Source organism: Gymnodraco acuticeps, unplaced genomic scaffold (assembly GCF_902827175.1).
Source record: "Gymnodraco acuticeps unplaced genomic scaffold, fGymAcu1.1, whole genome shotgun sequence".
Lineage (NCBI taxonomy): Eukaryota > Metazoa > Chordata > Actinopteri > Perciformes > Bathydraconidae > Gymnodraco > Gymnodraco acuticeps.
Window position 1 is genome coordinate 3,917,675 of NW_022990295.1, and position 51,996 is coordinate 3,969,670.

Genomic DNA, 51,996 nt, shown 5'->3' on the forward strand with positions numbered 1-51,996 from the left:
TCTAGCATGACCCTATTCAAACCAGACACAATTAATCTTCCACTCCAGCACTTTAAGAGATCACTAATGAACTTTTTTTTTAAATATTGGCATAACACAACTAGAGTTCTAAAATAATGTAGGCCTACGCCAGGCTGATCATTTCCAGCGTTCTTGCTCAGCTAAACTAACAGTAGGATCTAGCTTAATATTGGCCAAATATGAGAACATTTATATTCAAAATGATATAATCTAACCCTTCTAACAGTCCATTTTAAAATATTCAGCAATAACTATTACTTTACTTACTTAATTTATGAATTGACATCAAACATGTTATTTTTTATCAGCAAAATAGCGATCTCTCTCAAATGTAAATGCGGTAGGAACACGGCAGTACTTTAATCCAGAGTTAATGTGCATATGAGTAGAAACATTATTATTACAAAAGAGTTACTTTAAGATTGTAAACTTTAAATCGTTTTTTTTTCTTAAATGCACATATTTTACTACATGAGGTGTGTGAGCTGTTTGTGCTGTGTATCAGAGATATCATGTTTTAAAAATTGGGAGGATTAGTGCTCTCCCGACACTGCAGCAGGTGTGTTGTCTTCTTTTATTAGGCAATTACTCACAAAAGGTTGATATTTAGTAACTTTAGCTGTCGTCCTAAAATGTTTAAGGAGTGTGTTGCCGATGCTTTTGTGTTTTTGATACTAACTTTAAAGCGTACATATATTAGCACACTCACTAAAGTTATGCTAGCGGGCTAGCAGTTTGATGGACCTTTTTTCCTGGACTATTTCTCAGCGCCCTCGGACTGAGACTCTGAGAGAGGGGTTTGTTCTACCTTTCTCAACACTGGGACTGAAAGTGGACTTTCCTCGGACATAAAGAGACTGTTGAACTGTTTGTCTTGGGTGAGTAAACCTGTATTATTGCACTACACGTGATGAGAGTCAAGATGCCATAGGTAACGCTTGAGTTACCACTTTCACTTACAGTATGAACCCAATCTGCACTCAGGCTGATAATTCATTTGAAAATATAGTGTCTGATAAAGTTTTTTCCACAAATAGAGGTTCTAGTTAATCATACAATTATGTTGCTACATTCTAGATTTACAGGAGAGTTTAGGACATATTTCCCCTTCAAAAGCTGTGAAAACCGTTTTTTGTCAAACTCTGCAATACATAATTTAGCATAGTGAAGGTCAAACATGAAAGTGAAGTACCAATAAGCAAAACACGTTTTTGAGTGCACAGACTTTAATACAAGTCGGAGAGTCAGTTAACTGTGTTTCGTTTCTTGAGCCTATATATGTTGTGGCCATTTAAATCTGTTTGAAGTTGACACATCATGTCTGTTCAAGCATGTCAAAAATCATCTGTTCATTTTGCCACTTTTTGTATTCGCCTTCTCCTTCATAGAACAGCATCTGACAGGAATAGTGGGTGAGGGAAATTGCAGTAACACCCACCATGTCATGACAACATGCATTTTATGTTATGCACTTAAGGCAGGTGAGTCACAAAGTGGCTCTTTTCAAGGTAATAACAGTCCTACTGGTGGCTCATTTGATGTGAAACGTATGCTTTACTCAAAGCTACATTTACTGTATACTGCGTGCTGCTAAAGAAGGACACAGCAGCCAGTGTGAGCAGTTTGAAGGTGAACACTGATCAACATGAGCAGCAGAGCATGTGGGGACCAGAAAGGACAGTCGTGGGCTCAGAGGCCATTCTTTTATTTGTAAAGAAATTAAGTTGCTTCAGAGAGCATGGAAGGTCAACATTCACAGAGCTGGTGGGTCTTCAGGTGAAGTCTGACTCATATGGTCTTTCTCTGTTGTTAATGCTGCCATGTGTCACTGTCAGATGTAACTAATTAAAATGTGTATTGAATAAAAGATTGATCACAAAACAAAAAGGATTGGCTTGATTTTAACCCCAAGGCAAAAAAGTGATGGATTAAGAGAACTACATAAAAATATTCGGCAGTGGAGACACTGGGTAAAATGATACTTGGCATTTTTTATTTTCTTAAAGCCTCCAGGTGCTTTATTTCCTGTTTCAATTTCTGACCCAGCCAAACCTGCCATTTGCTGCTCCTCTTTGGATGTAACTGTGTAGCAGACCTGTACTCCAGGGGCAGCTAAGTGTTTCCCATCTCTGCACAACGTGGCCATCAAACAAATACATTTGTTATCCGTTTGTACAATTTATTGAGCTGTCAGAGGTGAGCGGGCCCACAAGGCCACAAATAGGGCCTGTCAGGTGGGAGATGGAGAGGGAACACACTGGCGCTTCATCTCTTGTGCATCATGGCAGGAAAGGAATTTCCATCAGTCCTGACAGATTAAGGAGGGGGTACAGATGGCTCATGGGGAAACGGCAACTAAGTGTGGCAAAACGTATTATTGACATGGATTCAATTGCTCTTGGAAAGTTTGATTACTGCGACATCTGAGATTGTCTATGTTGTGTTTTTTAGATCAACACCAAGAAGGGAAGCATTGCTGACCAATATGCTTTATCTTTGAATTTGTTACTGCTTATAGGTTCAAGGTTGTTTATTTGTCATACGAACATAGCTACAGAGTAGTTATGTCGATGACAATCTTAGGTCACAGGCTTCTCCAACAGTGCAACACAATAATACAGAAAAACAGAAACATATAGTGCAATTAAATATTAAAAAGTAAATACAAAAAGAAAAATAGTTTAAAAAAAGTGAAGTAGTGAAATAAGAGTCTAGCTATTGGAATGATATATTAGATAAATAGATAAATAATTACTAAGTAGCAGATGAATGTTATGGATGTTGTTACAACAGTTCAGGTGTTTAACAGTCTTATTGCCTGTGTAGTTAATAAACCTGGTTTTTAATATAAATAGAAACCCCAATATAATACACTTTAAAAAAAAACATTTGAACCAAGCAGGGTTTGTGGCAGTCAGAACATGCGGTAGCTAATGTGCTAAGCAAAAAAGCCAATGTAAGCTTGCTAAGAGGTGCCCAATGAAAGTGATTTTGAAAGTGTTTTTACTTTCAGAGTTTGACTAGTCTGACCCCTGCCTACAGATGTTGTGTTAAGCTAAGCTAGCAACTCCAACGTTTAGCGGACGTTAACATATTTAACCTGTTTTTTTTCACGACACTGTGTCTCAGGGGATCTTAATATTTAAGAACCTATTAATGTGTTATACCAGATTAACGGAAATAATCTCAGCTAATTGACGATACAAACCATTATTACCAAAACAAAACACAAGTCTCATAAGAAGCTAAATCTAAATGACCCCTTAGCGAAAAATGCTAACGGACATTGACACAGAACTCAAGATAAAAGTACCCTTATTACTTATCGTAGCTGCACATACAAGATATCCGATTAAAGCTGAGGTTCCACAGATTATTTAGGTATATAGTATCATCACTGAGTGATCCGAACTCGCGACAGGGGAAGCAAACACAGACATCACACAACACGTACCTTTACGGAGCTTCTAGGGAGATCGTCTCACCGTAGATGTCAATCTGATCAAAAGACGTGTTCAATGGCATTAAAACGAGAAAAAACGCGGCTGAATCGGTTAATCCATAGGTTTTTAACGTCTCTGTATAAAAAAATTATTTCATTTATAATCCATAATTCCATTTTATGTAAAAATCGCGGAGCAAAAGTTAGCTGCTAATGGTAGCCACCAGAGTGGCTGCTGCTTCCGGTCTTGGCAATGCGGCAGTCTAACACACACACTTTACCAAATAAGGACTAGGTGGGAGTTCCCCTCGATTCCATTGGCTCTGACGGTTAGAAAGATATGTCACATGTCAAAATCCAGCAAGGGGGGCCAGAGATATGGAAAATCCACCCAGATGGCCCCAGAAGAGGTTTTTATTTGCTAAATCTGTCTAAAAAGGTCAAATATCACTTGTTTTGCATCAATCTTGATACAGGGTACTTATTGTACTTTGGATTCCTAAAGCTTTTAGTCTACTAACCCATCATCCAAGGTTAGTTTTCACTATAAGTACAAAATATTTTTTGGACGGACACTATAATTTACAGTTTTTTACCATGTTCAATCTGAATTTTCTTTAAAATAAAAAACATCTATATTTATTCTGACTTTTCCACATCCAACTCACAGGTTTATCATTACTTTGAGAAAAAATATTATTAATGTAACCCTTTTAGAAGGGAAGATATGGTCATTTGTTCTGGGAATGTCATTTTCGAGCCTGAAACCTGAAAAACAGGCTCGGGGTTTAACAGACCAGAGTGTACTGACCTGCCATCCCAAGAGACGTATGCTGCTAGTGACGATTAAAGTTGGAACATCTGTAATGCAGTGTGGTGATATAATATATATGATTGCTTTTAAAGTAATTCAAGTCTTGATTTGCACATGCACTTTGCCTCTGCAGTGCTTTTCTTCTTGAGCTGCCCCCCACCATAGCCATGGCAAAAAAACAGGGCAGTAAGGCTGTAGGTGCTAATTTTCTGTTGTCCACAATGTCTCTGGCTGAGAACTGGTATTAGAGCCTCTTAAATCGAAAGACTGAGGGAACAGGCTACTGTTACCATCTGGTTGTGGCAGACTGGCATGCCTGAGTCAGGGCGATAATTGATGAGAGCAAAGACAATGAGGGGTCCGCCTCATGGCCAATAACATATCAGTGGCCCCTGTGAGTGGCAGCTCATGGTGGGCTGTCAGGGTCCTCAGCTTCAATCCTGTAACTCTATGTAATTGTCCTCAACCCAACTCTGCCTTGCCTTATCAGCCCTAAGTTTAAAATAAAACAATTAATAAAGTCTGCCTTTGAGATACGTTTTGTTAAAAATGGAAACAAAGTGTATTCTTAATTTTGGAAAGATAATTCAAGAGATTATGCTGTTGCTCTTTGTTATCTGTAGACAACAATCCACTGTAGAGATGATACAAGCACACCGTGATCACAGTCACAGCCGGCCAGCTGCTGCCTCTTTCCTGGAATCGAATGCGTGTGAAATCCTTGTATCAAATCAAAGGGCATTAGAGGAGCTGGGTGGACACACAGACACATGATTGTTCTTGCTCAATACGAATGCATCAATTTAGTGCTTTTTTCCCCGCTGGAGCTCTTGTCCCCTGCTGCTCAAATGACAGAGCTACCTGTAAGATGTTGCATAACTGTGAGGAAACAAAGTCATATTGTGTTTTGTTGTGATTTCATTTGGACATAAAGTACAAAAAAAGTCACAGTCCTTCTCAGGTGTTCTTAATTGGCTGGCAGAATATAAAGAAGTCCATGGAGGATGAGGGCATGTGAGGGCATGTTGAGAAAATATTTTGCAATGGCCTTGTTGAATCTGCTCGCCGTTGAACTTCATTTCCTACCATCTCCTCATACGCATATTCAGGCCCAGGTGTGGGTAGCTAAGTGGAGTTACCAGGGGGGTTCAGCTCAGTGTTTTGTTTTTAGTTTTCCTCTACAGAACCTGTTGATTTAGTGGCACTGAAGGTGCATTCTCCCAAGCGACTAATTAAGACATTTATTGCTGTGGATAACACCTTAACTTGACACTAGCTTTAATTTCTAATCAAGCATTCAAAGTGGCTTCTGCTTGGGCCGGGCCCGCAATGAATGGGAGATCAGGTATTACCATGACATCTCTGCCTTATTGCATACATCTGCCCAATTAGCAAGTCTCATGGTACCAACTCATTCACATTCTGAATATTTCATCCACATTTAATTAATTTCCGCTTGGCCCATTTTCTACATTCAGTGAATAGATGGCAGTGTTTAATTTCAAATATATAATTTGACAGTTTTCTGTATACCGATTCAAAACACTGTAAGGCAATAAGGTCATATAAAATATCATGCAATGAGCTATGCATTTGCTCTTTCCTGTACCCTTTGGTGTGCTTCAGTGGACCAAAAATATATACAGTATTTAAAGTGATACATGAAGCTCAGAAGTTTTGACATCTACACTTCAACACACAAACTCAAGTGTAGCTTTCAGCCTGCCTGAAAGGATTCATGCAGTCCAGGCAGCTCAAATCTGTTGTGGGGGAACTGTCCTCAGAAAAAGCGGCTAAGTCTCAGAGCGTTCAAACTAAAGCACCCGAGTTTTATCAAGCTCTGCAACACACAATGTATGTTGCATCCTAGAGGTGTCTTCTGCAGGATGCAATTTTGTATCCACAAAGCATGCAAACAAGGCCAGGAGTTGATTGCCAACAGTGAGACAGTGACAGTGTATATTATAACACTGTAAACTTGTTTTATCTAGCAGTTTAAAGCACCATGTTAGTGAGTTCAGTTTTCATCTTTTAGTCCAGAAACAGTGCAGTACTTACAATAATCAACTTGGATGAATAACGCAGACCAGCCAATAAGTTGCCTTTACATTTGGAACAGGAGTTAATGTGCCTTTAGCATGCTAACTCACTTAAGGAAAATGGAAAACATTAAGCCAAGATGTTAGCAATCTCATTGCCTTATGTTTACATTGAGCTCAAAGCAACAATGTCTGTCGACTCAAGTTTGCTATTTTATTAACTGGAAAGAGTCTCAACTGTCCACTTCTCTATGTAAAATACGCTTTGAAAGTATCAATACGAAGGCCATAATATCTGGGCATTGTAAAGCTAAATCTTGTGTGGCCTTATAAGTATTTAAACCTATTGAGATGTTGCCATGATATGACTTTCTTTTAAAATGATGTGGCGATGATGTTTGTTCATCATGAAAATATTTCTGTAACAGAATCCTCCATTCACTGAAAGACACCCATGACTGTTGATACATTTCAGAAATGTTTAGATGAGTGAATGACTCTCAGTGCTTGTTACGTCCCCACTAAGGTCTAGAGCAGTGGTTCTCAAATGGGGGTACGCGGACCCCTAGGGGTACGTTGGAGTACTGCAGGGGGTACGTGAGATTTCTTTGATGTTAATGAAAAAAAAAACATTTTTTTATTTTTTCTACTAAAATCATACAAAAACGTATAATTTATACACACATGCATTTACACAAACTACTAATAGTAGTTTAACTACTTAATTCAAAGGTTTACAGTAATTCTGGATAATAAAATGGGAAAAATAAACGGGGTGCTCTCTTTTCCTCTCCCTCTCCTGACAGCCCGTCAGTCTCGTGCAGCTCGCTGAACCTGTAATAAGTGACCCGACAGTAAAAATAAATATATTTATAACTAGTTTAGCTAGTTCCAGAGTAGATAAACTAGCTAAGTGTGTTAGGTCTAACTCTAAGTGTATTTTTGCTCGGCTCAACGGTCCGTCACAGCGGCGGAGCTGTGATCATGCAGAGCTGCGTGTTCTCCGTTCTCCGCTGATCAGATCTCTGATCTCTCTCTCTCGCGTCCGGTTAGACTTCACTCGCGTTCTATGTCCAAATCTATCAGATCTAGCTAGTTCTAGTTAATTATAAAACTGCCTGCTTATCAAAGGACACCTAAACAATAAGCGTTGCTTGGCAACGGCGTGTGGCCGCAAAGTATAGCGCAGCATTATGCATATGTTTATATGAGGGGTCAAAATCCCATGCTCATAAAATGCTACTATATTTTTTCTCTTCATTCCCCACGCCCCAAAATAAATAAATAAATAAATATACCAATTTTAGGAAAAGTAAGGAAGTTTGAGCAGTTTGGGTTTTATATTAACAGAGTTACACATATTTCAAAACGCAAAGTGTAATAACTGCAGTTTGCCTCCCTGTCAGAATGACAAAGATCCTCAGTGAAGCACAAGCCCATGTTTCACTACATTGTACAACTTATTAAAAAGATCAGTTCAATGCAACTAATGTCGTCTTAGTGTTATTGCATGATGTTAAAATTGGTTTGCCATGAATTTAGTGATGGATTGTCAACATTTGAAATGTAGCATTTAAGTGCTTCTCAGTTACAAGGTTGATGTTTTAATAAATCAGACACTGATGGTGCAGCGCTGCACCTCTTTATATAGGCTTTTTTTCCTTAACAAATAGTTTTTGCGCTGATCAGGGGGTACTTGGCTGAATTTTTTTTCAAAGGGGGTACATGAGTGAAAAAAGTTTGAGAACCACTGGTCTAGAGGACCTGGAGACAATAACACACAACAACCAATAATTATGAGGGAGTCAGCGTAAAGTTTGACAAAAGGTTTATTCCTTGAACAACCTAACTGAACAGAAGTTTAACAGAAATACTCTTTGTGTGAGGAGGAGGAGGAGTCAAAGGAGATTGTGCCAAACAAAATAAATAAGCATAACAAAACCAGGCCTATCTCTACATCTATCCTTTGAAACCAAAACTCAAACAAAAACCCTCACTAACTAAACTACTCAAAGCTGAACAAAACAGAATACAGGGGTGTTAATAATCCGCTAATCTAGTGTGTAGTAACATTAGTTACCTACGTGATGAGAAATGTACAGGGTACCCCAGACTTACCTAACTCCCCCACCTCTCAACACAGACACATTAACAAAGGTTAGAACAAAGTAGAATGAGCTTCTAAACAAGGCAGTCAATTGCAGGCTCCTTGATCAGCAACAGGCCCAGGGTCAGAGAGAGAGAAGACTTCCTGGGTGCCTCCTTTATGGTCGGCCCTGGCTGCTGATAGGCCAGCTGAGGGTGAGAGGATCCAATCAGCCATCAGACTCAGGTGCACAGGCATATACCGATCAGCTGCTGATTAGCTGTGCAGAAGACAGGAGAGGCTTCTCAATTCTTAAATGTCCCCTCCTCGACTCCCCTCCTCGAGACTTAGTCCCGCCCACAGGAGATGCGAGCGGAGGACCGGGAACCGATGAGAGAGGAGGGGAAGCAGCAGACGTTTAAATAAATGAGAACCTCCTCTCCTCTGAGCGGTCATATTAAAAGCGACGTCCGTTCATTATTACGTGGCAACAGCTGCATCAGCTTTCGAGTGTTTTGTCATAGCGCTGTATTTTATAATCTCTGTTAGATCAGCTGAACATTGTTCCCCCACATATTTACTTTGAATTCATTGAGAGTGCGGTATAATGAGACAATAACAGGCTACAGATGCGGACACACACACAAATATATTTATATAAATATATACAATTTAAAGTATGAGAGCACTCTCATAATAACGTAACACAATCAGAGACTGGATATTTTCCCCCCCCTCTCTCTGGTCGCTGAAATGGGGAATTGAAATTACGGGCCAAAGGGTTGTATTTACAAGTATTAAAAGTAAGCAGAGGACACCAAACCAACTGAGACCCGTCTGTCCGCCGCATCTACGCACTGTACAACACACATCTACACACTGTACCACACACACACACCTACACACTGTACCACACACACACCTACACACTGTACCACACACACAGCTCCTAAAGCATAATCAGGCTACACACATTTTATTATGTGAAGCACTAAAGCAGTTTCTAAAATAATATCCAGGGGATGCATGCAGAGCTGTGATTGGCTGAGATAAGTCCGGCCGCGCGTCAAGCCTCCACCGTTCCCGGAAATGCATCCGCGGAGGAGCCGTGGAGGACCCATCAGTAGCCTCATCCCAATACCCCTCCTCGACTCCTCCTTTCCCTCACTCGCGTCCCTTCCTTGCATCTTAGCTCCGCCTCCGTAAGATGCGAGCGAGGGACACGAGGAAGGTGACGCCGAGGACAGAGGAGTCCTCAGGTATTAATTGGGATGTCCTCGTTCACTCAAACGTCACTCTTAAACGACGTCTGTTAATGATGACGTGCACAGCTGTATCCCCTCTCATCGGGCTTAACTGAATAACCCCTTAGAACCGGCCCATTTCTGGTTAAATATTATTTAAATGAATGAATCTTTCCTCTTGTTAGTCCAAGGAATTCAATGATGGTTGGTCCTGCTTTTGTGTTCCGTTTTGGTGTCAAATGTAGCCTACATTTAATAAAAATATAATTATAGTAATGTGAAAGCCTTTTAGAAATGAATTGCCACATAATAATTCCCACGGGAGCTGTGAGCACTTCTACATTTATGTGACGCTTTTCCACTCATCTTCCAGTTGTCGGTTTTCCTCTGTTGAAATCGACCAGCTATGAAGGTGGGGGCGGGGCTTTTATACGCGAGTAGTGAAAACACTTCCGCATAGTCTGCTCGCGTGTATCCTCCCTTTCGTCTCCTCCCGCACCCCTCCTCCCTCACCCCTCCTCGACTCCTCCGTGTGCATTTCAGCTATTGGGACGTCCTTCAAAATGGCGTGTCTTGATCGATTTCCGGGTCAAGTCCCGGAGGAGGGGAAGAGAGGAGTCGAGGAGGGGTATTGGGATGAGGCTAGTGTCTCCTCGGTTAGAGCTCCTCCAGAGAACCTCCTCGATGCTCGATGCTCGGTCCTCGAAGTGCATTTAGAGAAATGAGATGTCCTTCAACATGGCATGCTGAAATTCATTTCCGGGTCACTACCGGAGGACCGAGGAGTCGAGGAGTCGAGGAGTCGAGGAGGGGAAATTAGAGTATTGAGAAACCTCTAGGGAGAAGAGAGAACACAGGTGGGAAAGAAAACCACACAAGTACAGCCTGCCTGGCACGTAACAGTGCTGTATAAATAACCCTCTGAGGGTTTAATGAAGCCGGATGGGGAACAGTGAAGAAGGTGGAAACTCAGCAATATTTCTCTCACCTCTAGCGTTTTGCACAGCTATGGCCCTGCTGAGATGTATATTAGCAATTAAAATGAAATGTTGATCTTGTGGGTGAGACAGCTGCTTACAAGGGGTCCATGTCACTTTTCGTATGCAAGCCGTGACAAAAGATGTAGGTGACAAGTGTTTAAATGTGGTGCTTTTGAAGGTAATAGCACAACATTCAGTAAGTTTGAAGGTTGTTAGCGAAAAAAGTATTATTTAATATATGCAGAAAAGAGCAGCTTGTGTGCTTAAATGACAAATAGTAAACATACTCTTATACCACAACAAACAAAAGGACGTTTGTCATTTTACTTCATCTAAAGCCAAAACATACTCATGCTGATGTCCTCCATAACATCCATAAGCCAATAAAAAAGTATTTTCTTGTGGAGTTCTCTGGATTTGCTATTTTCCATGACGAAGAAAAAGAGTCATTCATATAAAACCTTGAGACAGGCATAATAGAGTAGAATAATTTGAACTTGCAACTATGTTATGATTTGCGGAGAAAGCACACTACAACCAGAACTACATTGTGGATTGATAGATGCAGCATTTAAAAGGCATGCTGGAGAAAATGTTTCCCTTCCCTCCCTTTTGAAGGTTTCCTCAAACCATTGGTAAGATTACTTATAACAGTGTTGCCTTGAATTTAAATGGGACATAACACAATGCATATTAACAAAAAACGTTATTCTATCAGCAACCAGTATTTGTTGATTAGGTTCATTTATGGTTCGGATAGAAAATAGTGCATTTAAGTTCATTTAACCTCAAATGTAAAACACTGGAATCTTTTTTTCTCCATGAGTAATTATTCTGTTCAAATAGCATATATTTCTCCAGGCAGCGAGGGCTTGGGCTGAATGGATGCTGCCACTGCATAATGGTCCTCAGACATTTGTTTCCTAGGCAACGTGGGTAGAGCATGTGGGGAGGGAGGTATAAAAACACCGGCAGCTCCTCTCCGAGTCTTACTCTGAAGTAAATGCACTTACTGTCAACACAGAGAGCCTCCAAGAACTTGCTACACATTTCCTCTCTTGATTTTTCACCTTTTTGTCTCGGCTCACTTGAAGGCTCGGCTCCACAAGTAGCTGTTCAAGAATGATGCGCCCGAAAGATTTACGCCAGGGCTCTGGCACCAAGACCTTTTTAGATGCTATGCACGGCGGTAAAGTTCACCTCGCACGCTTCATCCTGGACGCCATGGACGGACGCATCATCAATTCTAAGACAGAAAACAGCCGCACCCCGCTCATGTACGCTGTCTGCTTGCAAGACCCCGGGACCAGGGCCAAGTTCACCCGGCTGCTGCTGGATAAAGGGGCCGATGTCAACTGCCAGGATGAGGACGGTCGCACTGCCCTGAGCCATGCCTGTGAGGTGGGTCATCTGGACATTGTCAAGGTTCTTGTGCAGTTCAATGCTGACCCAGAAGTTTTTGACGCCTGGGGTAACAGCGCCCTAATGTATGCTGCCTTTTCTGGGCACAGCCAGGTCCTGGAGTTTCTTGTCCGGGCTTTCAAAAGACTTGGACTGAGACTGGACAGACCCAATAACGCTGGTCATTCCGCCATTGAGGTGGCCAGGTTTTTTGGACACAAACAGTGTTTGCAGATTCTGAACTTTCCTTGCAGGAGAGGCGTCAGCACAGATGATCCACATGCTGATTCAGCGACCATCAGTGAAGGAGAGTGCCCGCTGCCCAAAAGGCTTCCTCGGCATGTTCTGGAGAGGTTCTCCAAGCAGCTGATTAACAACGAAGACAAACTACCCGAAGTATTTCAGAGACAGCTGAAGATTGGAGACAGCAATGGGCTGTGGAACCGCTTCAGATGTCCAAGGAGCCAGTCTCAAGACGACAACTATCGCCAAAGCTGGGCTCTGCCTCCACAGATAGAGAAAAGCAAGACTGAGGGGGATCATAAAGTACTCTTCACTACTAAACAACTGCAGAACTGCCAGCTTAAAGAGCTAAGAGCTAAAACACTGAACTCTCTGCCTGAGCCAAGCCAGAAAGACACTGGACTCCAAGAGCCAACCCCAGTAAGTTTTCCTCTCTGGGGAAAAGCAAAGTCATTTAACCTGGACCTTCTGAGCAGCAGAAAGCAGTCTTATCAGGGTGATGTACATGGCATCAGCCTGTCAGCCAGCAAATTAAAGAGAGCCTCACTACAGGATGAGAGATGCCTGATAGATAAGATTGAATGTCAAGGGAACACCCGGGGCCTGACAAATGATGCTGACAAATCTGTCTCTGTGCCAAAACCTCTTTCAAACGGCAAGAGTCAGCCGGGGAGGGCACTCGAGGAGAATGTCAAATCACTGAGAGAAGAAGCTAATGACTTGGCTCCATCAAGCAGAAGAGAGCAGCAGGAGAGGGGGAGCTTGGGCCAGACCGACCGGCACAACAAGCTGCTGTTTGCCAGAGGGGAGATCCGCACCCCGGGGTTCATGGGCCTGGGGACCAGACTGCTGCGTCGATTCACCGCACCAGATTTCATGAGGATGGTGATAGACTGTTCATCTGGCTCCTCAAACGGCCGAGGGAAGATTTCCCGCTCGGAAACTTTCCCCTTCTCGCACACACACCAGCAGGTCAACAGCCAGCCGAGCGTCGACAGCATCAGCGGAGTGAAGTGTGAGTTTGAAAGCTGCTCATCTCAGTCCACCCTCCATTAGAATTAGCAACAAAATAGCAGGTGGGGGACAATTTTACAGCAATGCAATTTGATTGCTTCGTCGTATATTCTATTTATCGAGAGAAATACTAACCTTTTGCTTGTGAGTGCAGTTCATGTGTTTTTTCAATGTGAACTAATACAAATATTTCAAAGTTATCTGTTCAGTTGCATACAGCTGCTTACATTTTTGCTAATATATATTTTAAATAATTTATAAATGAATATTATCAGTCAATGGAAATTAATTTTGTTCACACACATAAATAACATTTATATTGTATGGGATTAAATGGATTTGATATTGCTTCTGTGATTATAAGAAATATTGCATGTATTAAGCTTGAATAAATTCACTGTGCAATGTATGAATCATGCTGAATACCTAATAAATACTTTAAAATACCAGTATTCATGTTTGTGTGAGTGAATGAGAGAAATGCTGGATTAAATTAATTCCAATTTCATATGCATCATTTATTGATTTATACAAAATAAAAATGTGTAATTCTCTTTTCACGAATGACCCACACAGAAATAGAAATACATGAAACGTGTCAACATGTATCCGTGTTAGAATACAAAGACGATGTGCAAAGTGTTTCTCAGCAGCAGGTGGACATCCTGCAGCATCACATGCCAGGCCTGTGTGCTTTATCTAGGCAAACAAATGCAAATTACAGTCATACACATCTTCTGGAGGAGCAACACACACGTCTTGTGGTTTTTAAAAAGTCTGTCACAATACAAATAGGGCTGTATCAGAAGCAAACACTGAGATGTCACCTCACACACATCCATGTGCCCATGTGCTCACACACACATGCACACATACACACATACATACAACTATACACTCACATTTCAGTAAAAGTAAAATTTAGAATTCATCTCATATAATTTACTGCAGGTACAAGGACCTAATATTCAGCATTTTATTTACATTATTAATTTATCTGCTTTTGTTTCAAGTTCTTTAAATAATGAAACCTTATTTGCGACTTCACATCATACAAACAACCCACAACACCATTTGGAAATAAAGAATAAATATGAAAAAGAAGAATATAGAACTAGTGATTTTTCCAATAGTAGCAGCTGGGCTTTCATCTACCCATGTATAATGCTAATAAAGGAGAATTGTCTTTCGAATCCCAGTTTGGTACATATTCAAGCATTCACATTGGGCCAGGTGTGCCTCCATTTGGCCATGCAAAGAGTGTACGGACCAGGTTGTTGTCTAGTTTCCATAACAACGACTGTGAATGTGCAGAGGTAACTATACTTCCTAATGATGTCACAATGAGCTACTGTGGTTTGAGCAACAGCTTTATAAGCTTTAAACTGCTGGCTATAATGCCCACTACGAACACTATAAAGGATCTTTAGAGTAGCACATGTTCATTACATATAGTTACGTGAAATATTGACTTTTGCTGATATGCACCATGTTGTGAAGTGTTGAATCCCACTGAATGTTACAGGAAGCCAATCAATATTCGGATCAAACCCGATCCCAGAGGTGAGGAATTGCATGCTGCCTTCTACTCGCTCCTAAAGTGCTTCTCTCATGCCTGAGACCATGCGGTGTCCGTCAGCCAAACTTGCCGTCCTGCCACCATCACTATTGCAGCAACATGCTGTCTGGGTCTGCTTCTCTGGAGCTGATCTCCTGTTGGCTAGGGTGCTAGAGGAGTTGGACCTCGATGCTGGTCCGCGCCTGGACAGATCAGACTGAAGTTGAGTGTTCGGGGAGTAGGATCCCCACTTGGTCAGCAACGGGACATGCGCTTGCGGTACTGATCTACCAGCGGGACCAGGCACTGGGGTGACCCGCTCTGCAGCAGGAAAGGGTGCTCCAGCAGGTCAGTGGCACTGGCCCGTTCTAGGGGGTCCCGAGTCAGCATACGGTCCAGGAAGTCTTTTAAAACTGGGGAGATCTGGAGCACAGAGCAATGGATACATTTATTTTAACATCAATATATTGTGGCAGTAGTTGCTACATTTCGTAAATTTTATATATTAACAGCGGAACTTCGATCTAAATGCTACTGTTGACCTTTAGAAAGGTTTTATGTCCTCAACAATGTTTTTCCTGAGGTCAAATGTTCAACATATATTTCCACGGGTCAATATATTGAAATCTAGCATAGTTTATATCTTACTAATGCCAAAGTCCCCAATTTTTGCAGGGAATATATTTGTCTGTCAATTTACATTTTTAAACATATTTTTAATTGTGAAAATGCATCCATCTCCCTTTTTCTTTTTCCCCATTTGAACTATTTACTTTTGTATCACTTACTGTACATCTTTAGTTCATATCAAGAGAAGCACATGCCCTGGGAACATAGGAGTGTTCCCATCAATATTGTGACATGCTACCAATGAAAATACGTGGGTTGTATCAGATATTGTTATATCATGATGATGTTAAGCAGGTATGATGTTACAATGTAAACAAAGCATAGCTTGGCGTATTAGCATGCTAACCTGGCGATAGAGAAATACTCTCTTTGAGGAATTATTACAAATCATCCAGAGGGTGGCATGAATGTCTACCAAACATGCAATTAATCCATTCAGTAGTTGGTAGGACATTTTAAGCAACACCTCCTCACATTGATATGGAAAGAGTCGAGACTATGTTGGTAAAGAGACTATGTTGTGACCTTAATTTCTGTCTGTTCCCGTACCTGGTTGACATTTCGGACAGTAGGAGCCAGCTCATCCCTTAGTCTCTTCATAGCTGCTACAGGGGTCTCACTGAAATACGGTGGCTCTCCATCCACCATCTCCACCACCATGATACCCATTGACCAAATATCCACCTGGTGAAAAATCACACGTTTTAAATAACGTAACAGTGCTTACAGAACAGAGTGCCACTGTTGACATTTATGTTACATGAGCGAGATCACCACTGTTTTTCAGCCTGGATGCCTTTTGAATGTGTGCCTTCTCACCTCTGTGCCATATGGTGATTTGGAGATGACTTCGGGAGCCATCCAATAGGGTGTCCCCACCAAAGATTTCCTCTTAGGGATGTCCTTGCTGATTTGAGCACAGAAGCCAAAGTCTGAAAGCTTGACCTGTGGGGAAGAAGATAAATGTTTTACTATCAAGAAACTCAAAAACAGAAAGTAAGGAAAAAAGAATGTGTAACAACATGTCATACCCGTCCATCTAAAGTGAGCAGTATAGAGTCGCTCTTGATGTCTCTGTGGATGACTCCCTGCGAATGGAGATAGGCCAGGGCTTGCAGAACAGCTTCACACACAGTGGCAATCTGCTCCTCACTCAGACTGCGCATTGACACGCATACAAGTTTACACACACATACAGAAACAGATATTACATTAACATTTCACGTGTCCATTATGAGTTACGACAAATCAACAGCCGAGAAAGTTGAAATCAATGAGTCACAGCACATTAAGAGTGGAAGGTTCAAAACAACAACTCCCACACAGCAGAAGACCAACAAAACATTGTCATTACTGTGTTAATGTGACTTTGATATTTGAGGGGGAAAAGCAACATAAACAGGAGACAAAGGCAATTTCAAACGGCAAGCAAGGTCATTTGCTGACAGAAAGTGGGTTACAAATCAGAGTGCTGTATCCTCCTAAACATGATTATCATCATATTTAAAAGAAAATGTGAAATAAGCCTCAACAAATATTTCACACCAGACTGAAGCCAAGGAAAACAGAAAAATAAAAGGACCCTAATTATTCATTGTTCTGTCAATATAGTGATGATCACAGTGTTTGACTAAACAGTTGGCTCAATGTATATGTCATCTGACTTAAGAGAAATCTTTTCAGCCCTTTGAGTCAAGCGATGTGACCCTGTGTCATCCCATGGCGATCGAGCCAGCCATCTGTTAATAATATAAAATACATTGACAGCTCAAAACAAATATGCCCTGTTAAAAGTCTACTCCCTTCTGCAGGTCGATGTGTTTTCATTAATGTTGATGTATGCGCTACTGGACAAAGTATCAGGAAATCAAATCCTCATTGAAAACTGACTTTCTACCTGGCATCTAAACATGCACAGATTTTATTATGTAATCAAATGATTTCTTGGAGTGAGAGGGAAGACTGAATGACAGTCTTTGTGAGTCTTTGTTCTGTTAGTAACCATCACTGTTCCCTAAACAGCCGATACCATGCTACCCCCTTGTGGTAGATTTAGTTATTAAAGATGATATCATAACTCAAACAGAAATGCACCAATGAATCTTAAAATATTCTCCCGGGGCACATACCTGGTTTCAGATACAATGTTGGTCAGTGCTCCACCCTGTAGATACTCCATGATAACCCACAGCTCCTCCTCCACTAGGGCTGACTTAAACATCTCCACCACATTCCTGTGCTGATAGTCTCTCATGATGACAACCTGCAACACAAGGTTTACATAAGAATCAAAAACCTTTAGGGACACCACAATGATGGGGCCACATTTTGTTTCTTCAATGTGAACTGGGTACTCAATAGTGTCTTTCATTAAAGGTCCAGCATAAGCCAAGATATCCCTGATGACATTATCAGTTTTTTTTTTTTAAATTAGAATGCTCCCTTCAGAGCCAAAGAAGACAATATACAACAGTTTTTTCAGAGTATTATTCCCAACAAGGAGCAAACTGAATTTCCTGTGTGCAATCATCGGAGTATCTCTTTAACTAACCCTTAAAATGAAAATGTTGGTTAAATTCAACATGCCCTATGCCCATTTCAGAGGCTTTTAGGAATCTATGCCAACTTGGCACTTAGCACCTCTGTTGAAAAATAATGGATGCTCTAAGCTAAGATAAGCATTTGAAATGTTGAATGTAGAAATCATGCTTAGTTGAAATGCTGTACAAGGCTCTTGCAGATTCCCCCTGTAAAGGCTGTCTTGTGCAAGTCCTTTCTTGCCCATTCAGAAGTGGAGGGGAATGCAAAGTTAGTACAACCCATGTAGCCACATTCCTGTGAAATTAACTTGAGGTTTAAAAAGAGGAACTGTTCTTTATATGCTGGACCTCAAATCTGTTTCCGTAATCTTAAAGCATTGTGTGTTGGCAATTTGTGTCAAGTTTTTGTGGGAATCACAAAGTGAACATCGTACCTCATTGAAGAGCAACTCTCTCCTTTGCTGCCGCCGCAAGTCCATCATCTTCACGGCCACCTGCCTGCCGCTGTGCTTCTCTGTAGCGATACACACTACCCCCGTCGAGCCCTCCCCAATCTTCACAAAGTTCTCCAGATAAGACCGTGGATCGCCCTTGTCCACCACCATCTGCAGAGCCGCCTTAAACTGTTCATGGGTCACCTTTGGTGGGTCTGGCGGTGGTCTTGGTGAAGGATGTAGTGGGGGCCTGAAAGCAGGGGAGCAAGTGCCTGGAGGACTGGTGGCTAGAGAGCCTGTTGGGGAGGGTCGAGGCTGGGAAGGGCTGTCTTGCCTGGGGTAGGGAAGATTGGGGCATCCGGAGTGTCTGAGGAAGGGGTCTGGCCCATTTGGCCTCAGCCCCATGTTAGGGGACAGGCCAAGTGTGTAGCTAGCCGACGAGCGCACCGTTCGCTGGGGTCTGATGCCGCCCACAAGAGGACTGCTGTTGCCAGTGGGCAAGAAGCCGGAGTGGTACCTTACTGCAGAGTCTGCCTGTATAATAAAAGAGAAAAAGTGGAGAACATTAAGCGAGGGAGCTGAAAGAGAGTTGGCCGGTTGCCTGGAGTTCAAGACCTGCTTTAAAAGTGAAGGTAAATCAAGTCCTTCCAACTTACTCTGCATTCACTTCACCTGCTTTTACCCATGTAAAGATGTTGCTATACAGACCCAAGTGTCCCGCGCTGATCTTGCCAAACACACCATCTCTCAACTTTTAGAACCCCACTGGCACTTTAAACCCACATTTTATATTTGAACTCTAGAATGAATTTACATAGTCAATCCCAGAGCTGTAATCACCTTTAGTGTGGAGCCAATCAATACGCTGCCTCGCTAAAGTTTCCACAACCTAAGCATGAAATGATTTTCTGACCAAAAACTTGTATTTTATGAATTCATAGCTCATGCAAAAACATGTTGAGCATTAATATGATGCACATAACGTTAGCTTAAATAAGCATATATTGTGTATTCTATGAATAATGTATTACCAGTGTACTTAACGGACACAGAAATTGTGCAAAGGAACTTCTGCAACGACAGGCTTACTTTCAGGTCATAGGACGAGTACGGCCTCCCGGGGCTGTTCTGGGGGTGCATGTACATCGGTACGTTGGGCCGGAACTCTGCAGTGATAGCAGCCTGATCGCCTTGGGGCTGCTGTACAGTCATAGCTGGGCTGTAAAAACAAGCTATAGGTCTCTGATTTTGTTGCATTCCCCTGGGCAACTGGAAATCTCTCTTCCATATAACTCTCTCATGAGCGCTGCCCACCTCACCGCTCATATAAGCACCGTGACTTAACACAGGGATGTTCTGGGACTGCAGCGGTTGCGAGGGTCCCTCCAGGGAGCTGACGCTGACTTCATATGTGGACCTGGCTTTTGGCAATATCCCATTGGGCTGCAGAGTGATGCTTTTCTTCATGCCCAAGTAGGGGGTATTGGTCTCACTGTGGATGTTCCTGGCCCTGTCCCTCCAATGACCCACATCCTCGTCGTCGTCGTCATCATCCTGGGTCAGGCCCTCGTACTGGTAAGTGTCTCCTTCGTTCACCTCCCCAAGCCTTCCCAGAGACTGGGCCCTCTTCCTGGCTGAGGGGCTGCTCTTCCTCAAAGAGTTTGAACTGGTCACAGACAGTCGGTTCATATCGTTGATCATGGCCGCGATGTAGTCTCCGTGACCGATCATGCTTCCCCGCACAATAGTCTGAAAGAAGAGAGGTGTTTATCTTAATCACATTGCACTTGCCATGATCACATTATAGAAAGGTTTTGGACTGTAAGGAATAATGAGGGTGACTTAATCATTGCTCAGAGGCGAGTTAAATTTAGACTTGAGAATCTGTAAAGGACATCATTGTCATCTTTCAAAGGTGGCAACTTAAACGAATGTATCAGGAGACACAACACAGTCAGAGTCTCTACAACTGCTCCTACGTTGCAAAATTTGACATTACAGATAAATGATACTCCAGTCTTTCAGATGGAATGCAAAGAAAGCCGGCAAGCAAATGCAAACCTGTCCAAACAGAAAATGATCGAACAAACTTAAGATCTTTTGCCAGAGAAGTGATACTGTTGCAACTGTAAGAGAGGGTGCTCATTAGTGTCTCTCGGGGGGGGGGGGGGGGGGGGGTCACAAACAGAATCGACCTTATGCTACATGAAGCATAGAAATCCTGAGATTTGCAGGCTTTATCACTAACTGGCATTTCCACTGCTGTACCTGCACTTTTTGTATCCCTCCTGCTTGACATCTGTGGGAAGGCACCATGGACTGTTATTAATTGCCTGCATGGAGTAATACATCTTGTGGCCCCTCTGAGTATTCAACATTGTACAGTCAGTGTACACAGCATGGTCATTATCCCAGTCCCATGATAGATAAGAAAGCAAAAAGATAAGAAAGGGAGCAGGCCTTCCTTCCAAGTTGTCATCAGAGGATAATGGCATGTTCTGAGACAGCAGGATCACTCTGCAGCACAGAAGGACACTTCTGCATAAATATAAGATATCTTTATGCATTAGTCTCTCTGAGATAATTTTATGTAGACAACTAACGACAAATTAATGAAGTTCCTAGTCAAACTATGTACTAGTCATTAATAATCAGTTCAAGGTAAGGTTAGAGGATCAATAAAGAGTTGGTGTGGAGGTGTGGTGTACCTTCTTTGGCCTCAGCTCCACCTCTGTGATCCTCGAAGGGTCCACCATGGGTTTGGGCCTGCGCAGGTTCTCTATCAGGCTCTGCCATTGTGTCGGTAGGCCCACAAAGCAGCCACGCTTGTTGTCAAACGAGGTGTGGACACGGTGCTCAAAGTTCTTAGGCCCTGAAATCTCGGGCCTCTTCTTTTTCTTCTTGCGAAACATCCTCAGGTCCACAAGGACGACAGCTTGAACGTTTCAAAATGCCCCTGTAAGAGAAAGATTCAGCTTTCAGTAAAAATGTCAGACCGAACATGATCAAGGAATTGTAATTTTGACATTTAAATTCAAAGCAAGCCCCGAGTTCAAAACAATCTTGCCCCTGTCTTACCATTCCCCTTTATTATCTACGTATCAACATATTTAAATGAAGTATCACAACTGGGAGAAAATATTCAAACAGCTCATCTAAGCCGTTCCATTTTTGGAATGTGAATGTCACTGCCTTGCTGGCTGTAACAAGCCTGTGCCTCTGAGAATTGCTCCAAGGAGAGAGGAAGGATTTGACAGCACATGTGTAATGAAGGATATCTGGTCAATCAAGGCTTATTCATTCACTCTGCCATTTTACTGATGAGCATGTGGCCGAGCTGGCCAGGGCCCACAGGCTTTCAGTGCATTAGCAGCACAAGTACAACATGCAGACACAAGCTCATGCAAACACTCACAAATATGCTATAGCAGGCTATCCTTCATAAACCCTTTATTACTCTTTCATATCCCATCCTAATTAGTACCTCGTGTGCCTATGAGTGTGGAGAGCGTAACCACTTAATCCTTGGATGGATGGCCATGGGTTTGGCGAGGCACTAACTGGGGTTTTACAGTATGCTAAGCTTTATTTTTCATTCAAGTGTAGGAAAAAAATTAAATACATTACATTCATTCATTTCCTCAGCTGCACAGCTGTACCGGGAGATAATCACTCTAATGTAAGTCTCATGATTAGTATTAATACTGTTTCATGTAGCCTACAGTATGGAGGACGTGCAGGCTAGCTCTGTGGCTCTAGGGATCGCAATGCTGGTCTGTTGGTCAGTCGTAACTAAAATATCTTCACAACTAGTGGATGGATTATCATGAATGTTTGAAACACTCATGGTCTCCAGAGGATGAACTTTGATAACTTTAATCCTTCTAATCTTTCTTGTACCATCCTACGGTGACATTGACATTTTGTTGAAGATTTTGGTTTGTCACCATATACCAATCAAACCAATTACACATTTTTACTGCAAATTATTGATGAGAATAAAATACAAACATTGCATTTAACTAAAGGAAAAAATGAGAAGCATGAGGTGCGTGTTGTCAAAGTCGGGGAATACCAAATGGGTTTACATAGCAAATCAATTAAATGTTTTCCTTTTTCCTTTCTAAGAGAAAACAGATAATTGGGCTATGTCATATTAAACTGGGATACTTTGAATTTCTTAAGAAGATTTGTTTATGCATGTTGGCATGCTCACAGTTTGGTAAAACAGACAGGAGTTACTGTAAGTAAGCTAAGGAATGTGCTGAGGAATGTGTCTAAAATTCAATTTTAGACACCTATAATGGTGAATAGTATATTAAAAAGATTTTTCACACTTCTACTTGGTTGCCTGACACCCGCCATCTATGATCTTCTTAAAGCCACGAGACACCATTGATTAAAAAAAGTAATTTGACCACGGAGAACACAAGAGTTGCTTTCAACCCCTGCCTTGATTTATTAGTTTGCTTATGGTTTTGTGGGACTTTGGTGTTTTGAAGGGTTGTTTGGAATCACCAGTTACAAACTACACCATACTTTAGTAATGGTACTTCAGTTTCATTGAGTTGTTAATTACCATCAGGTGCATCTGCTTATAGTCAGAGGTGTCCTACTGATGAGCATGTTAGTACCCGGCCTAACACACTAAACTACGTTGGTGAACAATACATATTCCTGCTTAACATGAACATAGAAGCATTTTCACTCTGAGTATGTAAGGATGCTGATGTGACCGTTAGGCTCACCGCACATTGTGACCATAGACTTTTGTTTGTCTTGTCTTGTTTATGTGAGCAGAAAGTAGTACTTATGCCCTGATTCAGAGCCTACAAGGTGCCCCGAGAACAGTGGTTCTCAAACTTTTTGTTAGGCCCCCCCTTTGGAAAAAAACAAAAGTCGGCCCCCCCAACACAAATAGTCACGTAATGGGCCAAGTTAACATTTATTAAAATACATCAATATGAACGTGCATTCCTTTAAAAAAAATCACTTTGCTAGAACAGTGATAATAAAACAAAGCTCCATAAGTCTGTGTGCTCCAAAAAATAAATACAATTGTGCAATCCCTATGCTAGAACAATAAGTTATAATACTTTGCCACTTTGCAATCTGTGCAAGAAAATGCTGATATTTGGCAAAAAAGTGTGTCTTATCACAGCATTAGTGGCTGCAATGAGCCTGTTTTGCACTGCACGTTTCTTTAAAACGGGGTTGCAGGCTCAGTGGTGGCGCCAGAGATTTTCTTTTGGGGGTTTATTTATTTATTTAACATTTAGGGTTTCCCATTAATGTACCGGTCGCTACAGTTGAATTTTTACAAGTGGGCAGTGGACCTAACATCCTCTAGGGGGGTCCGGGGCATGCTCCCCCGGGAGCATCTGTCAATCTAGTGCACTTTGAGAGCAACATTAAGAGATCTATGGATACATCTCTCAACACCCATTTGAAACAGAACTGTAAACAGATTTACTATTTCTTTATGGATATTTTACAAATCACTCTTTAAACTGTATTCTTGTTTTACTGTCATAGTATTTCATAACTGTTTTTCATTTATTCTCTTATTTTTGAATACCTATAACGATCATATAAACGTGTGCCTTGGAATTAATTGTTTACATTAATCTAAATAATATTAATCTAGATAACTAATCTCAGTGGGTAATCTACACACTGAGAGAGTCCTTTACCTCACTGAGCTGGGGTTATCTGAGCCTCTCAGTCTGACAGGAGAGGACTCTCCTCCAACTTGTTGTTGAAAAAGCTCCTTATATCCGTTGGTGTAGCTAGCTAGCACCAGATGCTAACAACAACAATTTCCGGTACCGGTGCGCGCTCTCTCTCGCTCGCGCACGCACACAAAATGGCTCGTTCACACACAGAGCCGAGCTTGAATGAAACACAGAGACCCAGACGTACTTGTACTGTACTGTAGCATATTATTTTAGAATCAATAACTTTTCAAATTTCGCAAATCAAAATAAAAAAGACATACATTTCTTGGGGGTGCTATGGCTATCCTAGGGGGACCTACAGCACCCCCTAGCGCCCCCCTGACGCCGCCTATTGACCTTCCATCCTCAACATGTACATTACAAACCTGTCTCCTACAGCGCCCTCTTAGGTTTCTAAGGTTTCTAGTGTAACTTCCGCAGGTCATGCCGACGTCATAACAATTGTCATAAACATTTTTGCTGTCATAACCATTTTTCCTCCTGGTCTCTGGCGCCCCCCCCCCCCCCCCCCCCTGTCATGCCTCTGTGCCCCCCACTTTGAGAAACACTGCCCTAGAATATCAGATACAATCTCCCATCATGCACTGTAGGGCTCGGCAAGAGATCACGCTTGCAACCTCTCCTCTCTCTTCCGCCCCCAGACCAGCCCTTCTCTAATCAGCATCAACAATGCCTGTTATGAGCTCTATCTGTGACTACCCCACACCACTTGCCCCAACGCATCACTAGAGGGTAAAAGGAGGTCAGGCCCACTGGTCACATCAGCTAAACCTGCCTCATTATATGAAGGCAGGCCTGGCGGGGTGAGTGTTGAGGGGGGGTGTCACCCTCCAAGGATAATTTAATCCCAAGGCTAATATGCTAAGTGTTGCATAAGCGTATCACTCTGTGCTCTCCCTATGTACATAATGTGTTGCTGGGAAGGACTTTAATTCCATCTGACAGGGACATTATGGTGTGCAGGCTCTCAGGAGGTGGGAGACAAGACTCAGGGCTGAAATTATAGTCAGACCTGCGTGAGACAAGGACCACGCTCAATCCTACAGACACAGAAAGGCTTTTAAGCCCCAATTGTGGCTGCTTTTTGAATAACAAACGCTTGAGAAAACAAGCTGAGAAACAGAAGATTGCCGTCTCTGCTTTTTCCTTCTTTTATTTTTGCTGCGCAAGAGACTATCTGCTTAGATAGCTGTTTAAAAGATGTTGGCATTGACAGAACAAATATTTACACATAGCGCTCATGTATCCTTTTACAAGCAGATCAATCAATATTTACTCATGAGTCAAATGCAAACTGCTACAGTCCTCCACTGCCAGCAATTACATTACATTACATTACATTGCATTTAGCTGACGCTTTTATCCAAAGCGACTTACAATAAGTGCGTTCGACCAACAAAATACAACTTGAAGAAAACAGAATCATATAAGTACATCAGGCTTCATAGAGCAAAAACATTTCAAGTGCTACTCAACTGGCTTTAGGTAAGCCAGTCCTTTATTAGTATAAAAGTGCTTCGTTAATAGTTCTATCGCTCGAAGTGGAGTCGAAAGAGATGAGTTTTCAGTTTGCGCCGGAAGATGTGCAAGCTATCTGCCGTCCTGATGTCAATGGGGAGCTCATTCCACCATCCTGGAGCCAGGACAGCAAACCCACGTGTTTTCGCCGATGGGTTGTTAACAGAGCAAATAGAATGGGTGCAATCTTGATTGTAAAGCATCAAGACGTATCCGTTTAAAGCGGCAGAGAAGAGAACATATCACATTATTCATACTCATTTTTCTTACCACTGTGATAAAGCGGCAACCAGGAACACACGCACACTTTGTTGATTCATGCTCAGGCAAAATGAATTAAAAGGTTGATGCAATTATTGATTTACAAGCTTTAATCACAAGCAACTGGCCTTATATTGACCCCTATCACTCTGCCAAGCGTATGAGTGTATTGATAACAATATGCCATTGATTTCTGCGCCAGTAGTATAAATAAGCATGCACAGAGCTAAACTTGCACTGTGCATGTTCACGCTTTCTGGTCACATCCCTCTAAACTGCAGGGACTTGACCCTATGCCTCTTGACCCTATGCCTCAGTGGCTTGTCTTCTTGATCTATCAAAGTGCTGAGGCAAAACTCAGCAGGCTGCTGTCAGGGAAATGAAAAGCCAAACAGGATGAGGTCACTTCAAAATTGTGCTATATTAGGTATTTCTCTTCATACAACTGTGTGCAGGAGCAAAGCAAACACATTTGAATTCACCAATCAGTGCAAACTACGATCTCACAGATAGAAGATCCCGTGGGTCTAAAGCTGTTCATACCTGCTTGTCTGACTAACCACTAACCACTAAATCAAATAAGATGATGAAGCAGGCAGATTGTGACATCACATTTTCTAATCATAACCGCAACAGCTTTACATCCCTCTTCCCGGCTGAAATTAATCATAGTCTTACCCCAAAACTAAACAGAGTTTCTTCACCTGACGGCGTGGCCGGGCCCCTTCATGCCATGCAGAAATGCAAGCAGGCAATCTATAAGTTTCCCACACACAACATGACAGCACAGGAGAGGGCATGTTCACATTCCCCGAGCAGGTTGCGTTGCGGATGAGTGGGAGGGGATCGAGAGATAAGAGAGATATTGGATTTGCTCGATGTTAGTGCTCCAAGCTCTGTTGAATGATTATTTTTTTCCTATTTGCCCTGGTTTCTGCTTCAACCTTTCTGTTGGCATGCATGCAGAAATGTAGCAAGCGTGCAGGTGACTGTGCTCGCAGAAGGATTAGTATGGTGTTCAGTCCTCCACTGATCTAATTTTAGGACACATCATGCAACCCTCTCTCCTCTCTGGCTCCAGACACATGTTTATTTTGTACAGGATTCACGTCAAATAGTGAGGTGAGGGTGGGAGACGATGGAGATAAGGTTATCCCCTTTTTGGGTCTGTCGTTGTGCACATATACAAGCATAAGACGCTATGCTGAATTACAGGGGGCTTCATCTCTTTTATAGAGGCTTAGATAGCAATCAGCTGCTGTTTTTGGACTCTGCAGTGCAGCGTGAGGGGCTTAGAGATTGCCCTTCTATCAGCTTCATTATGATGACCGTTCTGCCCTTTGAGTGTAATGAGACTGGCTCTCAAGAGGGAGGAAGGGGCTTGGTTGGTCATCTATTCCTTTTCCTTGGGCTTTGTAAAACACACACACATACACGCACCATCTGAGGGCATAAACAAGGTAACAGAGCTGGATTTGACCGGACGGTACAATAGCAGTGTTTATGATTTAGGTTGATTTCTGTTTTCTCTTTGAAGTCACCTCTGCAGACATGGCCCCCATTTTCCCTCTGCTGGTCTATGGCCTTGTAGAGGGTAACGGGGTACAGAGTCGCTTAGATAAGCGGGGGAGTGCATCTGACGAAGAGATAGGTTGTTGTGCTCCTTATCTCTGTTTCTTATCCTATATCTAATAGAACTGCTCGGGTCTTGATAGATTGAATGGGGAAGTTCATGAGATCTTTCTAGAGGGTTATCAAGAATAACTTTTATCCAATGACCTTTTCCCTCTCTGACTGTGTCTGTGTATTCTCTTGTTCCGATTAACCCAGCCAAATCTTTTTTCTTGTTTTGTATCTATATCTACGCCGGGAACCGGAGTCGAGGCTGTAGTCCTGTGTCTTGGATCCTCTATCCTGAGTTCTGGATTAAGTCGTGGACTTCGGGTCGTGGCTGAACCTGTCTCTGCGGTCCTGCCTTGGGTCTCGTCATGCTGCTTCCCTGATGGCTTCCACAGGATTGTAGCTGACATCCTCGTGGATTCATCTTCTTATTACAGACACATGCATTTCCTAACATTCGGTCTATATGCTGTAAAATGTATTATCTCTTCGATTCACACACGGCATCTATTGCACGTCTGTCCGTCCTGGGAGAGGGATCCCTCCTCTGTTGCTCTCCCTGAGGTTTCTCCCATTTTTTCCCTTTAAACTGTGGGTTTTCTCTGGAAGTTTTTCCTTGTACGATGTGAGGGTCTAAGGATAGAGGGTGTCGTTTTTCTCATACTGATATTCTGAACAATCTGTGCTGTTGTATTTGCTGTAAAGTGTCTCTACTGTAGGCTATTTTTATTATATGTACAGCACTTTGGCTCGACCAACAATCGTTTATAAATGTGCTATATAAATAAAACTTGATTTGATTTGATTTGATTTGATTTGAAGGATTGTCAATAGGAGAAGACTATGGATATAATAAGATGCGTTCAATGACACGGAATAACACGTTACTGTCATGCATCTTTTATGCTATTGGTCTGAAACATCATGCATCATAAAGTACTTTGAATAAAAGGAATATTTGAGAATGGCACACATCTCCTGCCTCTGCAAAGTTGGTCATTGGGTAAATGTGGCTTGTGAGCAGTTTGCTTTTTTCTGTAGCCATGCTAGCGGCTAGCGGTGGTAATGTCAGTTGGTTGGTTGGTTTGTCAAACTCTACTTTGGTGCAGACGGAAATGTTTCAGCAACAACATGATAGATTGTCATGAGGTTTCAGGAGGGTAACTCCTTGTGTCAATAGCAGCTCCGACACATCCTGTAAGGTTCACATTTGTGTTTTCAAGGATAAACTGCTAGAGAAGAAACCATTCTGTTTTCAATGGGGCCCTCAAAAAGACAGAAAATACATTAAAGTCATGACAAAATAAAAGTATACAAAAGCACCTAAAATAATGTACACACACATCTATAGTTCTATAATAGTTTGGGTAATTCCTAGATTTTTTTCTAGGATCCAAATCTATATTTGTCCTAAACTTTGGTCTAACATATATGCAAAAACAATGGCAGTTGGAGAGCGTAGAGGGCTTACAAAGCCATGTCCTATCTCACAATGTCAATGCTAGGGAAAAACTATTTTTTGTATCCTCCCTGTGACCGCTCAAAAACTGTAATAGGTTCTCCTAAAGCCCATGCTTCCACCAAGTGTGATGACAATCGGGATCAGTACTTTTCCGTAATTGTGCTGACAGACAAACAATCTGTACCAAAAACAAAACATCCTTATCATGGAGGTACTGCACATGACTGTAGCTAGCACTCTCATTGTGAGCATGTTAGCATGCTGACGTTAGCATTTACCTCAAAGCAACACTATTCATAGTTAAAGCCTCACACGATAACATGACTTGAGTCTATTGGTCTGGGATATGCATGACATTGAAGCAGCTACTTGGAACTACAAAAGGTTTAGCAGAAAAATAGCAACTACAGGTGAGGATGTGTGCCATTTTTGCTAAAGCAGTCAAACAACACCTTTCTCAGTCTTTGAAATAAGTGTATATCTGATAATTCTCTGCTCAGGGGGAAGGACACTGCTTCATATGGACTAGTTTAAGCTTATATGCAAAGCGAAGCAAAGGAAGTTAAAGTGCAAGCTACGATAAAAAATTGTCAGAGGCAATAATATTCATTGAAATTATATTGACATTCTGCATTTACATTTCTTTGAAATTGGGTATTAAGCAGCAATGACCTATATTCGCACAGAGAGTTCATTGATAGTGACATATCTTGAGTATTTCAAATGTCACATAACTTGCAGCGATTCGTCATGTGTAGGCTTTCACTCAAACCTCTGTATTAAGAAGTGCAAGTGTTTTTTGAAGTCCTAGAGCACTGCAATTCTGAGAAAGTAAACAATCAAATAGCCTGTCTGTCACTTTCTTGTGCACTGAATGAGTAAGAAAAGGAAGAAAAGGCCTCAGGATTGGGAGTGTATAGAGGAAATCTAATGTCTGTGGCCAACAATGTGAGCTGTCAGTTCTTCAAGGGCAGGGATCTGCGCAGTGAGCATCAGTCTTGTGTTAATATTGACAGGAGGAAAGAAGAAATGAGAGGTCATGACAGGAGGAGAGAGAGTGTGGGAGGAAAGGAGAGCGTGGACACGTTGTGACTAAAAAATAGCTGGAAGGGAAGAAATTAAATGAACGAAGATGTTGAATAGGTGTTCATAGATTTAAAGGTCAGAGCCTTTCAAATGAATCTTCACATGTTTCTATGTCTAAAAATAGCAGGAGTCTTTGTTGTTTAGATGTAACCGTTTTTCTCTGTCATCTTGGGCAGCTTTGTCTGCAGTAAACAAGCCACTGAAGGGGATTTGAGGACAGAACACTTGCATCAACAGAGGGCATATATCATTCTGTCACCTGACATATTGGCACTGATTCTCCCAGATGAGATAATGGACAAGCAAACTAGTTTGTTGTGGCCCTCAGCTAAGAGCAGGGACATAAAGCCACAGTAAAAGCTATAATCGCCATCTCCAAACACCTTAACATAATGACATTGTAAAAGCAGCACTTCTAGTGTCCTGGGGCCTTTATGGGATGTTGGATTGATGCTGACACATCACTAAGAAACACACTCCTAACTCGAGAAGTATGCTTTTCCATGCTGTCAAACAATATGTATGCTAAGATTTATTCAGGAGAGTACAGAAATGCAGCACTGACCAACACTCTGTTTAATTAAAGATCCTCTTGGCTCTCACAAGTGCTTTGAACAATTTGACGCTGTGCTGATAGAGACGTACGATCAGCCCGGACCAATAGTACGAGCCCAACTCTTCTCTCTTGGGTCTAATTTATTGATGCGCCAGGCCTCGGTGCAAGCTTTACTGTACATGCATGTCCTTATGAAAGCTTTGATTTATATATTTTTAGCCCGGGCCTCAGCGTGTCTCTCCCAGAGACAAAGCACTAATCATTTTTAACATCAGACTCCTTTACAGTATCAATCTGCGCCAACTCTGCTGCCCTCCCATGTCACCCAGCATGGCTGCTGTTTCAGCCCACAGAGGGGAATCATGGCACGCTGCCCTAATTTAGATGCCGTTTTAATCCTTAGTGCTTGGCGTCTCATGGTCGTTGACGACGCTAAGCTGCTAATGCACGCCCTACCCTACATCGGCAGACATGACACAAGCACTGAAAACAATTGTGAAAACAGTAGGGCTTCTGACAATGATGTAACACTTACACCTGCATGCTGTCACGTATCAAGTCCCTATCACTGCCTGGCCTGTCAGTTTCTCACTACATGGACTAGAATCTATGCTGAGGGTTTGTGGTTCACCAAGAGCAAAATGGTCTAAATGAGATGGCCCCATAAAAACGTTGAGACAATTCCTGAGCGGAGCACAAACATCTTACAAAGTGAAGCAGATGTCCAGCTGTCTGAGTCTGTGTGTGTGCTAGGGTGTGCAATGCATGCACAAAAGACACTCTGTCACCTCCTCTACCCTTTTTCTCATCCCCTGTCTTCTTGAATATCAATGAGTAACCTGAGACACTAACACATCTGTGGATCTTATGTAATTCCTTTGTCTTGATTACTTTTAAGAGTTGTCTGAGTCACAACTCTTAAACAAGTGCGTGAATGTCACACAACTCTGTCAATAAGAATGGTGACGCTGAAGCATTGGAAGACAACTCAAATCTATACACCTCTTTAAAACACCTTAGCCTCAAATAGATTTTCACTGGGTGGTTCAATGTTGCATCTAATAGAAAGACTAAAAGAGAGACTCTGCAAGTCTGTTTTCAACAGCACGAAGCGGCTTCCTTAATGTCTTAAATTCAAACAGATCACAGTTCAAACATCGCCTCCCACGTTCATGCAAGCTCTAACACAACAGGTTTCCAATGATTAGATTTGTGGATGAAAGTCTATTATGTTAACAAAATACAGTCACATGTCAAAGCACGCATTTACTGTTGAGTGTGTAAATAAACTTAATTCCTCATCCACTGGTAGGACCTGAAATATCACCTTAGCCTTCACACTCACACTTGAACACACACACAATGGTAAAAACAAGAAGCTCCTGTTTTCTGTTTTTGTAAAGTGAGATCCATTTTCGGGATTGTTGTAACCTTTTCTTTAAAATAGAGGTTGAGGAGAGAAGTGACAGAGGCACGAAGGGAGAGAGGGGATGTGGGGACTTTGAGGAGGAGGGGTGAGCATAAGGTGAAGGCTCTTTTGAGATGCAGTCCATCATTGGATACATCCTCTCTGACTTCCCTTTTTTCTCCCTTTCACCAGCACCTGGCTGCACAGCATTCTGCTCCTCTCCACCTCCTTCTTCTCTTCCTCCACCAGGGCTGATGCCTACCGACTACCCCGCTCCTTATCAATGACGTTAAGCCTCTTTTCCCTTTTTCCTCCCACCCACCTCCCCCTCATTACCCAACTCTCCTCACCGTGGAAGAGGAATCTCTGGAGGGATAAATCATTGTTAGAAGAGGGAACAAATATATAAAATGTGCCATCGCCCTTACCTTGCCGCGTAGTGAAGAAGAGAGCCTCTCTCCACCAGAAGGATTAGAAGCAAGACTGAGCACATACACTATTGTACACTCACATTCACATACTCACACACACACACACACACACTCACACACGGACACACACGCTGCTCTCCTTCTCTCTCATACGACGACGAGGAGCTCTCAAGCCGACGCACACTGCAGGCTGCCGCTTGCCTGGGAAAGCCTGATGCGTTCCTCCCTCCAGGCAGAAGCACATATCTCAAAGGCTCTTTGTTGGGACTGAATCATCCCGGGCTGCGAGGCTGAGTGCTGGTCCGTGTGCCGGAGCCTGGACACACAGACTGACCGTACAAAATGGGGACAAAGCCATGAACAGGAAAGACAGCATCCAGGAGGAGAGAATACCACAGCCCCATACAGCTACTTCCATCCCCCCCTCTCCCTCTCCTGCTCTGACTCGCTGTCTCTCTCTCTCTCTCACTCTCACACACGCTCTCCCTCCCACCTTCCTCTCTCTCTCTTTATCACTTCCCCTCCTTCCCTGCCTCCTCCCACTCCCTCATTGGGCTGCAAAAGAATTGATAGCGGCGTGTGCCGGGTTTCCAGTGACTGTAAGGAGAGGAGAGCTTCGACTCACCTCATCACCTGGGTTACCTTTCACCCTTCCTCCACCCCCCCACCCTCCCTCCCTGCCTTCCATCTCTCTCCCTCTGTCTCCTTTGCACGTAATGTGGGTGACATGCGAACACGAGGGCGCTGCGTTCGCCCCGTGTGCTGCTGTTCAGTCAAATGCATTATCCATGAAATGACAGGGTTAGGGGTGGCAGATGGTGGGAGGGGTTGTTGTAGCTGTAAAGCATTGAATAGGAGGAAGGGGGGGGGGGGGGGGGAGCATAGAGTTGGGCTATTTCTGTAGAGGGTGCAATCCTCGCTCTCCCAATTTTTTCATTTTGACCCAAAAATCTTTGTGGATGAAGAAGTTACAACACTGCCACAGAGTAGTATGCTCATTATTTGACTGAAGCATTCCCCTCACTTTTTTTTACCACAGTCGTTTCCTGAATAATTTATACAGCAGCATAAGAGCAGACACAAAGCAGGAAAATGTATTAGGGTCAAGTCGTGCAAAAATGCCTGGCAGTCTGAGCAAGAATTGGGGCATACATGTTCGACACAGCGTTTGGATATGATGAGACGCTTGCAGAGGCACTATAACAAGCTGTAATGATGATGTTCCTCTACATCAAATAAACTCAAAGAAAGAAGGCTCCACTGAACCAATCTGCATAACAATGACACATTTGCCTGTTGGGGGTATAGCAGACACGACCCCTCCCTCTCTTTGACTCTTGCTCATGAGCATTATTGTCACAGATTGGCTTGGCTGTATTTGTACTGCCTCGCATGACTTTCAGAGCTGCGAACAGCATTACAATGGTCTTGTAATGTATGTCTTTGTAGGCAAAAATGGGCGATTATCACAAAAACTGTCCTGTTTGCTTAGGCTGTCTGCCGAGACATTTATGAACCCAACCTCTGCATGGCCAATGTGAAGGGAAACTATAAGGTTTAAAAGATCAATAAATGATAAGTATACTCAAAATAAATGCATTTGTATTTCTTCTTTTTGACCTAAATACTGTTAAACCATGACAAATGCTTTGCTTCTAGAACAGTTATTTTAAGAGGAAAGGTGTGTTTATTTTAAGTTTTTTTGTATCTTTCTATTATTATCTATAATTATTTGGTGTCCCTTGTGCTGTTAATGCGAGTTATATGTATCGTTTTAACTCACAGCGTTATTTGATCAATCCTTTTTTAGCACGTGTCCATCGAGAGACATTATAATGTTAACTTTGGATTCAAGGGGTTTATTTAAATTTATTTGTCAGCTTCCCTGTCAGACTCCTAACCTTTCTGATGCATCTCATGAAAACACTTACCACCCCATTTGGATGAATAGTAGAACCCGGCTTGTGATGTAAAAAAGGGCTTACAGTGACAAGAGCCGTCTTAAACCACAGTGCCATTACAATGAAAGTACAGGGGCTGTATAAGTGATACTGCCTTAATTGTTTGCATTTCAATTCATTCTATTGTTTTGGATGAATCTGTTAAGGATTACACCGGGGGCTATCAGGGTTCAGCCTATGTAGCTATAGCAAATGTCATTTCTTGTCAAAATCCAGTGACATTTCCAGATGACCTTTAAATCCACTCTAATTCTCTAAGAGTGAGGCATCTACAGCAGAAATTAAAACAAAGCGTTGGCATACAAGGTACTGTAAGTCACAATTATGAGACAAAAGTCACGATTATGACATACTAAATCAAAATTACGAGATAATAGGTCAACATTATGGGATAGTCAGTCAAAATGATGAGCTTCTACATCTTAAGTCATTTTCATCATGACTAACTTCATCTTTTTTTTCTCTGCATGGCTTTAAGGGGATGCTGCACTTTGTGATGCTCTTCCCTCTCCATGCATGGTTGGCCAAGTGCAGTGCAAAATGTCTACTGGCTTCAAAGTGAGGTGCTGTAGAGTGCAAACTTTCTGTGAACTGGTGCATGCGAAGACAAATCATAAAAATAGGTTAAGAGCTCTGCTGCAAAAACATGGCCCGTGGAACCTGAGTGTTCTTGTCTATCAAAGTAACAATGCTGGACAAAAGCTCTTCTCTGAGGGCCTATCCAAAGCGCATTAAGCAAAGGTAGCTTGCTCGTACCATCTGTCCACTGCAGTAAGGGAGAGCTATGGATTTTCTGTCTGAGACGCTATCGGAGTCACTGGCTGCTTGCTTTTCACGCGATGAGCTTTGAATAAGTCCTGCCAAATAGCGAGCCATAGAGGATGCATTATGATGTGGTTATGCTGTGTTATTATGATGGGACTGCATCGTGTTGTCTATCATTTATCACTGAATTTCAGCTGCTCTCAGTGCTAAGCCAACATTTGAAGTAGACAGTTTGGGAACTCACCAGTTGAGAGGATCTTGGCTGGCAGTGTCATATTTCCAGAATGAGATTAAAATGTGTTTCCACAGTGCTCCGTGTGCATGTAAAAGCAGCAACACTCTGTGGCACAGCACATCAGTGTAGTGACCTCCCGGGAATAACCGAGGCCCGCTCTGCCCACAACGGCAAAGGCTGGATTTCACTTGCTAATGAGCCAACCACCTATCTTCCAGCCATTCATCAACGTCTGTGCTGCCTGTGTGTGAAGTGCATCCCATCATCACAGTAGATTAGGTTTACTCCCACCACTTTAGTCAGTGGGCTTCTGGGTGACCTCTCCTGGACAATGATTAACATTTTGCCAACCGAATGCATGATATGCTCATAAATGTCTTGCACCTAAAAAAAGCACAAGGATAGGCTACAGTGAGCAAGTTAAATTAAGTCACTTCATTAGAATAAGTAGCAGTCAAGATGACATTTGTGACTGTTTTAAATGCATTTGTTTGCCTATACTTATAACGACCAGTGTTGACTCTAGAAACTGCAAAACAGTCAGCATTGAACTTTTCTTGCTCAGCATTAATAATTCAAATACCGTTACCAAGAATACAATTCATGCTTTCCCTCGCATGACCCCTGCTGACAGTGCATTACAAAATCTCCCAAGGTCTTAAAAATACACAAACATAAGTAGTTCACTAGTTTATTGAACACCAATAACAAACAAACCTTGAACCCAGTAAAATCACCTCACTAAAACCTTGTTACAGCTGTTTTGGAAATGTACCGGAACATTTTCCCAACAAATACTGAAAAAGACAGAGTAACCTAAGAAGGTAGCACATATAAAACAATACTGTTCTTAAACAATGTACTTAGGATAGGATAAATGGTGTAAGTAGGGAGAGGCTGTGGTGAACAAATGTGTTTAGTATTAACTATAGTATAATCCAGTATGTACTACTCTGAAGCCTGTGTTACTTATTTTGATTGCAAAACATTTTTGTGAATATTTGTTCTTTGCTATAGTACAAAGTGTGGTATTTTGTACTGGATTAAATTACATTGTATAGAATACCCCTGTCATTATTATAAATCAAAATATGAAATACTGTGTATTTTTTTTCAAAGAAACGTCGCCCCTTTGGCTCTTCCATTTCTGAGCAGCTGGATATAAAAAAAGAAATATTTACAACAAAATAACAAACAACACACAGCAGTCACTACATGATGTTTGTAGATAACCTTTTGGCTAAATTAAGGTAAAATGAATATAAAAGAAGGGCGATGAAATTGTCAGTCTTCGAAGACGCATCAGTTTGAAGCACTGGCACTGGCTTCATCCTTTTGACCTCCGACCTCCTGTCTCATCTTTTTGAAGTAGCGTTCTGCACGCAGTTCCTCAAAGCAGAATTCAGTAGCGCCGCTGAGCAGCAGCTCTTTACAGTACATGCTCTGCTCCTGGGGTTTTCCCGATACCGCTTCATTATGTTGCTGATGGTGATCCTGTAGTCTCTTCAGAGGAGTTTCCTCTCTGCAGGGCTTACGGGCTGATAAAACCGTGTTCACTGCCGGGTTGATCTTACAAGGAGTCCTGAAGTGGTAGCACAAAGATGCTAAATTAAATCATAGAAATCTTATAAACATAACTGGAGAAGGTTACACTTTTCTGCCCAAGAATGCTTCACTGTGAACAACAAATGCATGTTGAAATATTGAGGAGAGCTTATTAATGTTAGCTGTTAGCAGATAGGAAGCGACATGCTCTTTTAAGTAAGAAGTATTGGCCAAAGCTCGATTTGTTTTACTGTTCAATCGAGAATGGTGGGATTTTACTGGTATTAGTAAAAACAAATCTGCTATCATTCCATTCCAAAGTCTATTAAAGGCCAATACAAATAATAAGTGTGTAATGACCAAAACCCATAATGTGATTTAGATTGTCTTTTTTATAAAACCAAACATTTTCGAAAAAAGGAACAAACCATCAAAATCGAGATGTTTACTTAATGTTAAAATGGATTCATTCGATTCAGTTTATTATTTAGTACATGGCTTCTTATTATTAGGAACCTGGTGTGTGATGGGATTTAAAGCAACAAATCAAAAACTGTAGATCATGGTTTTCAGTAGTCACTTACATTGTTGGAGGCTGATCCGATTCCTCTACAAATGGTTGGAAAGCAGGTTTTGGAGGCGGTGGGGCCATAAGGGTATGTCCAAATTTGGTCTTCAGGGGTATCTGTGGTACATAAACATTACATTGACATAACTTGGCCAAACTCTTAACATTGAAATCAACCAAGTCAAGACCTGCATGTCTATACCTTGACGTCACACCATACTCCAGGCTTCTGCTTGTTTTCCTTTGCCTTTGAAGTGGGAGGGGCCTTCCAAGCCTCCAGCTTAGGCTCTGAAGGGCCCGCATGAGACTTGTTCTCATCAAAGACCACCAGCTTACTGTTTGAGGCGTTGCCGAGTGCCGGGGCGGCGTGTGACTGCATGCCTGAATGAACACCTGTTCACAAAAAAAATAAAAATAGTCATTAAATGTTATTAATGATTGTGAAATGTAGGTTTGGTAATAACAGCTTAAATACTCTTAACAAATGTAGACTATATAAAAACGTGCTTACTTCTGATTGCAGACCCTACTCTATTGATAGGGGCGATGGCCTTTTTCTTCCCTCTTGATTTGAGTTCAGCTAGAGAAACTCTCTCGGGTTGTTTATGCTCTTCATCACTATCGTCCTCCTCCACATTCATCATTACCTGTCGGGACACACGTGCCTGCAAAGCCCTACAAATAACAGAACATTTAGATTATGACAATATTTTCAAACATTATCTCAAACTTGGCTGGATAAACCCTTACTTGTGAAACTGCTGGAGCTTATCATGCGGCTCTGCCCCCTTCTTGAAACCTTCTTGGTAGACCAGGTCTGCTTTGCGATAGTTGCCATTATTCTCATATTGTTCAGACCAAGCGATGTAGAGAGATGCCTGTTTCAATCCTATTCCCTGTGCTTGAATGTACCTGTAAATGTCCAAGGGTTCCGGACAGTTCCCTGCCTGATGACGCATAAAACAAATGTATGACAAAAGTTATTAAAGCTACATTTGTTTCTGAAAGTGGCAAAAATAGTCAGTGTTTAAAATATTACACCTACAAATTTGATCCAGAGTTCAACATAGCGAGGGTCGTCAAAATATGTATTTTCTTCTGTGAATCTGGTCACGGCTCGTTCTAATATTGTGGCGAGGTTGCTCTCCTTTCCTCCCTGAGGGAATGTTTGCTCTGTCCACCGGATATACCTTTAAAAGACAGAACCATGCTTGGTTAGAAATTAAACTCTCAGGCTTAAAAGCAGCAGTTAAGAATACACTTTACATTTGAAACTTACCGGTCCCAAACATTAAGCGGATCATCTCCATCATACATTCGCAGTTCAGACTCAAAGGCCCTGGAGGAACAAAAAGCCACAAAACTTCCATCATCAAGTAAAAAGAGGAAAGGAGTGTTTCAATCTGGGTGTTGTTGTTTAAAATATGTTCCATACTGCCTCTGCTGGTTGATGGCAGAGCTGTCTCCCTCCTGCTGTTGACTGAGCGCCTGATGTAAGGCTGAAATGGCTCTGCCCCGCCTCAGCGGCTGGATGTTTTCTTTGCTGAGCTCCCAATCCACATCTCCTCCTTCTGCCATTGTGGAAATTAAAAACCAATGGATGCCTAGAGACCGACAAACACACACAGACCCACATTATCATATCAGTAACGTCCAGTAGAACATTTGCTCAGAAACCAGTGCTCTTGTTCCTTTAAAAAAAAATATTATCATATTACACCCTCTGACACACTTTATATAATATCATATTGGAAATGTTTGACTGTGAGAAATATTATAGCACAATGACTATTCATTTTAATATAGATTATGGATTACTATTGGAAAAAAACTCTCCAATATAAATATATAGTATTACTCCCCAAAAAATTATTTTCATTAAGACTTAAATTGGTGCTTCAAAATGAAAATAAGTTAAATCATAGGAATCATGCAATGCCATGTGTAATAATGTTGCATAATCATATTACACTATGAATAAGATTTCATTTTCAAGATGAACGGATATATAACATTTACAATCACAAGTGACATTGTAAAACACTCACATTAAATAAGGGAACAACTTCATAAGGGTAGGTATAATAAACTAATCCTACATATTTTGGATAAAAGGATTTGTCATTCCAATTGTATTAAACAAATTACCGAAATAAACTAAACTATTAGTACAGACTGTGTTATCTTATGAATCATCTAACACATTTGTAGTATCTATCATCTTGCATGCATGCGTGCGTGTTTCCAGTATCTACTAACTGACGTGGGGAGCTAACACGCTAGCTAACGTTAGCTTTAGCTTGCATGTTGTTGACGTAACGTTGTTCACATTATGAGCGAAATATACAAGTCACATACAGAAACAAAACTGGTGATCTGCACAATTGTGTGTTTTCATACCGTCTATATGACTCTTCTGTCTTTTGTTCAATGGTTAGAGCTTTGCCGTTGTTACAGGAACTCAGTACAGTGGTCGGCTCTGTGTTTTGAACAAGGACCGCGAGAGAATTTGAAGAGAGGTGATTGGAGGAACCAGAAACAGGAAATGCAGTTTGACGTCACGTCGCATCTTCCGGAATGCTTCCTGTTTTGATTACAGCAGCGTTGAAAGGTTGAAAATGGGTAGCTAGCTGCGAAATAACGGTTCATAGAGTCAGTTTAATTCATATATTTACCCGCTAGAGCCATATCAGTCAATTATTAATTGCATGTCTCATGACTCTCTACACGTTTCGTCATGGACAACCGTTGTTATTGTTGTGCATCCAAGTTCAGTCTCTTCAAGAAGGAGGTAAGACCTTGCTGGCTAATATGTATCACATAGCTATACGCATTTACCGTTCTGTGGGAACGTTTTATCAGTAAATTACGTTGAATATCCTCACAGCTGGGCTGTAAGAGCTGTGGCCGCTCCTTCTGCTCTGGCTGCTTGACTTTCAGTGCTGTGGTGCCTCGCTGTGGCAACACCCAGCAGAAGGTCTGCAAACAGTGCCATGGCAATCTGACAAGGTAAAGGTGCAAAACAATATAATGTGATCATTAATTCATCTTAACTAAGCATTGTTGCTCATACCTATTTATTTCCTTATAAGTGGAGAATCTCCCAACACTGCTGCAAAATGGTCTCCTCCTGAAAATTACAAAAAGTCAGTATATGATTACATTTAGAAAATGGCCCTGTGTCAACACTGCAGTTGCCTGATATATAAAATGCATGTTTCTTCCTTAGACGGGTCGCTGCACTTGAGGCCAAACAGCAGGCACAGTCGACACATGCTCCCACACAAGGTGGCAATAGAAACAATAAAGCAGGCCATCTACCAACCAAAGGCCTGAGTAAAGAAGACCAAGCTATTGCTGAACGGCTTCAAAAGCTGAAAGAGGACACTGCGCCAAGTAATGAAACTAGATAGATCTTCATCAATAAATTAAGAATTATAGAAATAGTATATTTTCTCTTTGGCAAAAGCCATTGTAAGCTTTTTACCTCTTCTTCAGAGTCCACCCCCTCCGAGAAAGAGCTTGAGGCTCGCCTTGCTGCTCTGAAAGCTCCCAGTCGGCCAGTGCCTTCTACCATAGAGATGGAGGACCGCCTGGCAGCTCTACGTGGTCAGACTCCACCATCTCAAGCTCCTCCACCTGTAAGCTGAAACTCTTACCACTCATTGCTAACACATTGGACCTAACAGTATGAGAAGCTGTAGTAGTTAATTTAAAAGGACCTGCATTCTAAATTTGCTATAATTGCTCACTAGTAGTATACGTCCTTTTGTGCTGATCTGTACAGGTGCACCGCCCTCCAGATAACAGGACTCAGACTGAGCAAGCCAATGATCTGATTTCTCAGATGTCAGAGGAAGTTGCCATTGACGACCAGCAATCAAATCCTGAATGCAGTAATTATTCCTGTCATTGACCTCTCCAACATTTGATTAATATTTAAAGATGCGGTCATAATCACAGTCTTTTGCAGTTTTAACAATTATAACTTCATTCTGACACCAAAAGCTGAGTTATTGTCTCATCAATCTCTCTGCAGGTGTAGATGGCCGTATGAACGATCTGAACAAGGGGGAGGCAGGGACATTGGATGAGAATTTGGAGGAGAACCAGGAGTCGGACAAGCAGCTGGAGACGGAGAAGGCCCGTGTCCTGGAGGAGGCCATGGAGGAGCTCAGGAAGGAGCGCCACTCCCAGGATCAGGTCCTCCACATGGCCAAGAGGATGGCACAGCTGAAGGGGCAGGACCCAGACAAAGGTACAAAATCACATATAAAGCTCTTCTATCACTTTCTATACCTTACTGACTATCCGTACTTTCACACCAAAATGTCAGATAATATGAAGAGCTTTCATTTTAAACATTGTGCCGTAAATTGTATTGTATTTGCCATGTCATCTCTAGTTACTATGGAGGACTTTCAGCATCCTGACAGTGAGGATGAGACTGAGGAAGAAGCTGTGAGGAGAGTTTTAAAACAGGTGTGGGACCTTTTTTTAAATAAAGTTCACTGTAATGTGGTTTGCATGACATTAACATGACAAGCCTGTTACTACTGGGTGCTTATTATCACACCCTTAAAGATGAGTGTGAACTGAAGTGGACCAGTTCGCATGGCCACAAGGGGCTGCTATTTTGCTATTTAAATCATTTACAATGACATTTGGACATGTTTTAAATTCCTGTATATTTTCTCAGCTATCTGAAGAGGCGGCATTGGACGAGGCCAGTGGCTACAACATACCTTTAGAACACAGTGGACCAAAGAACACAGAGAAGAAAACCATGGCTAAGAAACTGGTACTACACAACAACTACTAAATACTAAATCTAAAAAAAATGTTAAGCTCTTGGATAGAATAACATTTGAAGAGTTCAGAATATGATTTCTTCATTTATTTATTATCCTAAATCATACTTCTTTTGCAGTCAAGTGAATGTCAATAAAGCTAGTATTATTTTCATAAAATATCCTCATTTTAAGTTTGACTATATCTTCATTTCCTCTTATTATTTACTCAATGAATCAACTTACAGTTAGTTTAGGAAAATGAATACTTGATTAAATTCCTTGTTAATCTTTTTTTCACACCCAGACACCAGCACCCAAGAGCAGGATTTCCCCGGCTGCTGTTGCACCTCAGCCATCAGACAGTGATGAAGAGGAGCTGCCATGGTGCTGCATCTGTAACCATGACGCCAGTATTCGCTGTCAAACCTGTGATGGAGACCTATACTGCAACCGCTGCTTTAGGTAACACACCATACTGTACATCCATTACAACGAGCACCACAATAACTATCTTAATCGAGCTTTGCACAGAAATCTTTGCTCTGATGCCCAAGAAAGAAGGCTGTGATTTGGAATGCATACCATGACCCAGATAGATTGTAGCCAGGCTGTTGCCATACTGTTAAGCAGCATGAATATAAAGTATATATTGTGATGAATAATCAATCCACTCTCCATTATCTCCCCAGGGAAGGCCATGATAAATATGACAGGATGGAGCATCGCACCACTAACTACACCGGGCCAAAGAGGAAGAGGAAGACATGATAGTGAGACTGCGCTGTAGATGTTTGCCCTGTCCGGCTCTGGTCAGTCATTACTGTTGGACTTGTGCTTTAGATTTAAGTGACCTATTATTGTTTATAAAGCCAAGAAGATTTAAACACTACCTATTAACTAAAAGAAGCCAAAACCCTTTCATTTAACCCTAACTCATCCAATCTGTTTAAAATGGCTGTAAACATGCGTCGGTGTTGACCACGGAAAGAGCAGCATCTTCTTTTTGTAACTGCTAGCAGGGATCTAAATCAGCAACACAAAACATATATGGCAAAGCAAAGCCTAGAAATAAGAATAACACGAATATTATACTGTGCGTATAATATAAAAAACATAGCTCCTATTTTTCTGTAATAGTATTTGAGCAAAGCTGCACAGCCAACTGCACACAAGAAAAGTGAAACATTAAAAAGAAGCTTAGATTTGTTCTTATGTCACTTCCCAGAGGCTCATCTTTAGAAGCACTTCGCACCATTTAAAAAAAAAAAAAAAAAATCAACAGCACAGACAGAAAGCAGCCATATCACGGGTTCAAACGGGATGATGTACACTCCCAGTAACTGTCAGCTGTGGACTGTAGAAATACAGAGGAGTCCGTATAAAGGGATTACTGAGGGCTTTGTTTTATTTTGGCAAGCACTGCAGTCACTCTTGTAATCTATTTTTGGCTGCAAGTGTGAAATGAGCGTTGCCTTCCTTGTCCTTGTGTGTAATTCCATTATAAAGAATGCAGAAGAGAGGTGCTACAGCATGTCACATATTTGTAGTTTTATTTTATAACACTAATATCATCACAAACGTCCCGCTGCCAGGCCTTGTCGGAAGTGTAGTCAGTATGGATGGCCTCTGTGTCAGAGGGTGGAAGTGGGGAGGAAAATGGAGCTGAGAGACCCTGTGTGTATGACAGAGAGAAGGCCAGAGTGCAGTATCATCAGTGTGCATTACTGTCAAGCTAGAGAAACCATAATTACACTTTTCCTCTGGGGGCCCTGCTCCATTAAGGTTTGCATGGAGGCTGTTACTGTGTTTGCCTCTTCTGGCCATGTCATACACGCACCACAGACAGGAAATGGAGGAGGATAATGGATGCATACTTAATGGTACTTCCCTGCTGCTGATTTCACTGTGTTTACTCCTAGACTTGACATGTCAACGTCTCCTTTGTTTCCATCGATCTGTTGAAAGATTTGTGCCAGAAAACAGAAGCTTGTATACTGTGAACGACCGTCGCGCTGCAGTAACGTCTTATAATTGCCTCTGGACAGTAGGAAATAATTATTTATAGGCAAATTAGTGTTTTTAGAGCAGTAATAAAGAGCAACTATACATAGTTTTAGTGGTACTTTAACTTGATGGGTGTAATGGACATGTCAATATCAATTTTTATGTTTTAATGAATGATAACTGATACTGTTGGGCCGTCACTTTGCTAAAAATCCATATGTAACCCTTTTGATAATTCATCAACAGCCTTGCCTTGAAAATGTTTAATTTTATTTCCACATACAACACTGTTATCAGAACAAAACATATTTATGTACATAAATAGGCAACTGAAAAAATGTACAGTCTTACGCAAAAACAAAACAAAAGTCAGTACATCTTTGATCACATGTGCATTATTGGTTTGTTTATGGGAGGACAAATGTTATAGCAGTCCATGAATTTAAGTGAAAGAATTAAAAAAAATCCATTGAAAACTCCTCTGGTGTTAAGACTGATGCTGGGGGGGAGGGCAGGAAGAGAGTCCCACTGACATGTTGCGGTTGACATGTGGGAGATGGGAAGATCGGAGGCTCCACATTGTCTCAATTCTTTAGTTGACCTATAATTATTTCTTCAAGGGACCTGACATTTTGCGTAGACCCTTTATCCTGTAGAGCAGCCCGTTGATAAAATCCTAAAGGAGGCATGGAGAAAATAGATTTATTTCTGCAAATACCTCCAGCAGACTAGCCATAACAACACTACACAAGTTATATTGTTTATCTGTTAAATATTGAAATATATATGCTACATGTGGTTTCACATACGTTTCTCACCTCTTTTGGCTTTTCACATTCCTGCAACAGCTCCTAACAAAGAAAGCATACACAAATAGGCTCAGTAACAATAATGGGCATTGCTTTTTCAGTACAAACATTGCAACATTGGATTCTAGCAAGGGTCAAGTGCTTGTTAAGCTATTAACCAGCATTGCACATAGTTAGGTATGTACCAAGGTGTCAAGAGGTTGAACTATTTCTCTCTTTGGTTAAAGTCTTAAAGCCCTGGGTTCCAGTTTCACAAAGCCTCTACTGAATATATAAGAATGAAAGTTCAACAACAATAATGGCTAATCATGTTATTGTTTTTAAGTTTAATTTGCGCACTCACCTGCAGACGGGTTCTCTGCCCCTCGCCCGTCAGCTCCAGGAGCTCATCTATGTCAATCTCTAACTCTGGAATCTCTTCCTCCTGTAAAAGCAAAAAGTAACAGACGTTACCACAATATTCTTCTTTTATATTCCACACACTTGCATTTTCTGCAAAGCTCTTGCAGACGCTGTATAATGTGTGCCATCCATTCACTGACGGTGGTTAGACTTTCCACGCGACTGAGCAAAGTCATTGGAAGAGAAAGTGTAAGATGGTGATGCGACAGGACAAGGATTTCACTGCAGCACAGTACTATATAAGCTGTTTGAGTGTAACGTTAGAAAGAGTTGTCACCATTCTTTTATCCATATGTAATCACCCCAGTAAACAGTCTTTGCTGTATTGTAGTAAAAAGTGTAAACCCTTCTATTCTTCCTTTACAATCTCTCGTAACAATCATGTGATGGAGGAAGTGCAAGACAAATAAGTAGGAGCACTGAGGCATGAAGGCAAAAAGGCTCTTGGGGGCCATTCGTGACACCATCAGATTTCATGGATGGTTTACCCAGCTAGCATGCAGTTCAGCCATTACTGAGAGATTATTTCCATGTTCTCGAAATAATATATTCATCTCCGCTAGGCTGTCCTACATTGTGAGTTAAGATACAATCCTAAGCGCAGCAGCAACTGTAGAATATGAAGAGCATGCCTTACTATATATAAAACACTTTTTCTTATGTGTTAGCGTTCATTTAAACATTGGGTGGGAGCACATTGATGATTAATCCCATCATCAAACTGCCAAAGATCATTGTAAAAAATAAGAAAGGACACAATCTCCTGTTATAAAAAGCAAATATAGCAAAGAATAATTTCATTTTACCACACCTTTTAACTATATACTTCAGAGGGACTGAACAGGGCTCCCTGGAAGAATCCTGATATCGAGACTCAGCAGATGAACTCATTTTTGACAAGTGGGGCTGATTTTTGAAGAGGATATTTTTTCCGGTTGGGGAGGATGGGACTCGCGCAGCTTTCTGGATGAGGAGAGAGCCAATCAATGTGGAAGTGCTGAGTGGTGGAATAGATGGGCCCACCTTCAGCGTCCCCTGTGCCCCCCTCTAATTGATACATGCTGCCGGTCTGGACTCTCAGTGATTCTGCTGATGTCTGCAGGACACATGCAGGGAGCGCTTGTTTTATTTCTTTGTTAGTCCATGCTGTACGTTTCTGTTCCAGTTCTACTTTCTAAGGCTGTGGATGCTTGGGTCTGTGTTTTATTATGCCTTTGATTAGACCAAATCCTTTTTTTAAATCCTTTTTTTATTAGATTATCATCAATTTACAATGATATAAGATAAGATAAGAATCCTTAAAAAGTAAATACAAAGAAGTACTACTAAATAATACAAATATATTAAAATAAAGCACCATCATGTTAGATAAAAACTGTGATGTATAGAAAAGTGTAAATATTTGTTAGTTCAATCACAGGAACATTGCAGAGCTAGGATGATCCTTTTTAATATATGTTTAGCATATAGTATAAAATATAGTATAGTATATAGTTTAGTAGTATAAAAGGCAGTCGCCCTTTTCAGTTTGTTGAGAGTTGCTTCCATTGTCAGAGGAAAAAGCATTTTTACGAGGCCTCTGGGCAGAAATGTCTCAGCAGCACTTTGTAAAGTTTAAAAGGTCTGGAGCTAAATTGAATGTTGGCACAAATGTAGGAAATCATGAATATGGAAGTGATTCTTGCACCAACACGACTGTCATGATATTGAGTATTGATATTCATGGCCCCAGTGAATAGTTCCTATAATTTTAAAAGCCAGAATGTCCATGTTATCTAGGAATATACTGGATGATGAGTATCCAAAACCAGAAGAATGTGGAGTGCAAAGTTCAGAACAAAAACTATGGATTAAAATATTGACTCAGCATGGTTACACTGCTCAGAGGAGGACCTGTAGTGATTGTGCTGACACATTGACCTTCATTCTATCCTCTCAAGCAGCCCTCAGTTTCCTTGTGGTTCATATCATATTTAAAACTGATAACGGACAGATAATCAGAATGTTTACGGAACAGCTCAGGCTCCATGTACTCATTGTATTACTTTTCCTCTAGCCCCGGTGTGTAAGGCTTGTTTACTATTTAAAGCAAAATTATGAGATGTGGGGATGTATGAACACTTAATATGAAGCTACTCACAACTTAGCTCAACAAGAAAATTATCCAGGCTCATTGTTTCCCATTTTTTTTATTGCCAAGGTAAGCTAACCAGCTCAATAGTAGTAGCTTCATATTTAACGGACAGAAAAGAGCTGTCAATTTTCTCATCTAACTCTCACCCATAGAACTCATTAGTGAATTTCCCAAAATGTGTAACTGTTAATTGTTTTTGTTTACACCTAGAATCCTGTAATCATCTGTATGTAAGTGTTAAATTAAAGTTTTCACTGACCTGTGAATAGTACAAGAAAACATTTATGGGTCCATTACACACACTATGTGTTTGTATGATAATGTAGAGCAGGGGTGTCAAACTCAATTTCATCACGGGCCACGTAGGAATTATGGTTGCACTCAAAGGGCCGGTTGTAACTTTAAGACTATATAAAAATACATATATAAATATTTAATATATATAAAATAATGTATTAAATTACATGATTGCCTCTGCATTGGATTATTATCTGATAGGGTAGTAACTTCATAATTAACTACGTTTGAAAGCAGAAGTCTAGGGCAAGTAATTGCAAGTCTCTTCAGTGAGAATGTCACAAAATGATTTAAAAAGAAAAGCCAAATTCTGGAGAAAAAAAGTCAAAAATAAAAAAATGGTGACATTTTGTGGAAAAAAAGTGACATTTTGAAAAAAAAGTGACATTTTGAAGAAAGGCAAATTCTGAGAAAAAAGGCATATTTTGAAGAAAAAAAGTCAAATTTGAGATGCATTGTGGGACATGTAGTTTATGGGCAACGTGCTTCTGTAAAGCGGCATGTAACCACATAATAAACATATTATATTCTTTCAGAGCTCTTGTGGGCCACATAAAATGAAGTCGCGGGCCGGATTTGGCCCCCGGGCCTTGAGTTTGACACCCCTGATGTAGAGGAAGCCATGCCCAGGAAATCTAGCTGTTTGGAGAAGATGCCAGTGTGTGTTTTTACTTATCAGACCCTTCCTATTTCCTGCCGAGAGCACGAGCTGCATAGAGATCAAAATAGTTTTTAACTTTAGCGAGGAGGGACAAATCCTGTTGTTCAGTTACATAAAAGCGTGACCATTTCAAAATAAGAATGAAAACAAGTAAAAACATGACGTACTTGCTCCATATCTACAATAGAGGCTGTGTTTAAAAATATTTCCGATTGTCCTGCTGTCTTCTTCATAGTTTGGTATCAGTAGGGAAAACACTGACCTGGGTTAACACACACACACACACACACACACACACACACACACACACACACACACACACACACACACACACACACACACACACACACACACACACACACACACACACACACACACACACACACACATACACACATACACACACACATACACACACACACATACACACACACATACACACACACACACACACACACACACACACACACACAGGCATTAACATTGCTCTACATTCAACAGTCTGTCCCAGAGCTTTGTCCCAACTTTTTTTCATCATTCTTAGAAAGGTGTGAAGTTTGAAATGGAGGCGGCCCCTCCAGACCAAGGCAGCACTTGTATGAATTAGAGATGATGCTAAATAATTCAGGTGGTGACACAGGGGACTGATGGTAAATGCTTCCACGTGGAAGACTCTGAGAACCAACAGAGTAACCTTCCCCTGAGCCCATGCAACATTCATTACACTGGCCAGTGCACATGGACGAGCCACGGCTGATTCCATACAAATGGCTAATGCAAATATCCGGTCGGTGGAAGGAAGGAAGGACTAGGAAGCAAAGCATTCACTTTCAAAGCAAGTATTCAGACTTTGGTGAACAAGGGACACTCCTGTTGACTTGAATTAATGACGTCAGACGTGATTGAATCAACTGCATTTCTACTTGTATTGCTATCTCCCATCATCTCAATCATACCGAGATCCAACCATTCAGCTTCAGTTCAGTTCAGTTGCAAATGATTAAAGTCTGTTTCTGGGACAAGATCAAAGGATACACAAAAAAAAGACTTCAGATCTGTTTCCACATGTCCTGGTTTCCCTAATGTAATGTATTCTGCCCTCAGCTAGCTTTACAAGCATATTATCATATATTACCACAGGGAAGAAGGCTTTGGATGTTAATGGGATAAACTACCGGGATGACGAATATAGTAGCACTGTAGCACTATTCCCAACACTCAGCTGCCACTAAAGTGTTGTCAAATTAGCTCAAGCAGGCTAAACCCATATAATCTACTGGGCTAGTGGTAAACTTTCATGTCAGCTAGCCACAGATGGATGTGGAGTGTCCCTGGCAGTGAACGGGGGAAGCCAGACAGAGGGGGGGGGGGCTACAGGCCGTCTGCAGCCAAAAGGGTCTCTGTGTGGTTCAAGAATGAAATGAGGAGCAGTTTGTCTCTGTCGTCTCAGGCATGAAACGGAGACGGTGTTGTCATCCGATCTGCACCGTCATTGGGAAGCTCATGCTCCTGAACAGACTCCCCTAATGCCACCGTGCCATGCTGCCTCATGTGGGCGCTCAGACATCTGTTGCCATGGTTTCCCCTCAGAGAACGCCAAGCGAATCAATATGGAGCCTGTGACATAATTGGATTGTATCCCATCATACAGGAGCCGAGTTATGGGGGCTGTGTTGCTGCTTGTGTAAGCTGTCTCGACATTACCCCCTGCACACATTAAACATCACAATCTGTGTACTGAGGCTTTTAATTAGGAACACTATGGGGAAAAAATTGGCAATAAGTTCCACATTACATATTTTTCTTTTACATAACCTAAGTGTGAAATGTTACAAATTGTACAACTTGAATGGTTGTGGGAAAGAACAACACTTTTGAATTTTTTATTTAAACATGCATGTTTCTCTGATGTCTAATCACTGTTATGATGAATCATCATCCATATAGGAGTGACTATGCAGTTTTGAAATCTTGCAAAGATATTGAGTGACTATGTCCACGAGAATGTGTCTGCAAACACAGCGACGCAGACACTTTAAAGATGACATGATGTCCTGGATGCCAGCATAACAGCAGTGTATTTCAAAATAAAATACCCTCTCTTTCATGGCATTTTTATAACTTTGTCTGGCACTTTTTCACTACTTTATCACAGAGTTACAGGGATACTGTTGTTGTGTATTGACTTTACTACTTCTTGATATTTTTATTATCTAATGATACTGATCCTAGAATCTATTCAACCGTACACTTTGAATCACAACCATTTTTTAAGGGTTTTACAGCCTGCTTTCAATTGCTTCCTACTGACTGGAACCAATCATTATATCTTAACGAAATCATCTTATCACTACTGTAGAACACATCACAGCTGACACTGCAGTCAGGTTGATGACACATAAGGGCTCATGTGCCAACAATTGCAGCCATGAAGCAAAGCTACTTGCTTCCCACTCCTCTATTATGTCGCTGTAATCTCTCTTCCCTGATTGATAGTACAGGCGCTTGTGAGCATTTTACCACCTCCCTTGCTCCCTTCCCTCACCTCATCCTCACCCAGCCCTGTGTGTCGTCTGAGTGTGTCTGTGTCTGTGTGAGCCAGCCCTGCCCTACCTCGCAGTCAAACAGCAGGTGCAGCTGTCCGTCGATCCACTCCTCGATATCCAGCCTCCTCTGCAGGTCCTTACGGTTGTATTTGACTGTCAGCTTGCCCAGCTTGCGGTGCGCCGGCTCCTCGGTTTTGTCCCCCGCCTGGAACATCACCCTGGACTGGGTGCTAGGCTCTGATGCCATGGCTGCCACGGCCTCAGGAGAACCGTGAAACACACTGAGCTCACACACACACAGAAGGACAGACACACAAGTTATGTTGTTCTGCAAACGCTGCTCTGTCTCTATTTAGTGTGCTGCTGTTCCCACGCGTATCTCCCGTTGTCTTGTTCGTGCTCTCCTTCTCTATAAGGCTGGTTCCCTGCCTGTCCTCCCTCTCTTCCCCTCTCTCTTGCTCTCCCTCGCTCCTCCTTTTGCAACACCCACTGGCTGCACTATCAGGAGAATGGTAATGAGATATGTGTGTGTGAGTCTGAATGCGTTTGTGTGTGTGCACATGCAGCACATAGGGTGTGTGCTTTTTGCTCTCCCTCTTTCTCTGTTTTATATCAGGTGGGGGAGCATAGGTCAATTGCAGCTATAAAAGCAGAGAAAGGGTGAGAGCAACTACGATTCAGTAAGAAATAACACTCGCTAAAAGAAAAGGGTGTTATTGGAATAACAAAATATAGAAATGTGTGTGAAAA

At 41.7% G+C, this 51,996-nt stretch overlaps 5 protein-coding genes across 9 annotated transcripts; 2 read left to right on the top strand and 3 right to left on the bottom strand.

Moving 5' to 3' along the window:
* Positions 1-11,630: 11,630 nt before the first annotated feature.
* LOC117550084 (ankyrin repeat domain-containing protein 50) lies at positions 11,631-13,736 on the top strand. Its single transcript, XM_034222384.1, has one exon. The coding sequence runs from the start codon at positions 11,749-11,751 to the stop codon at positions 13,324-13,326; it is 1,578 nt and encodes a 525-aa protein (XP_034078275.1). The 5' UTR covers positions 11,631-11,748; the 3' UTR covers positions 13,327-13,736.
* Positions 13,737-13,772: 36 nt separating this feature from the next.
* LOC117550083 (serine/threonine-protein kinase PAK 6) lies at positions 13,773-35,695 on the bottom strand. 3 transcript variants are annotated; one of them, XM_034222381.1, is made up of 10 exons: positions 35,497-35,694; positions 32,524-32,855; positions 21,155-21,402; positions 19,536-20,195; positions 18,447-18,980; positions 17,602-17,735; positions 16,504-16,630; positions 16,292-16,417; positions 16,022-16,156; positions 14,982-15,265 (listed from the first exon to the last, which is right to left on the bottom strand). In XM_034222381.1, exons 3-10 carry the CDS (start codon positions 21,356-21,358, stop codon positions 15,098-15,100), a joined length of 2,088 nt encoding a protein of 695 aa, XP_034078272.1. In that variant the 5' UTR covers positions 21,359-21,402; positions 32,524-32,855; positions 35,497-35,694; the 3' UTR covers positions 14,982-15,097. The 3 variants fall into 3 exon arrangements, with proteins under 3 accessions (XP_034078274.1, XP_034078272.1, XP_034078273.1); XM_034222383.1 differs by lacking the exon at positions 35,497-35,694 and having other exon boundaries at positions 13,773-15,265; positions 32,524-32,981; XM_034222382.1 differs by lacking the exon at positions 32,524-32,855 and having other exon boundaries at positions 35,497-35,695.
* A 467-nt stretch (positions 35,696-36,162) lies between these two features.
* bub1bb (BUB1 mitotic checkpoint serine/threonine kinase Bb) lies at positions 36,163-40,151 on the bottom strand. Its single transcript, XM_034222013.1, has 9 exons — positions 40,001-40,151; positions 39,036-39,204; positions 38,880-38,939; positions 38,646-38,790; positions 38,351-38,547; positions 38,112-38,275; positions 37,803-37,993; positions 37,617-37,717; positions 36,163-37,069 (listed from the first exon to the last, which is right to left on the bottom strand). The coding sequence occupies exons 2-9, from the start codon at positions 39,176-39,178 to the stop codon at positions 36,790-36,792; spliced, it is 1,281 nt and encodes a 426-aa protein (XP_034077904.1). The 5' UTR covers positions 39,179-39,204; positions 40,001-40,151; the 3' UTR covers positions 36,163-36,789.
* Positions 40,152-40,168: 17 nt separating this feature from the next.
* Positions 40,169-44,876, top strand: zfyve19 (zinc finger, FYVE domain containing 19). Of its 2 annotated transcripts, XM_034222011.1 has the most exons (11): positions 40,169-40,391; positions 40,488-40,609; positions 40,693-40,746; positions 40,830-40,996; positions 41,099-41,241; positions 41,388-41,496; positions 41,640-41,858; positions 42,006-42,082; positions 42,300-42,401; positions 42,698-42,855; positions 43,083-44,876. In XM_034222011.1, the coding sequence occupies exons 1-11, from the start codon at positions 40,338-40,340 to the stop codon at positions 43,159-43,161; spliced, it is 1,284 nt and encodes a 427-aa protein (XP_034077902.1). In that variant the 5' UTR covers positions 40,169-40,337; the 3' UTR covers positions 43,162-44,876. The 2 variants fall into 2 exon arrangements, with proteins under 2 accessions (XP_034077902.1, XP_034077903.1); XM_034222012.1 differs by lacking the exon at positions 40,693-40,746.
* On the bottom strand, positions 44,646-51,760 carry zgc:162989 (uncharacterized protein LOC100037351 homolog). Of its 2 annotated transcripts, none has more exons than XM_034222014.1 (4): positions 51,314-51,760; positions 45,550-45,630; positions 45,207-45,248; positions 44,646-45,073 (listed from the first exon to the last, which is right to left on the bottom strand). In XM_034222014.1, exons 1-4 carry the CDS (start codon positions 51,491-51,493, stop codon positions 45,005-45,007), a joined length of 372 nt encoding a protein of 123 aa, XP_034077905.1. In that variant the 5' UTR covers positions 51,494-51,760; the 3' UTR covers positions 44,646-45,004. The 2 variants fall into 2 exon arrangements, with proteins under 2 accessions (XP_034077905.1, XP_034077906.1); XM_034222015.1 differs by having other exon boundaries at positions 45,216-45,248; positions 51,314-51,754.
* Between the last annotated feature and the right edge of the window lie 236 nt (positions 51,761-51,996).

Excerpts from the sequence above, each read along its gene's own strand:
- LOC117550084 (XM_034222384.1), top strand. The coding sequence starts at position 11,749 with ATGATGCGCCCGAAAGATTTACGCCAGGGCTCTGGCACCAAGACCTTT.
- LOC117550083 (XM_034222383.1), bottom strand. The coding sequence starts at position 21,358 with ATGTTTCGCAAGAAGAAAAAGAAGAGGCCCGAGATTTCAGGGCCTAAG. Across the intron at positions 17,736-18,446 it reads GAGAGTTGCTCTTCAATGAG|GTTGTCATCATGAGAGACTA; the intron begins GTACGATGTTCA and ends CTTGTGTTGCAG. Across the intron at positions 15,266-16,021 it reads CTGTCCGAAATGTCAACCAG|ATCTCCCCAGTTTTAAAAGA; the intron begins GTACGGGAACAG and ends TCTGTGCTCCAG.
- bub1bb (XM_034222013.1), bottom strand. The coding sequence starts at position 39,178 with ATGGCAGAAGGAGGAGATGTGGATTGGGAGCTCAGCAAAGAAAACATC. Across the intron at positions 38,276-38,350 it reads AAGCTCCAGCAGTTTCACAA|GGCTTTGCAGGCACGTGTGT; the intron begins GTAAGGGTTTAT and ends TGTTATTTGTAG. Across the intron at positions 37,070-37,616 it reads TCGGATCAGCCTCCAACAAT|GACTCCTTGTAAGATCAACC; the intron begins GTAAGTGACTAC and ends CTACCACTTCAG.
- zfyve19 (XM_034222011.1), top strand. The coding sequence starts at position 40,338 with ATGGACAACCGTTGTTATTGTTGTGCATCCAAGTTCAGTCTCTTCAAG. Across the intron at positions 40,392-40,487 it reads TCAGTCTCTTCAAGAAGGAG|CTGGGCTGTAAGAGCTGTGG; the intron begins GTAAGACCTTGC and ends ATATCCTCACAG. Across the intron at positions 41,242-41,387 it reads CATCTCAAGCTCCTCCACCT|GTGCACCGCCCTCCAGATAA; the intron begins GTAAGCTGAAAC and ends TGATCTGTACAG.
- zgc:162989 (XM_034222014.1), bottom strand. The coding sequence starts at position 51,493 with ATGGCATCAGAGCCTAGCACCCAGTCCAGGGTGATGTTCCAGGCGGGG. Across the intron at positions 45,631-51,313 it reads ACCTGCTGTTTGACTGCGAG|GAGGAAGAGATTCCAGAGTT; the intron begins GTAGGGCAGGGC and ends TTGCTTTTACAG. Across the intron at positions 45,074-45,206 it reads AGCCAAAAGAGGTGAGAAAC|GATTTTATCAACGGGCTGCT; the intron begins GTATGTGAAACC and ends TGCCTCCTTTAG.